General features: G+C 31.7%; 10 protein-coding genes and 1 long non-coding RNA gene across 14 annotated transcripts in view; 8 read left to right on the forward strand and 3 right to left on the reverse strand.

The window, feature by feature from the left end:
• The first annotated feature begins 942 nt into the window (after positions 1-942).
• LOC137808004 (copper ion binding protein) lies at positions 943-6,360 on the forward strand. Its single transcript, XM_068608893.2, has 2 exons — positions 943-1,083; positions 5,632-6,360. Exon 2 carries the CDS (start codon positions 5,644-5,646, stop codon positions 6,148-6,150), a length of 507 nt encoding a protein of 168 aa, XP_068464994.1. The 5' UTR covers positions 943-1,083; positions 5,632-5,643; the 3' UTR covers positions 6,151-6,360.
• A 3,834-nt stretch (positions 6,361-10,194) lies between these two features.
• Positions 10,195-13,264, forward strand: LOC137808005 (geraniol 8-hydroxylase). Its single transcript, XM_068608894.2, has 2 exons — positions 10,195-11,485; positions 12,490-13,264. The coding sequence occupies exons 1-2, from the start codon at positions 10,499-10,501 to the stop codon at positions 13,099-13,101; spliced, it is 1,599 nt and encodes a 532-aa protein (XP_068464995.1). The 5' UTR covers positions 10,195-10,498; the 3' UTR covers positions 13,102-13,264.
• Positions 13,265-14,021: 757 nt separating this feature from the next.
• LOC137808006 (geraniol 8-hydroxylase) lies at positions 14,022-16,820 on the forward strand. Its single transcript, XM_068608895.2, has 2 exons — positions 14,022-15,063; positions 16,077-16,820. Exons 1-2 carry the CDS (start codon positions 14,158-14,160, stop codon positions 16,701-16,703), a joined length of 1,533 nt encoding a protein of 510 aa, XP_068464996.2. The 5' UTR covers positions 14,022-14,157; the 3' UTR covers positions 16,704-16,820.
• Positions 16,821-24,284: 7,464 nt separating this feature from the next.
• Positions 24,285-25,986, forward strand: GAE5 (UDP-D-glucuronate 4-epimerase 5). The gene has a single exon (XM_068608897.2). The coding sequence runs from the start codon at positions 24,423-24,425 to the stop codon at positions 25,710-25,712; it is 1,290 nt and encodes a 429-aa protein (XP_068464998.1). The 5' UTR covers positions 24,285-24,422; the 3' UTR covers positions 25,713-25,986.
• Positions 25,987-26,443: 457 nt separating this feature from the next.
• LOC137808011 (uncharacterized) lies at positions 26,444-27,235 on the forward strand. The gene is made up of 2 exons (XR_011080634.2): positions 26,444-26,669; positions 26,828-27,235. It is a non-coding gene; the product is annotated as an uncharacterized LOC137808011 (long non-coding RNA).
• Positions 27,236-27,488: 253 nt separating this feature from the next.
• Positions 27,489-33,120, forward strand: LOC137808008 (alpha/beta-Hydrolases superfamily protein). Its single transcript, XM_068608896.1, has 8 exons — positions 27,489-27,930; positions 28,072-28,197; positions 29,699-29,797; positions 30,971-31,113; positions 31,599-31,707; positions 31,942-32,049; positions 32,374-32,514; positions 32,614-33,120. Exons 1-8 carry the CDS (start codon positions 27,859-27,861, stop codon positions 33,034-33,036), a joined length of 1,221 nt encoding a protein of 406 aa, XP_068464997.1. The 5' UTR covers positions 27,489-27,858; the 3' UTR covers positions 33,037-33,120.
• A 2,978-nt stretch (positions 33,121-36,098) lies between these two features.
• Positions 36,099-37,903, reverse strand: LOC137808010 (small ribosomal subunit protein uS15). Its single transcript, XM_068608898.1, has 5 exons — positions 37,749-37,903; positions 37,585-37,657; positions 37,326-37,464; positions 36,890-37,076; positions 36,099-36,424 (listed from the first exon to the last, which is right to left on the reverse strand). Exons 1-5 carry the CDS (start codon positions 37,769-37,771, stop codon positions 36,391-36,393), a joined length of 456 nt encoding a protein of 151 aa, XP_068464999.1. The 5' UTR covers positions 37,772-37,903; the 3' UTR covers positions 36,099-36,390.
• Positions 37,904-41,354: 3,451 nt separating this feature from the next.
• Positions 41,355-41,991, reverse strand: LOC137805946 (putative calcium-binding protein CML13). Its single transcript, XM_068605821.2, has one exon. The coding sequence runs from the start codon at positions 41,922-41,924 to the stop codon at positions 41,481-41,483; it is 444 nt and encodes a 147-aa protein (XP_068461922.1). The 5' UTR covers positions 41,925-41,991; the 3' UTR covers positions 41,355-41,480.
• A 2,626-nt stretch (positions 41,992-44,617) lies between these two features.
• LOC137808012 (proline-rich receptor-like protein kinase PERK9) lies at positions 44,618-48,137 on the forward strand. The gene is made up of 4 exons (XM_068608899.1): positions 44,618-45,481; positions 45,928-46,188; positions 46,272-47,144; positions 47,543-48,137. The coding sequence occupies exons 1-4, from the start codon at positions 45,055-45,057 to the stop codon at positions 48,025-48,027; spliced, it is 2,046 nt and encodes a 681-aa protein (XP_068465000.1). The 5' UTR covers positions 44,618-45,054; the 3' UTR covers positions 48,028-48,137.
• An 18,073-nt stretch (positions 48,138-66,210) lies between these two features.
• On the forward strand, positions 66,211-67,495 carry LOC137808014 (uncharacterized). The gene is made up of 2 exons (XM_068608902.2): positions 66,211-66,475; positions 66,573-67,495. Exons 1-2 carry the CDS (start codon positions 66,275-66,277, stop codon positions 67,164-67,166), a joined length of 795 nt encoding a protein of 264 aa, XP_068465003.1. The 5' UTR covers positions 66,211-66,274; the 3' UTR covers positions 67,167-67,495.
• A 1,290-nt stretch (positions 67,496-68,785) lies between these two features.
• LOC137808015 (Class I peptide chain release factor) overlaps positions 68,786-71,021 on the reverse strand; it is a 2,734-nt gene continuing 498 nt past the window's right edge. The window contains exons 2-8 of one of the 4 annotated variants that reach the window (XR_011080636.1): positions 70,996-71,021; positions 70,818-70,900; positions 70,578-70,642; positions 70,449-70,482; positions 69,377-69,485; positions 69,101-69,226; positions 68,786-68,990 (exon numbers count right to left, since the gene is read on the reverse strand). The exon at positions 70,996-71,021 is cut by the window's right edge and continues 34 nt beyond it. Coding sequence is in view for 3 of the 4 variants with exons in the window: in XM_068608903.1 (XP_068465004.1) it covers positions 69,136-69,226; positions 69,377-69,447; positions 70,449-70,482; positions 70,578-70,642; positions 70,818-70,900; positions 70,996-71,021 (370 nt within the window). In the remaining variant the exon portion in view is untranslated. Of the gene's footprint in view, positions 68,991-69,100; positions 69,227-69,376; positions 69,486-69,698; positions 70,290-70,448; positions 70,483-70,577; positions 70,643-70,817; positions 70,901-70,995 lie in introns of those variants that run through there. The other 3 variants (XM_068608903.1, XM_090299611.1, XM_090299612.1) reach the window with 3 other exon arrangements.

Here is a 71,021-nt window from a genome sequence, read left to right on the forward strand (position 1 = left end):
TTTTATATGAAATGTTCATGATTCATTAATGTCGAATAACACTAACTTTTTTAAAAGAAAAAACTCAACAAAGTACAGTAAACATGAATAGAACACCTGAGTGATTGAATCTTATTAGAATTTTTTTGTATTTAAAGTGTTTTTTATAAGGAGTTGGAATAGAAATGTAGGACCATATATAAAAAATAAGACTCATATACCTATTATCTTAAGGTTTAAAATTAAAAGTGATATATTAATTTTCTTATTATATGAAATACTCATGACATATTAATATCGACTGACACAACTTTTTCAAAAAAAAAAAATCCAACAATATTTATAAAAAATAATATTAAGTTAATAATATCACTAGTTAAAAAAATAATTTAACCAATTCTTTTCAGGGAGACAAAACCATGAACACTAAATTTATAATTTTTTTTGGTAAGTATAATTTTTATTTGTTAAAGTATTGTTACTTAAAATAATTAAATTCTAATAAATTAACAATATCGTAATGACTATCGTTACAATAATTACTTTTTAATTTATTTTTTAAATTTTTTTAACTTAAATTAATATAAATATTTAATTAAATATAAAATTTTAATTATAATAAAAAGTATAAGATATTTTTGAAAAAGGAAAAATCTCATTTATATTCATTAAAAATAAAATTATTGCTATTATAAATAGTTAATACACTTGTATAAAAAAAACTCTTATGTCTAGCTTTCAATACAACTAATAATTATTTACACTAACGAAATTCACCTACTTTCCTCTCTGCATTTTCAGTTGTGTTTTTTTTTTAAAAGTTACTGGACTTAAAGCGAGGCCCAAGGATCCAAAATGGCGAAAGTAGTAAGAAAACCCAATTATCCAACCCAGCTATGAAACGAACAAAGAAGAAATAGGATTGGGGAGGGCAGTGAGATCGCAGGGACAATTCAAAAGGTGAATGTGGAAACGTAAAACAAAAACAACTACCTGAGAAAGACACCACAGATCTGTTCGTGGGATAGGAGAAGCGACATCAACGCCCGAAACGGACAGAAACTTGCAAGAGAGAACCAGTGAACCACGGGATTTGTTACTCAGGTGCGTTCTGCATAAATCTTGACCTACGAACAAACGAATCCAGTGTCGTTTTTGCTTTTTTCTAGTGTCCAACCGAGCTCGCTGAATTAACTCTAAACTCGTGATTTTACACGAGTTTGAGCGAGTTTGCTCGAGTTCACGAGCCTACTAAAAAACCATTCTACGTGCGCGAGTTGATTAGGTTCGAGGGTTGAGTTTACGAGTTGAATAGCGATTTTGGTAACCTTTAATGCAGGGAGTGATATAGGAGAAAAAGATAGAGAGGAAGTCCATTTTTGAAAAGCATTGGTAAAGCCTATGCTCTAAATTGTGACTCATTATCGCCTTCCTATTTTTCTTTGTTATCTTCTTTGGACTCTGGATCAATTTCTAAGTCCACAAGTGAAGCTTTGTTGACCACAATTGGCAATCAGCGACGTTGAATGCTTTGGATGCTAGCAACACATGGGAGCTTGTTTCCTTGCCTCCCGACAAAACCACTATTAGGTTGGGTCTATACAATGAAGATCAAACCTGATGGTACAATTGATCGTTACAAAGCTCGTTTGGTAGCTCAGGGTTATATTCAAATTTTTTGCCCACATTATGGCAACACTTTTTCCCTTGTAGCTGAAATCACCTTTGTTTGCCCTTTTTCTTGTCATGACACTCATCCACCATTGATCTCTTCACCTGATTTTATTGTCTCTAAGGACTCACGTTTTATTTATAGGCTTAAGTGTTTACTCTATTTGGCTTGTGCATCTATCTTGCTATATATGTTGATGGCAATATCATCACTGGTGATGACTCTGAGTGCATTCTTTAACTCAAATCTCACCTTCATAGTCAATTTTAGACCAAGGACTTGGGTCCACTTAAGTGCTTGCTTGGCATCTAAGTTGCACAATCCTCATCTAGCACTACCATTTCCTAGTAGAAATATGCTCACTAAATCCATGAAGAGCTTTTTTATTCACCACATTTGTAACAAGCATGATTCATGGTTTATATGCTCCATCTTGAGGATGAGTGTAAAATATATGATTTGTTGATCTTAGTAATTTTGAAATATGTACAATAGATAATTAGGGTTATTCTCCATTAGTAGCCACTATTAGGTTTTCCTATATTATATTCTAATTCTTAAAACTAAATTAAAAGCAAGCAAGCTTCCTTTATACATGATGTTTTATCACATTATTTTAGTAAATGGCTTAAATAGAAGCTATAGAAAGCTTCATTTTTTCGTCAGCAAAATCTCGTTAATGTTATAAATTCGAAATTTGAGCACATGTTGTCCAACTTTAAAGGTAAAAAGGTATCATCTTAAGGTACAAAGGTAGCTATCGAGCAGAAAATTTCATATCAGCACACTCCTTACTGATGATAAACTTTTAGCCTTACAATTTACAAATTATCAATTATAAATAAGAACAATAAAAAGTCCATTACTTCATGAGAGAAATTGTAAGAAGCTTACAACATATACATAAGTACACACTTGCTGGTTCAGGGCAAGGAGATAATAAACGACCCAATTGTAAAGCAAGATGTAAAACAGAAACACAACTCATCAGACACCAAATTCAACAGAAATCAAGAGACACCCTAATGTGGGCAGTCTACTCAATGAAAGAGAAACGGAGACGTAAGGTAGTGATTGAATGAGGTTGAGCTGGCACTTAGTGTGCACACTCTGATAGCTCTAATAAGGACTCTAGGATTCTCAAAATGTAAACCTCAAGCAACCAGCAGTATTTAATGGAACATCAAAAGAATGCAAACACATTTGATGCCTAAGACTAATGAGGCTCTGCATTGTGTTGTTCTCTTACTACAGTGAACACAATGTTGCCATAGGATCGATGGCAAGTTACAGCTTTTTTTTTTTAATTGTATAAGGGGGTTAACTTGCACCATTTTAATGTTCTTGTGGTGTATGTTGTCTTGCCACATATATACTCTTTTTGGATAGTTGACTGAAGGAAAGGTTGGTAAAGCCATCAGGAATAGCTCCTTTGTAGTTTACTCTAACAAAGGCCCAGGGAACTCTAATAAAGTTCTGCCAATATTTCAGGGATTTCACCTTTAAGTGATTTCTTGATGGTTTAAGATTTCAAGCAAGTCCATGTGACTAAAATTTTCGGCAAGAATAGAACCTGAAATATTGATTCCTGAAAAATCAAGATTAAACAGCTTTCATACCAATGGCTTGTAACATTTCCAAAGAAATGAAGGCTGAAAGATTATTGTTTGGAATATCAATAGCTTGTATAATTTCCAACATGCCCAACCAAGTGGTATTAAGAAAGGTCAAGTTACATCCGTTTTAAGTGAGCAATGACATCAACAGGAATTGATCCTGTGAGCTGGCTGTGAGAGAGATCTTAAGACTAAAGCTGATTAAGCTGCCTCATGCTTCTTGGAATGGACCCATTAAGTTTCTTGCCTTGAAGGACTAAGTGTGAAAGCATATCAAGCTGTGAGATAGAATCAGGTATTTAACCAACCAACATGTTTTGATGCAGAAAATTTTTTGTTAGGTCTTTTGATTCAGAAGTTTATCTGGTATTGCACCTTCTAATACATTGCCATGTAGACGGAGCCCTGAAGGTGAGAAAGTTTGGACAGTTCTGGATGAATTTGACCTGAAACTTATTTTCAGAAAGGGCTAAAGTGATGAGTTTAGATAGGTTCTCTACACCTGATTTTATCAATACACTGAAGTTCACTACCAAACTTAGTGCTATGATTTTAGCAGTTATAGAGGTGGGTCTAGGATTTCCAATCCAAGGCATTTTGTTGGATTGGGCGACCTTTAAGAACCCTTAGGAAATTCCCTGCTTAAAGGGCTAGACAACATGGTAACATTTACCAGACTAGTACAATTGGCAATGCTAGGGGGGATGGAGAATGAATGACACCAAAACAAAAACTTGATCACAAATCCATTCACAAAATTGAAAACCAAAACATGTTGTGGTAATAGTACAAGACACGTCACATGAAGATAGAAAAGGTTTCTTGTCGCAGATCTGAAAACACTAAAGGCAAAATCTGCATGTTGTCCAGCCAAACATGAAATCACATTTTTGTTAAGGTACAACAAAATTGATAACAAAAGCTAGTGATGACAGTACATAACAATAAATTGACAAAAATGACATTGGGATTAATAATTAGGTTTCTGTACATATGTAATATTGCCACACCATGCCCAACAATTGAAAGTGCTTTAAAATTTAGTTGAGCCTCGTTCAAAATCCTATGCCATTAGGACTTTAATAAATTAATTTATCAATTCACTTAACAGTGTCCCCACATAGATTGTTGTCCAATGATAAATGCAAACTTTGGTTCCAAGAGTGGAAACCCAATCCAACTATTTCCTCGCCATAGCATTTTTAGTATCATCATTCCACTATGTCGTTCCTGTACAAGATCAAAATTATTAATAATCAGGACAATAATTAAGAGTGCTGGTAAGTTTGCAAATAAAGGTTAGATTAAAAGGGCGTCTAGGGATAAATAAAGCATAGTTAAAAGAAAGTTGAGGAAGAGGATGAGTTTGTTCGATGCACCAAACTTTCATTTGAGAGTAGTCTGCAAGATTAACAAAAGGCATGGAGTCCGAAAAGGTCGAGGTAAAAGGAGATTGTTACCAGTTATATGATTTGAGGCATCACAATCAAGTATCCAAGGTTTATGAGAGGAAGACTGAGAAACAAAGTCTATTGAGCCACTACCAAAACAAAATTATGCAAGTTGGTTGGTTGCTCGAAGCTTCAGAAGAAGTTCATGATACTCAGTAGCAAAAATCATGATATCTAAAGTAAGAGTGGTGGCTTCGGCCACATTAGCTAGCTTAGACTTCTTGTGAGCTTTGGTGTGACATTCTTCTTTAGCGTGACCCCAACGGCTGAAGTAATTGATGTGGGTGCGACCACCACAGTGAGAGGAGTGAGAGACTAGGGACGTTGAATTGTTTTCAAAAGTATGAAGAGTGGAGAGACACAACCACTACTCCCGAGTAGGTAGGAGCATTAGAATTCGTGAGAATTTGGTTACAAACAACTTTAAGGTCCAGTAAAAGTCCAACAAGAGCAAAATAACTTAGAAACCTTTCAAATTATAATACCTCCAAACCTACATCTCTTGAGAATTCCAAATTACAATTATTAAGCACAACATTCAAACACAAGTAACTACTAGAAAACAAATTACAAGGAAACAACTCCCTAAACGTAATTCTTTACTTTTCTACTAACCCTAGCTCATTAAGGCTATGTTCAGATTGATGGTTATTCCATTTCATTCCATCCCAATATTTTATTCCAACCTTCCATTTAACCCACCTTTACTTATTTAAACATAGCGTAAGGGTCCTTGGACTTACAAATAAGACACTTAAATGCTTATGATACCTAAAACAGGAGCCACCAAAATCAATAAAATATCCATAAATTATAAAAATGATCCCAATTTTAATTATTTTTTCTACATTACCTGCATCAATTTGTTTTTAACATCATTACTTTCATGATATCTTTCGGGTACCTTATGTAGGAGCTATCAATTATGGGTGAGTTTACGATTCAGATTAGCAATGACCTTGTTAATCAGCTTGTTGATGATGCTGTGCCGAAGAAAAAAACCAGAAAGAGTAGACGAAAGGTGGCAAGAGACCCTGAAAAGTCCCAATCTAATGAAACTAAAAAGCCCGAGAGTGCAGTTATTCCAGGGTGGCCAGTGCAGCCCCCTATGCATCTACCTGCCACTCTTCCTGCTCAACCTCTACAGTCAGAGTTAGAAGGTATTCAATCTATGCTTCAGGAAAGTGAGAAGATTTTGGAAAGATTGCAGAAGCAAGAGGATAATATGCTGCAGGAAGTAACCCAGAAGGCAAAGGATCTTCATGCTAAAGAGTATAAGCTTCCAAACCCAAAGCCTGAGCCATGCACGGCCGAGAGATTTGCGACCTTATCATGTTACAAGGAACATATCAAGGATCCTTTGAAGTGTGCTAGTCTTGTTACCAGTTTTGCTGATTGCCTGCGTAGGTTTGGCCGTTTAGGTGACAAGTGATTTTATACTGAGTAGTGGTTTAAAAGGAAATTCGTGTGACAAATGCAAATAAACTAGTGAGCTAAATACTGGTAAATACTGATGGTGCTACTGCCAATTTTGTTTAGTCTCATTCGCAACATTAAACCATGTTTGTCAGCCTACAATAAGTGCTGAACAATTTGTTATTTGCTTGCCCTTTCTATCAAGGGAATATTTTCAAGTTGATCAGTTACAAGTATGCTACTAACTCTAAAAAATAGAGACGCTGCTGGTTTTATCAACTTTGAGTATCGTTATTCATTTTTGTTTTTATGCTGGAACAGCTTTTACAACCCAAAACAACGTTAGGCGACGTACTGTAGCTAAGAACATGAAAAAATAGTATTAATTGGAAACTTGACCTTAACTGTCTAAAATACTTTGAAGGGAAAAAGATCCCTAAAGTACCCTAAACTGAAGACATTTTAAACTTAGCTTTATTTTTATTAATCTTTAAACTATCTTATTTTGAAAATAGACGCAATGAAGTTTAATTTTGTTTCGATTCTTCCTTAATTTTCTTTTATCACTCACTTAAAATTTACATTTTCTACAAATAATTTTTTTTCTTAGTTTATTACAATTCATTTGATCATGTATTAAAATGTAAAAAACATGAATTTATAAATTTTAAAATAATAAAAATTTATTTGAATTTTTTTAATTATAAGTTTTATTATGTCTTAGTGTTTGAAAAAATTATTTGACGTAAACTATATAATTACTGAGTTTTAAAATAATTAAATAAGTAAATGGTTAAGATTTTTCTTTATTAATAGTTCAACCTGAATTTAAAAGAGAGTAAAATTTAAAAATGAAATTAAAATTAAGGTTTATTCATAAAAGGAGATCAAACTTAAGGACTCTACAGTTTAAGATATTTATCTTAAACGAACATCAAGATTAAGAATGAATTAGGATGAATCTAAGGTTTAAGATCCTTATTTATAGAAACAAGATACAATTTAATACTGTTAAATACTCCTTCCCTAACTCTTCATTCGTTCTATTGCACAGGTTTCAAAATTCAAACCATTTTTAATATGGTATTTCGAGTCTGTATTTTTGTCTCCAACCAGTTTCTCAAAAGGTATTAACACCAACTGTATTCTAGAAAGTGGAATTGTCATGAATTGAAAATAAAATTAAATGAATACTTACTCATTAATAGGATGAAAATGGATAATAAGGTAGTCATATTTCTGTGTATCTTAACTTCAAAAAATATTTAAGTGCTCTTAATTATATAAAACAAATGATATATTTTACTTCTAATTTATATATATATATATATATATATATATATTCTTTAATTTTATTATAAATACATTATTAGAAAATGGATTAAATATTTCTTTATCCTTTCTTGTGATAGTGCAGTTGGTCTCGAAGGCAACATTTATTAGTTGTTCTGCTTTTGTAGACTACACAAGATTCTTAATTTTTTATTTATTGGCGTGTAATAGGGATAGAAAGGTTGAGATTTCTAGTATTGTAATTTTGTTATATAAATATCAATGCTTCAATGAATGTGATGATTATAGTCTCCATCTAATCCATATTTGTTGTAAATAAAGTGATTGAAAAACATTTTAATTAGAATCAAATTATTATTAAAGTGGATCCTTTTAAAATATATTTGTTTAAATTAAATTATAATTTTATGGAATTGATTTGAAATATAATTCATGAAATTAAAAATTATACTTTAAAATAAGATGTACTTCAAATGTATTAAGTAATTCATAGTATATAAGTGGGTGCAAACTTCACCCCATTGAGCCGGTTTTATGGGGTTGAGTTAGGCTTAAAGTCCACTTTGTAATATGGTATCAATGTCACTCGCTATTGGGCCACTATCGGACCACCCATAATATATAGTCTCACGCACGACTTGACAGTCTCGGCGTGAGGGAGGATGAAACAACTCCTAGTTCAATCTAAGTTATCACCTATGAGATTGAAGTTTCAACAAGTGATTTCATGGATAGATTAGATACCAATAGATAAATGGACTCAAGCATATGATGAAGACAAGAGGTATGCATGACAATCACTATTGTCAAATGCATGAACTCTATTTTGAAGGGAGCACATTCCTTACCCATTTCTATTTTTATTAAATCAACATTTAAAAGAACTAAATCGTAATTTGTTGAATGAAACATTAAGATAGAGTACATGTTGTGAGCAAGACATCAATACCCTAATGATATCACTACCTTACTCGAGAAATATGAATAAAGATCAACCATGTGTCATGTTCAAGCTATAATCAAGAAATTTTTGAGTTCAATGTTCAAAAGATAGTAACTCCTCAACTTAGTCGACGACTAATGTCAAACACAATTGAGTTAAATGACTGTTGGTGTAATCATGAGGAGTTTCAAGTTCTTTGACTACCTTATTTTCACATCATTATTGTTATTGACACTCTACAAAATATTTACAAAATAAAGTTCAGTTTCATCAGGTTTGAAATGAAGTTATTTGTTATCTTATACAAGATTGAATTTCATTCTTAATTCTCATATACACAATAAACAATCAAACACTTAACTTACTTGTCTTCATAACAATTATCTTCATAACAAAATGAATGAACTAATTTTAAATAAGGAAAAAAAAAACTTATTATCAGAATAAATATCACATAATAAAAATTGTTCATATAAATAATGTAAAAATTTTATTTCAATTTTTTTATTTATTTATACTTTTGATGTCCTTAATGTTTTTTATTCAAATTATTGATTTACTTACTATTTTATATTTTTCAAATTATATTTAATTAACATCATTATTTAATTATTGAATCACACTATTAAGAAAAGTATATAAATTAAAATATACAAAAATTTATTTAAAACTAAAATCATTAGTACATTTTTAATTTTTCATAATAACTATTTTTGAATAAATAAAAAAACCTATAAGTTAATTAAAAGATCAAAACAGAAAATTAATATTCAATTTAAAAAAATGCTAAAATCCAATTAAAAATTACAAAAATAAAATTTTAAAAATCATGTTTAAATACATTATTTCATTAAAAAAACATTTACATATAAGAATTTTGAAAAAGTAAACAAAAATTTAAAATACGATTTCTAATGTTGAATATTTGGTTTAGACCAAACTTGTGTTTGAGTATTTTTAGATAATATTCCAACCAAATAGCTCCACTTTCCTAAATAGAAGAAAGGGAGATCACACACATTTGGGAACCAGAATTTAGGTATCACTGAAGCCAAACCCCCATAAATTTCCAGACCTGTGTTTATACATTTCATGGCACCTAGGACAGTGATAAGTTGAGAGTTTAATATCTAAAAAAATATTATATATATATGTAAACAAATAATACATATATTAATAATATAATATCTTTTTTACATTATCTAATCACAAATCGTTAAATTTGTTAAATTTATAAAGTTAAAATTTAAATATTTATATTAATTTTATATTATTAATTTGTGGGTAGCATTTAAAGTGAATATAGATGTAACAAAAATTGCAAGGGTGATTTGTTTTGTTGGTAACCGTTAAAATATTGATTTTTTTTGTTTTAATATAGACAATTCTATACGTTACGAAAATGAACAAGTAATGCTTGATTTGAAATAATTTTGTAAGTATTAGAACGTTTGTTTATATGTGAAAGAAAGAAAGAAAGAGAACAATCTACAGAACACCAATCATTTTTGGAAAAAACAGTATAGAAAAAACCAAATTTATCAATCATTATAAATTATCTTAAAATTCATATTATGAATAACTTCTTTATTAACAAAAAATATTTTATATTAATAATACATGTCATTTAAACTCATTTATTACATAAAGATAAGTTTAAAAAAAATGTAATTAGAACTTAAAAACATAGCTTTAAAAGCATTTCTTTTTCCGCCAAGCCACTCTTCCTCTCTAGTTTTTCCTCTCTAAACTTCTATAAGACTATAACCATTAAAAAGATCTACTCCTTAACCCACAAATACCACTACATTTATTTTATTTTATCTTCTCTTTGAAATAAACACAAAAATATTTTTTTTGTCACCCTACTTTCTCTATTTGTTCATGACTTCCAAGTTTTCTTCTTCTCAGACTCGAAAACAATTTCAAAAATCTTTAATTTAAAATTGAAATTTCATATATAGTATGAAGTGATGATACCTAGTGAGTTAAGCAAAAAAAACCTAAGATTCCCCTTCTGTCGTCTAACCATCGTGCGCCCTTCCAAACATGTAATAATTTGTCGGTTTCTGCTAATTTTCTTTGCATTACTCGCTACCTCTATCTTCCAAATTCTCATTTCCTTTATATGAAATCCCAACACAAGAATACTCATAATTACACCACCATGTCTCTCTCCTCAGCTCTATCTCAAACCCTGTATTGGTGTGATCAACCCACAACTACCCTTATAATCTTCTTCCTTATTTTCCTAATAACGTGCTACCGATTCCTCAAACCCAACCCCCAAAACCTACCACCGGCTCCACCGGGCCTCCCCTTATTCGGAAACCTTTTATCTCTTCACCCTCAGCTTCACACTTACTTCGCCGCCTTGGCCCAGATACACGGCCCAATTTTCAAACTTCAACTCGGGACCAAGCTCGCCATCGTCATAACTTCACCCACCGTTGCTCGCGAGGTCCTCAAAGACAACGACACCGTTTTCGCCAACCGCGACGTCCCCGTCGCCGGTAGGATTGCCACCTATGGTGGATCCGACATAGTATGGACCCCGTACGGAGCCGAATGGCGGATGCTGAGGAAAGTGTGCGTGGTGAAGATGTTGAGCACCGCCACCCTGGATTCCGTGTACGATCTGCGGCGCAACGAGGTGTGCAAAACGGTGTCGTATTTGTACGACCGAGCGGGGAGTGCGGTGAACGTCGGGGAGCAGGCGTTTCTGACGGTGATGAATGTGATAACCAGTATGATGTGGGGCGGGGCGGTGGAAGAGGTGGAAAGGGAGAGTTTGGGAGCGGAGTTCAGGGAGTTGGTGGCGGAGATGACGCTGCTTCTGGGGAAGCCCAATGTTTCGGACTTTTTTCCCGGGTTGGCCCGGTTCGATTTGCAGGGCGTGGAGAAACAGATGCAGGCGTTGGTACCCCGGTTAGATGGAATATTTGAAAAGATGATTGGTGAAGGAGTGAAGGTGGAAGAAGAAGAAGAAGAAGAAGAAGATGGGAAAAAGAAAAAAAGGAAGAATTTTGTGCAGTATTTGTTGGATCTTAAGGATTCTGAAGGCCCTGATTCAAAGACCCCATTCACCATGACCCACGTTAAGGCCCTCCTCATGGTACCTTTTCTTACTTCACTTTCAAACTTCATTACCTTCTTTGCATCTCCTTTTTGGATTTCCTTTCCAAAATCTAAATCTAAATTATTTCTTCAATTTTACCTTTTCTTTTTAAAACAATTGTAGAATAAAAGAATAATATATTTGAGTGGTAAGTTTATGAGATGATAAGAATGTGGAAGATAAAAAAATCTTCACACCAGCTTTTATAAATATAACCATTTGACACCTGTGATTAATAATAACATATTAAATAAAGATATTAAGTTAAAATGTAAATAAAATTATTAAATAATTTTTTTTTATAAAGAATTATTAGGAGGTGATATAAGTTTGTAAGTTTGTCTGGATCAAAGGGAAGAAAGGAAGAGAAATAGAATTGGAAGTTAGATTATTTGGATTCAAGTTTGAGAAAATCATGAATAAAAAAATTATAGTAAATTTAACGTGTTTAGAGTTTTGGATGGTATAATAAATGTGATTTTAAATTAATAACTTAAGAAATTTTTTGAAAATGTAAATTAAAGTTAAAATAAATTTTAAGTTGAATAAAATTATTATAAAACTTTAATAAATAAAAATAAATTATTTTAAAATAAATTATTTATAAAATATCAAAAAAATTAATTATTTTATTTTATTTATTCAGAACCAATTATTTTTGTCAATATTTTACTATATTACGATATAATTATTATGATTTTAGGTATAATTAATTATGTTTTATTTATAATCAATTTTATTATTTATTTTTTATGCAGGTATTTATTGTTATATATAATGTTTTTTGTTTTTTTAGTACTTTATAGCCTTGTTTTCCTAATTTTCTTCAATCACAATTTTTTCTGTATTTGTTGGGCTAGCAAGATAAACAAGTTTTATAAGTATAATAGCATTTAAGTTTTCACATAAGTACATAAGCTAAGTAAATGGTAAATTAATTATTTTGTTGGAGAATATGGTGAGACTAATGTTAGGGAGATTTGTGCATGAGAACAAAACAGGATATGATTGTAGGTGGAACGGATACATCTTCCAACACAGTTGAGTTTGCAATGGCAGAAATAATGCAGAAGGCAGAAGTGATGAAGAGAGTTCAAGAAGAGTTGGAAAATGTGGTTGGAAAAGATAAGATGGTAGAAGAGTCTCACCTTCATAAGTTGATTTACTTGCAAGCTGTGATGAAAGAGACTCTTCGATTGCATCCTGCACTTCCACTTTTAGTCCCACATTGCCCTAGTCAAACCACCAACGTGGGAGGCTACACCATCCCAAAGGGTTCTCGAGTCTTCATCAATGTATGGGCCATTCATAGAGACCCTTCCGTCTGGGACAAACCACTCCAATTTGATCCCACAAGGTTCTTAGATGCAAAATGGGATTTCACTGGCAATGACTTCAATTATTTTCCCTTTGGATCTGGAAGAAGAATCTGTGCAGGAATAACAATGGCTGAGAAGACTGTTCTGCATCTTCTTGCCACACTTCTGCACTTATTTGACTGGACAATACCACAGGGACAAAAGTTAGAGATATCAGAACAATTTGGAATTGTTCTAAGAAAGAAAATGCCTATGATTGCTATTCCCACACCACGCTTCTCCAACCCAAACTAAACTTTTATAATAACTTAATATCATAATTATGCACTAAGCAAGGGAACATACTTCTAATAATATTTAAGTACCCACCATATGCCTTTTCTTTTGAATGCTTCAACAAAATGTAAGAAAAAAAAAACTTCAAAACAAGAATTTAATAAAGATTTGTTAGCTGAAACTCTGTTGTCTACAAAATATTAGCCTAAACAAGACCTTAATAAAATTGCATTTAGTTATAGATTGCTGTAGTTCTATTATTAAATCCTTAATACAACCGCGATTATTTTTTAGTGGGAATTACTTTTTCATTTGTCTAACTCGTTAGAAGATGAAGAAATTACCGGCAAAAAGGTAATAAATTAAGCATTAAAAAAATGAAACTCGTTAAATGCAAGAAGACTCCCATAAATTTAGGTATCACTGAAGCTAGACCCCCATAAATTTCCCGACCTTTGTTTATACATTAAATATTTCATGTGGGTTTTGTGGTGTTTATAATTATAACAAATTATAAAGAATAGTAGTGTTTCGCTCTAGTGTTTCCTCTCTAAACTTCTATAAGACTATAACCACTAAAAATATCTATTTTCATATTTTCCTTTCAAATCTACTCCTTAACGTACATAATACCATACATTTATTTTATTTTATTTTATCTTCTCTTAAATAAAAACAAAAATATATTTTCTCACCCTACTTTTTTAATGTAATTTTTATTAATAAAATTATCTAAAAATTATTTTTTAATTTTAAAAAAATAGAAACCATATAATTTCATGGCTTTTAAATGAAATATTTGGCGATAAAAGAGGATTTATGTGATCATGTTCAACCCGTCAACTCGGCAAACAAAACTACACCTGTCGTTTGCAGATTTTATTCCCATGGTAGTCTAATTATTCATTGCATTGAATACATCCACTTGACACTGATTTTTCTGATAAAATATTATATAATAATAATATATAGAGCGGTAGATGCTCTTTTATTAATTCATATATATGATTTAAATATTTGCAAATGATTTAAAAGAGAAACGCATCTTTCAGATTTCAACGCAATAATAGCACCATGTTTACCCTCTCAACCTTGCTTCTGCTTTTCTGTGTCCTTCTCGCAGTCATTTGCTACGCATGCCTCTACTTCATCAAACCCAACTCTCAGAGCCTTCCACCTGGGCCACGGGCCCTTCCTGTCTTCGGGAACCTTCTATCTCTTCACCCGGACCTTCACACTTACTTCGCCGCCTTGGCCCAAACCCACGGCCCAATTTACAAGCTCCGACTCGGGAGCAAGCTCGCCATCGTCACAACTTCATCGGCCCTGGCTCGTGAGGTCCTCAAAGACCACGACACTGTTTTTGCCAACCGCGACGTCCCCGTCGCCGGCAGGGTTGCCACCTACGGCGGTGTTGACATAGCATGGAACCCCTACGGAGCCGAATGGCGGATGCTGAGGAAAGTGTGCACTGCCAAGATGCTGAGCAACATCACCCTGGACTCCGTGTACGATCTGCGGCGCAACGAGATGCGTAAAACGGTGTCGTATTTGTACGGCCGAGCGGAGAGTGCGGTGAACGTGGGGGAGCAGGTGTTTCTGACGGTGATGAATGTGATAACCAGTATGATGTGGGGCACGGCGGTGGAAGGGGCGGAGAGGGAAACTTTGGGGGCGGAGTTTAGGGAGTTGGTGGCGGAGATGACGCAGCTTTTGGGGAAGCCCAATCTCTCGGACTTTTTTCCCTGGTTGGCGCGGTTCGATTTGCAAGGTGTGGAGAAAGAGATGCAGGTGTTGGCGTCACGGTTCGATGGGATATTTGAAAGGATGATTGGTGAACGAGTGAAGGTCGATGAAGAAGAAAATGGGAAAAGGAAAGAAAGGAAGGATTTTCTGCAGTTTTTGTTAGATCTTAAGGATTCCGAAAGCGGTGATTCCAAGACGCCATTGACCCTCACCCACATCAAGGCCCTTTTCATGGTACCTTTCCTAAACAAACAAACTTTGCTTTTCCAATTCTACCAGTTGCTCAATTTTCTAGTCTCATTTTTTTCATGACTTTTTCCTTAAAGCGTAAATTATATAATTGGTATAGTTTTTCCGTACTTTTTTTTATCAAAATAGATAAAAAAAAATTAAAAATCACATAAATGAATAAGTTATTTATGCGTGTACGATTTTAAATCTAAAATAAAGAAGTTATGCTTAGTTCACCAATTTTGTTGAGATCAATTTTTTTTTTTTAAATTAGAACTCGTCGACTTTCAATTATTTTTTCAATTTCACTCTAAAGTTGTGTTTTAAAACAATTTTTTAGACTTTTATTTTATAAAATGCTAAAAAAAATAATTGGTGTTCTGAAGTCGTGTTCTTAAAAACTTCTGTGCTTGTAAGTATGATTTTTTTTTTAAAAAAAATCCAATTGATGTATATTATATATGTATATATTAATTAGAATACGACTTTAATACACCAATTAAAAAAAAATTTATTTTAGAAAAAAAATCTTAAAAGCGTACTTCAATAACCATTTTAGTGTGAAATTGAGAGAAAAAAAAATTGAAAGCCATTATGTAGGCCTAATCCAATTGAATTAACCTAACTTATTCGATGAATTAATATATATATTAGGTTTCAAATTTATCAATACTCCACGCAATTTTAAAATTTATACCTTTCCTATATTGTTTCATTTGATGCTCTTATTAGTTGTACATTAACCCTTTCTTTATTTGCGCAGTAAGGAAGTAAGGAAGTGGAGAAAAATACAAATGAGAGAAAACAAAATAAAAATGCTAAATTTTACCATTATTTGAGAGGAGAAAATGAAAGTCATAAATTAATTAGATAATGTTATTCAATGGTAAGTATATCCTTAGTCAATCTAACAAAATCTTTACACTGCAACTACATCTTTATTGAGGTTAGAAAAAAGAATAATATTGAATATTTCATGATTAATATCGTACAAAATCTTTGATGAACACAAACAGGATATGGTTACAGGGGGAACCGACACATCTTCAAACACCATAGAGTTTGCAATAGCAGAAGTAATGCATAATCCAGAGATAATGAAGAGAGTCCAAGAGGAGTTGGAAGTTGTAGTTGGGAAAGATAACACAGTAGAAGAGTCTCACCTTAGTAAGTTGATCTACTTGCAAGCTGTGATGAAAGAAACCCTTCGATTGCACCCTGTGCTTCCACTTCTAATCCCACATTGTCCAAGTCAAACCACCAATGTGGGAGGTTACACAATTCCAAAGGGGTCTCGAGTGTTCATTAATGTGTGGGCTATTCATAGAGATCCTTCCATTTGGGAAAACCCACTCGAATTTGACCCTACAAGGTTTTTAGATGCAAAATGGGATTTCACTGGCAATGACTTCAGTTATTTCCCTTTTGGCTCTGGAAGAAGAATTTGTGCAGGAATCGCAATGGCTGAGAGAACAGTTCTATATTTTCTGGCAACACTTTTACACTTATTTGATTGGACAATACCCAAAGGAGAAAAGTTAGATACCTCAGAAAAATTTGGTATTGTTCTAAAAAAGAAAACACCTCTTGTTGTCATCCCCACCCCGCGGTTATCCAACCCAAAGCTTTACAATTCAATATAATATTTATGTATTCAACACTCAATAATCCCTCATCACCAATGCCGCATATTCTACTTCTTGTTACTTAATTCATATATTGTAATCAAGTTTAGTAATTCAACAATAAACATGCATTTGCCTATTATCTGTTTCGATCTCAATATTTTTTACTATAAGATTTTGCTAGTGTTACTTGAGTAGGTTGGAAGTACACTATCTAACATTCTCAAAACTCAACTACTATAACTACTAACTTACACTATCTAACATTCTCAAAACTCAACTACTATAACTACTAACTTCTCCGGTTCATTACTGATTAACTCTATTTGCTTTCATATCAAAATACAAGCATAGTTACAAAATTATACATAAACACAAAATGTAAACTAATGTTTAAATTAAATATACAGTATAATCAATATATATGGATAATGTCCACAATTGTCCATCAATACTCACATTGAATAAATAACAATAAATTGATTATTTTTATAGAACTAAAATTAACGTTATAACATCTATCAGCATCTATTATATATGGCAATCTACCTTGATCTCATGTGATAATTTTCATTTATAAGATAATTTTGATATTTCTAATAGAATATTGATAATTCTCACCCTCTATAAACTCTTCACATATGAAACATTTGTTTATTTTAACTCAGTGCATTATTTGAATCTCAATATCTTATTAAATCTAGGTATAATTATATCTTATTGATCCTTATATTTATGGTCAATATTCAATTTAGCACAGTAATTTTAAAAAAATTAATTTTGTCTCTTTGTTTTCTAAAAAGTACCCAAATTGATCATTTCTATTAACTTTTTCTCAACGGCAACAAGTGTTGTTGATGTGGCTAGAGACACATTGGATTGAGCGTTAAGTGAAGTGACAAGTTGGGGAGTTTTGCAAATATTAGCATATATTAATAAAGTTCAATATTGAGGGTTTAGAATTTTTTCAATTAATTTAAGAGATGCTTCAATTTAGACATCTGCTAGATGTCGAGGTTCACAAAAATAGAAACAAGAAAACACTTATAAAGGAACCACTTATCTATGTCTTTTTTATAATTCTACAATCTACATCAATAAAGAGTCACAAAGACAAAGGACCACTTATAAAGGGTCACATAACATAAACCACTTATAAAGGGTCACATAACATAGACATATGTATAATACCATAATGGTGAGAACATTTTATTTATCATTCTTATTTAAAAGTTGTATATATGTAATTGAGAAAAGAATTTATCAATCATAAAATATGACACATGAATCCATATAGCTTCATAAATACTTGGAAAATTTATTATTAAACCCATTTGGATAAAATTACGTCTGTACCTTTAGAAGATTAAAATAAGAAAAAAAAAGAGTAAATTGAGTTGTTTTATAAACTAAAACTAACTTGGGATTTTAAAAAATAAAATATTGTTTAATTGAATAAAAATATTAAAAAACAAAACACTATAATGAAAATTGTATTTTTATTTTTTATAGAGCCAAATTAAATATAAATTACATATTTTATATTGTCCATTTTTTAAATTTTCTTTTAAGAAATCAATACACTGTTTAAAGTCATATTTTTCATGAAGGCATAGTAACTCAAAGCAAACAAGGATTTAGGAGGAAAAAAAGTAGTTTATTACCTTTTAAGAAAAAGAAAAGGAAAACTAAATTAAACAAACAAACTCTTAATTTCCCATCCAGTTTCATATATACAACATTCATTCTGTTATTTATTTAATTTGAACACACCTAATTATTAAATTAGTTTTATTTGTTTTAAATTTTTTAAGTGTGAGTTAAAGATATTATTTAGTTGATAAATGAAGACTAATAACCTAAATGTGAATAAAAATGAGAGTGAGTTTTACATCAGCATTTTTAAGAAGTTTGATCTCTTTTTATAATTACACTTGTTCCGGGCTAGCCCAATTAAGTCCTCCCAGTTTGACTAGCCCAATAGGGTCCAATTACTGCCTTGGTCCCACATACACTGATCATGAAACTCTGGCTGTTTCTTCCTGCACCTCCGTACCTTCTTCTTTCACCTCCATAAGTTTTTCAAATTTCCAAAAATGTCTCTTTATAATATTCTGGATTACGTAATTCGAAAGTCATTTTTCAAATTTGTAATTAGCTATCGGATTACATAATCTAGAAGCCATTTTTCATATGCATGATTATTCTCTGGATTACATAATTCGGAAGTCTTATTTAACTTCTGAATTATGTAATCCATAAGTTTTTTTTAAATGAAGAAAGACAAAAATGTATTTTCATATTGTATATGGAGGTGGCAAAAGAAGATATGGAATGCAAGGAAGAAACAGTCTGAAACTCTGAACACGTCAACATCCAACCTTTTTGGAAATAAGCCTCTCCTTGACAAACAAATTATGAGGTTCTATTTGACTTCTTCATAAATATTTTTTTCTATAAACTAAATTAATTATTTATAAATTATTTTATAATTCTATTATGTTAATTTTTCTAAAAACTGATTTTGAATTTGAGTATAAATTAATTATATTTCATGAATTATTTTTTATCTTACGCAAAATTTTATTAAAAATTAACATTGATACTCTTTACTCATTTTTTTTAAATCTACAATAATACGGACAAACATGCAGATTTGAGTTTGTAAGTCACATGGTTGGACTCCACGTAAAATAATATATTTAATGCAAAATAATATATTTAATGTAAAATAATATACTTAGACTAGAGTAATTTTAATATTTTAATTGATATATGTGTATCGTACCACCATTATCTTGCACACGTGAATGAATGATATGAAATAATTACACTCTCTTTAATCATCAAAAACATTAACCCTTAGTGATATGTTTTACATTAAAGTTGATGGTCACCACTTTAGTGATTGAAATTTTATAGAAAAAATAATCATTGTGACACTTTTTTTCTTCTGAAAATGTAATTCTTACTAAAGAGTGTTGTGACTTCAGTATTTATACAATCGTTTCAGCAATATACTTTACACTCAAGTGGATAGTCTTCGCTTGAGCAATATTTAAACAACAATTTGATGCTCAAGCGAGATACATAGAAGCACCTATTTGTGCAAAACAAAATCAATTTTCAAAACAACTTCTGCACTAACAATTTTAACAATTTCAAAAACAATTTTAACAAAGTTCAAAAATGTAATCCAAACACATCAACCATAACTCAACAACTAAAATTACATGCTTATTGATTAGAAGTGAAAATAAAATAAAAAAACAAATACCATTTTTTTATAAAAAAATAGAGTAAAAATGTGTCATATATAATTTTTCTTAAACATATATTTAAAAAAATGGATGAAATCCATCTTTATTTTTTGGTAGAAAACATAAAAGAAAACAAATGAATTTTTTATCCTACCCTCTCATACCAAATTAAGAAAACAAAAACTATCTTCAGGATAAAAAAAAATATGGTTTTAGACTTCTCTCTTCAAACACAATGAATTTTATTTTATTTTCTTACATTTTTTTCTTTCAATTTCATTCATCTTTTGTAACTTCTTTTAACAAATGAGTTAGCGAGTTGAATGAATAGAACCTAATAATATTTTTATTTTCAAACATTGTAATGATTTTTAACTCCTCTTAAATTATCATCACTTTTCTTAATTAAACATGTTACATTTTTAAGTATTCTATTAATACATGTTTCTCCAGTTATATCTTGAAGCTCTTACCTTGAAGTGAGTTTAAAGACTTTGTCGAGGCCAAAGTCCACATTACAAAGCTGATGTAGGCATCTTCATCATACATATTCTTCTGCATTAATTATGACTAAAGAAAATTGGATGATTTGTTTCTGATTTAACAGTTTAAAAACCACAAATAGTAGTGTTATCTATCTAACTGGAATTACAAAACAAGATACCTATGGAAACCTTGCTTCCTTGCTAAGTCTGTACCTTTTCTTTAACTAATTAAACACCAATGATATTATTCATCACATTTTTTTTATCTCTTCATTTTACTGCTATACTTTTACAAAAGGTCTAAAGAAACATTAATAATATATTTAAAAGATTATTGAAAAGAAAAAATATGTAGTTAACTATAAAAAAGTAAACATTATATAGCTTATAAAACAGTTGTTTCAGTTGAACATGGGAGAGTTGAAGATGCTTACCTAATTTGATTACTTATTTCAGTTATTTGGTGTAAGATACAGGTTGAGTAATAGAACCTTCCTCACTTCTAAAGAAAAGGGTAAGAATAGGTCAAGAGATGGTAAAAAGGAAAAATATTTTTTTTATAATACTTAAATTGAAAGTATGATTAGTCCTTTCTTTAATACCATTCATAATGTTTCTGCCATAAATTAATTTTGGAATACAATATATATCTAATTAAAAGAGGGAGAAGTTACCATAGAAAAATATAAATTTAAGATATATTTACTGCATCAAGTAAATTAAGTGCTTTTATTTATTTATTTTTGCAAGGAAATTAACGAGTTTTCTTAATCCTAATGAATTAGGTAATTAGATCTTATAAATAGAAATTAGGAGAGCATAATGGAACAAAATGGGAATGGATGAAAAAACATATTTTTTGTTTTCACAGGTTAAGTAGGTTAATTATTCCTACCTTTTTATATAAAGTTATATATAGCCTGTTTTCTTTACTGAATAAATTGGGATAATATCCTTTCAAGATTCAAGAGAAAGTAGGAATAGGTTAAATTTGTATGTTTTACATTTTTAAAAATTATAATTTGTAAATTTCAAGATACGTTACTTCCATTATAAAAAAAAAAGTATTAAATAAAAACTATTTTTAAAGAAAAAAATAATTAATTATTCTATTGATTAAATTATATAATTATTCTAAAACGTCCTGAGTCGCGTAATTATTATTTTTTACTTTGTCATATCCAAAATAAAAAAAATAATTAAAAATTATGTTAAGAGAGTTTAGGACCAAAATTACAATTAAAGTATAAAAGAAAATTTTAAATAATATTTTTGCCAAATCAAATTAATATAGCATTATCATGTGACATCTGCCAACGTGTTAAAATATTATTTTATAATGTATGACATATTTATTGCTACTACTGGGATATTAACAACTTCTTTTATGCAAGTTTATATTTATTAATTTATATTCATTAATATTAAATATATGGAAAGGAAGCAGTGATAATAATCTATGAAAGTGGTTGGAGATTTGTTGCCTTCAGAAGTTCAGCACCAGTTACTTTTGCAATGAAAAATTTATCAAGATCGCAAGATTTTCTTACCAAAATGAGTTTATTGCTCACTCTGCAACAATCCCCCATATACATTATGTTTTATGTAATGATATAATAACTTGTGACAGTATATACCAACAAACGTTTTAGTCATTTGAAAAAAAGAATGTTTTGATCATAATCATCTTTGCAATGTATTACAATTAGCGATTTAAAGTTTTTCCTTATAAAATTACATTGCAAATACGAAAATAGTTTCCAAAACCAAACTCAAATCCTTAAAAGATTTATCATGCCAATGTACCTCAAGCCAACCACACTATATATAAGTAGTTTTGGAGGTCTAAAGCACAACATTCTCCACTCGTTACTGTTTGGAAGGTGTTGGAGAATAACATAACCACCAGATCAATTTGAAAAAACGTGAGATCGTGTTAGATAGTCCTTTGTGTAGTCTCTGCAGGGTGGATGAAGAGTCCTGTCGACATTAGTTTTTCAAGTGTAGATTTGTTTGGCTAGTTTGGAGTCATTGCATTGAATGGATTGGAGTACAGTTTGTCCTCACAACGTTCCTTTGCTGAATTTTTCTCAATTCAGACTCGAAAATGCTTCAGGGATGTATGGGGGAGCGGTGATTTGGATTGCAGTGGTAAGCGAGTTGTGAAAGCATATGAACAATGTAATTTTTAATAAGGGTGTGACTGACGTTTAAGAAGTTTTTGCCTTGATTCAATTAAAGGTTTGGTCATTGTCAAGTCTCATGCTACGTTTTTCTTTTTGTCTGACTGGTGTCTTGGTCTGTATGAGGATGATTTGTCGATGTTTTTTTTCAGAGATTTGTTCTTTCAGGTGAGATCTCAGTATCCAGTTAGACGAGTTGGCTTAAGATTTTTTTTTTAATATATGGGTTGAATCATCCCGAAAGTAGTTTACATTTATCGTTTTTATTGTCCATAAAAAAGGTAAAAAATATTTGGATGAGACCAAAAGACATTTGGGTAAGAATTAGCTACTGATTTATTTATTTATGAACCATATTTATTGTACAGTGCATTTTAACCCTGTATTTTTGCTTTTGAGTTTATATTGTTGATAAAAGTGAAATGAAGTTTGACCCTGCTTTTGAGTGTGTATTATTTATAAAAGGGAGATAATGTTTATTTATTTTTAATTATTTAAGTAGAAATGTAACGAAAATATGGGGGGGAGGAAGGGATAGTTTGGGAGCAATCTCTTCTTGTGAGGATAAAAAAAACAAAGAAAGCAAGTTGTTATGTAAGTTTTAAATATTTAACTTTGGGTTTTTTATTTCACAGCTTTTGTTCTTATGAATTGTGAAGCTTGAAATTCCTTCTGAATCCTTAACCAGCCGACAGATGATGATGATAATGTTACTAGAGTTTTAAAATTGCATTATAAATTTAAAAAAAAAGTCCTATTTGATTCACAAATCTATATGTTTAATCATTTTGAGTTTATTTTTCATAATTATTATACTAAAAACATTTTTATGTTATGTATCATAAAAAAATATTTTCATTAATTAGTATCATTACATATCATAAAACATATTATCAAATGCACAAAAAATGATATGACTTTTTCATACGTTATTCTTTCTAGATTATTCTTATTACATGTATGATAGGATAACTTATTGTAGTTGGACTTAACCTTCAATGCATCTATCTAATTAGATTGGTCTGAATTTTTAGTGAAAAAGTCTTAAAAGATTGAATGTAAATAATGTCAACAATGTATGACAATATATAGGATTTACCTAAATGATGAACAACATCTTCACGATTAAAGTCAACCAATACTTGAAGACTATATTCACAAACTAGATGAGTATTTCCGATCCATTATGATATTAAAATACTTTCACAAATTTGGAGAATTTGAACATTAGTGTAAATAAAAGTTTGGAGAGAATATTGCGAATATAAAAGAAAAAGATCTGATATGAATTCATATTATTTTTTGTATTTTTTTTCAGTTATTGTAATTTAATTTTGTTTTCTCATCTTATTTTATTTTTTTGTACCTTTTATATTTAATATTAGGTAGGTGCTCAAAATTTGCACTAACTTATGGTATATTATTTGAATTTTTACATAATTAAGATTTGTTAAACTTTTTACAATCATTTTTATTTAAAATTTATTAAAATATTTTTTCTACCATTATTTAAATTATTTAAATATGAGTAAACAATAACAAGTAAGTAAATAAAAGAAAGAAAAATAATATTTGTTTTCTAAATAAAAGCTTAGTTTTAAAAAGAGGTGCCACGTGCGTATTTTGGAAGCATCCTAATGGAAACGTGGTATAAATAAAAGACACATCTAAGTTAGGGGTGGAAAGAAGCAAAAACGAAAAAGTAATCACAGAAACCCTTTTGTATCCCTCAGCATCATCTTCTTCATCTTCATCAGATAAAAAAAAAACTTTGGCAGTGCGCATTGAAAAGTGTGGGGGTTGAATGAAATGTCGCAAGTGAATGAGCACAACGCGCCCTCAACGCCGGGGAAATTGAAGCCAGAAAAATCCCCTTACATCCACCACCGCCTCCGCATCCACTCCTCACTCTCTAAGCTTACTCTCTGGTCCTCCTTCTTTCTCGCATTCATCCTCTTCCTCTTCATCCTCTCTCCGCCGTCTCCCTCCGCCTCCCCCCGCCGCGCCCTAGGCGACTCCTGGGGCGGCTCCCACTGGGAGAAGCGCGTGGCCAAATCCGCGCGCCGCTCCTCCTCCTCCAGCCTCGCCGTCCTCGTCACCGGCGCCTCGGGCTTTGTTGGAACGCACGTCTCCCTCGCCCTCAAGCGCCGCGGTGATGGAGTCCTCGGCCTCGACAACTTCAACCGCTACTACGACCCCAACCTCAAGCGCGCACGCCAACGCCTCCTCGACCGCGCCGGCGTATTCATCGTCGACGGCGACCTCAACGACGCCGTGCTTCTCAGCAAGCTCTTCGACGTCGTACCCTTCACGCACGTCATGCACCTCGCTGCGCAGGCCGGGGTCCGCTACGCGATGCAGAACCCTGGATCCTACGTTCACAGTAACATCGCAGGCTTCGTGAACCTTCTAGAGGCCTGCAAAAACGCGAACCCTCAGCCAGCGGTGGTTTGGGCCTCGTCCAGCTCCGTCTACGGGCTCAATTCGAAGGTTCCGTTCTCGGAGAAGGACCGTACAGATCAACCGGCGAGTCTCTACGCCGCGTCGAAGAAGGCTGGTGAGGAAATCGCTCACAGCTATAACCACATATATGGGCTTGCCATCACTGGTCTTCGGTTCTTCACGGTTTACGGGCCGTGGGGCAGGCCCGACATGGCGTATTTCTTCTTCACGAAGGATATTCTCAAGGGAAAGCAGATTACGATATTTGAGTCCCCCGATGGTGGAACCGTGGCAAGGGATTTCACCTACATTGACGATATTGTGAAGGGGTGTTTGGGGGCTTTGGATACGTCCAAGAAGAGTACTGGGAGTGGCGGGAAGAAGAAAGGGCCTGCGCAATTGAGGGTTTTTAATTTGGGGAATACTTCCCCTGTGCCTGTGAGTGAGCTTGTTGCGATTTTGGAGAAGCTTCTTAAGGTGAAAGCGAAGAAGAAGATGCTTCCCATGCCAACAAATGGAGATGTTAAGTTCACTCATGCCAATATTAGTTTGGCCCACAGGGACCTTGGCTACAGGCCTACCACTGATTTGGAGACTGGGCTCAGGAAGTTTGTGAAGTGGTACCTTGAATTTTACTCCAAGAAGAGCTCCTGGTGAATGGTGATGTGATTCTTTTGCTTTGCTGCACAAGTCATTGTTCCCTGCCCCTATTCTTTTGGTGCCCAGCTGATGATTGTATTTGGGGGTTTACAGTTGTATTAGGGGTTTAGGGTGGTCTACCATCATGTTCTGTTCTGTCATTTCTCTTGTAATTTGTTTTTTTTTTTTCATTTTCATTTGTATGCCTGCCGCCTGCCTTTTAGGTTAGCCATTGTACATTTTTTAGTTGAGACTCTAGGAATCGAATTGATATTTTACTTATTTGTGCTTATGGACTTGCTTTGCTCTGATTTTGGTTTAAACTAGCTTGTTATTTGGTTGATGAATGGCCTGTTGTGGGTATGACATATGTTTGGTGCAGATTCCGGATGTTAGATGAGAGTGGTATTGGTTGTAAATGTGCATGTATATACATGTTTCAGTGACTCTGAATGAGCAGGATTGTTGAACTGTCATTCAGAATGCTATTTGATTTAACGTTTCTGCCATCTGTGGCTGCTGTTTTGGGTTGATGACTGATTCATTAACAGCTGACCGTCGTTATGAACTGGTAATGAAACCAAGATAAAATGATAAATATGTATTTGGTCATTTATGAAATTATTGTCAGATGGTTTGTGATTATATGCGACGAAGTTTGATGGTTTCAATTTGAATCAAATGCTTCGTGACACGATTCTTTCATATTTTTCTTAGTTTAGTGTTTTCTGAAGGATCAAGAGTAGCTTAAACCATGAACGCATTTAAAATCAGATAAAGATGCTTTGTGACCTTAATCTTATCAGCTTCGACTAGGCATGAAGTGTACCTCCTGGACTTCTAAATAAACTTTTGTGAAGTCCATGTGCGAGTAAATTGACATTGCAATTGCTAGTTGTTACAACCTACTATGAATCAGTAGAGTAGGCAGTGGAGCTGCAGCGATCGCTTTGACTTGCGGAATGCTCTCATCAGGTAGTAATAACATGAGGGGTTACGATACGTAGTTGCCCAAAATTCTTGCATTCAGAGAGACTTTTATTAACTCTTTCTTTTGTACTATTTTTTAAACTGATTTTGGAGTTCAAGGTAAGTAAAACTTCATTTGTCAGCTAAAGATTGATTTACGACAGGCTATCTTGCTGCAACTGTTGCGTGGTTGGCAGACAGTGATTGAAGAAGCTTCATACCGGTGAAGTTGGATTGTGAAGTCTTCATTCCTCATTTTAGGCGACTCACTGATGATTCTTCTAAAGATTAAATGAAAGCTTCTTTCCCTACAAGGGTCGTCGGGTCGCCTGTTGATCTCATCATCATGTGCCTTCTTCAGAGAGTCCAACTGCCCACATGATATTCTGCGAGTTAGGTGATTTCTAACTTGCAAATCCGAGCCATTTTTATATGAAGAGCGAAAGGGAAAGAGATGAAGTAATAATTGCAGACCTTACCAATCGCCGACTGATACTGTTGTTCTTTATAGCTTCACCATGACTTGTTGAAAATCAATTCATTTAAGCAATGCATCAAAAACTGTTGATCAAGCTTTGTTCATTTTGTTAGCTGCCTCACTCATCACACTCAAAGGAGGGCCATCTCTGAATTTAAGTTGGATATAACGAGCAAAAAAAAAAAGAAATGGGTTAAAATATAGAATATTCGGTCATTAATCTACAGGTGCTCTACTATTTTAAATATTAAAATTTAAGCATATTCGAAAGAATAATTATTATTAAGATAAGATGCACAACATCGCTAATCTCCTATTCAATGACCATTTGAAGCTTTGTGTACACTGAACGAGACCACCTGTTTTTTGTTAAGAAATAATAATAGTTGTATGGAATGAAGATTAGACCAAGTCATAATAGAAAACGATATTTGGTTTTGGTTGGAAATTAAAATGAAGGAAAAAAAAAAAGAGAAAGAAGGGAAACAGTGAAAGTGAGTGTAATATTTAATTATGTTTTGTAAATAGATTAAATTGTGAAGGTCATATAATTTCACGTAACAGAAGGGGTCCATAGGTTAGAAGGCATGTGCGTGCCTGCAATCCCAATAATGCATAAACATAGAGATAGGTGGAATTGGATGATGGGCATGGCATAAGCAGTGGCAGTGAGGACAACAACCACCCACCCTTGCATTGCGAATTAGCGTGCTAACCATGAAAAGCGTCTTTTCGGCGCCCGGTGATTACGTCCACTTCAAGTCCCAAGTCCCTCTTCACAAAATCCCAGTACGTTTCTATTTTTCCCTTTTCTTTCTCCCAATTCCACTTCTAGGTTTTACCTCTAGATTCCGATATACCATGCTTTATTAATCAACAGATTGGAATTTCTACTCTTCTTTTCATCTCTTACTTTTAAATTCTTAACAGATTGGCACTAAACAGTGGCGATATTACGATTTCGGTCCCAAAGCTGTGCCTCCGCTTATATGTCTTCCCGGAACGGCTGGAACCGCTGATGTATATTATAAACAGATCATGTCATTGTCCATGAAGGTATTACTGCATATTCTGATTGCCTAAACATTATCACATCTAATGTGTTTCCACTGATCGCCTTCCAGTGGGGGCACTACCTTATATTGGGGTTTGGAATTACCTAATTCTCACTCATTCCTTATACATCAATAATGAATAATTCATAGTGGAACTTATTTAAAATCATCTGCACGCTTATAAGACTCTCTTCACTTTATGTTTTAATCTTAGTATTACGTGGTTGATTCAAGTGGTGTTTGTTTGGACGCTTTAACTTCCATTCAATGCCAATTCACCATTTCTCTCTAGTCACGTTCAATTGCATTGGAATGTGCGATAACAGTTTTACAAACACGCACTTAATTGTTAAGGTTTGACTTGTGGACGTTGTGTGTTGGAAATCCGACGACAGAAACACTGGTGAGACCTTAATTGACATCAGAGCATTTCGCCACTTTCAACCCAAAATGTTAAAAGGTAATTAATTATATTAGTCAAAATGGATCACCAGCCAAAAAGCAAGAGAACATGGCTCTATCTCAACTCAAAAACTTAGGATAATAGATTTGTGGATCTTTCTCATTTATACATTATTCAATTTGTCTATTTTTACATAATGTTAGACTCCCACTCATACTTGAATTTCAATATTTTGCTTGTTGAAAAGGAAACATCCAAGCTTCTCCTATAAGTTGATATTCTCTCTCGCTTGCCACAAAGTAGCTAACTTCAAAATTGCTTTTCTGCAGTTCTTCTGCTAAACGAGAGAGCAATAACCTAGAAATTCATGTAACTGCAGGATGCCGTATAGTTGGTGAAAAACTTGTTTTGGCTATTTAAATGGTTTACTAGGTATCTTTATTAATCATAACTTATAATGAAGCTTAACTCTAAATATACGGATTGAATTTTAGAAAATCATGCACAAAAGATTCTTGTTGTTTTATGCACGGTTGATAGAGCCCAAGAATACATGCCAAAAGGAGATATAGACTAAATGCTAGATCAATTCATTCATGGCACAAAAATATGGAGATTTCACTGCAGAAGAGCAAAGAGGGGGCACACGTGGAAGTTAGAGAGAGGAAGAGGTCAGAATGGGATTTATAGAGTATGCTGATGGTGAAAGGGAAGGTAGTGCTTAGCTACGATTCTTTTTTGGCCACAGGCTTGGGTCTCAGGGAGCTGAGAGATATATTTTACTTCCTTTCCTTTTTATTTTTTCCAGCATTAATAGCCTTTTTCTTTAGGGAATTGAATAACTCGTATTCCGACTTTTAATCAGAATACCATTTTCAGAGTTTATTTCTTCCCTATTCCTATTAGCTTTCCATCTTCGTAACAGATATATACTTCTCTTATAACAAGGAAAGGGGGTATATTGAGCATTAGCAATGTAATTTGAGCTCTGACAATAAAATCTCATTGTGTGTTGCCTACTAACAGGATTTGACTAAATTTTGTTTATAGATTGGGTGTATGCTTGTATTTACTTTTTATTAATCCTTATTTTCTACAGGGTTACCGGGTCATATCTGTTGACATACCTCGTGTATGGAATAATACTGAGTGGATTCAAGCATTTGAAAAGTTCTTGGATGCTATTGATGTTCACCATGTATGATCTCAAACTCATCTTGCTTTATACTATTATCATTTTACTGAGATGCTAAATCTATAAATTGTTTGTTTTTGAAGCCACATATACTTTTTTTCTTATCAAACAATTTGATAACTTTATTCCATGTTGGAGACATTAATCATTCCAATTAATGGAATGCCATACGTAGCTGTTCTGCTATCAAACAGACTTATTTTAAAATCTCTCGAGGTTCTTCAGTTTTGCAATCCTCTAGGGTTCATATATATAATACAATAATCATTTTTAACTTTGGTTGTGCACCATTATAATTTTGTTGGGAGCTGTCATATGTTACTATGGAATTTGGATAGTGTGGAGGATGTCTATACACATGTACCCAAAGGAGAGAATGGTTCCTAAACATTTCCAACAATTTGTGGCATGATAAAGGATTTAATGTGGCCAAACATTACAAGTCCAAGCTGAATCGTAACCCCAACCAACTAACAATCCTGGAGCGTCAGCCCAAATATGGAACTGTATATTTTAAGGCTTAGCATTCAGTTTGAGCCTCTTTGAACTTTCTCACTGAAAATTGTTAATTGCAATGAACTGATTGCTTATAATTAATTAAATTGATATATGTTATTCCTTCCCAGATTTTTGAAGCCAAGTTCTTTTGGGTTATATTTGAAGCCTCAGCATGTAAGCCTAAATATAAAATCCCAGCTAGCCTGCTTTTAATGTTTTCATGGTTCCGTTGCTGCTTATAATCATGCATGGTTTTTTCTATAGTTAAATTTTTAGGTTTATTTTGATAAAATTCCAAATGCTCTTTCCACAACCATTTCAGTGAGATGTCGTTCGCCACTGGAAATATATATTTTCTGTTTGGTCAAAACTCAAGTTCTTGTTTGATTATATTTTCATCACTTGTATCTTGTTGAATTAATCTGTTCTGGAAGATAAATCTATCAAAAGTATCAGCGATACACAACCAAATGATATATGATTTTAATATGTTCATGAAATTGAGTATAAAATATGCCGTACACCACCCATGATTTTAGTAACACAACAAATCTCTTCACTAAGTTCAACTGGTCTAAATGTCAGTCAATGTAATGTCATCTTTTGAATCTATAATTTTGTGACAGCTTTGATAAACTTGAGAAAATGTTCAGTAAATTAGTTTAATCTTTCTTGCAGATACATCTTTATGGTACATCACTTGGAGGCTTTCTAGCCCAACTATTTGCACAGCATCGTCCTAGAAGAGTTCGGTCGTTAGTTCTATCAAACACATTTTTGGAGACCCGGAGTTTCTCTGCTGCAATTCCATGGGCTCCCATGTACTTTTCTCTGATTCTATAGTAAAGAGTAGAAATTAGCAAAACTATCTGCCGTCGTGTCCTTTTTATTTATGAAAGATAAACTGCATTGTGTGTCACGTAGTGGAGTTCGTAGCAAATAAAAGCATCAATGATTACTTTACCTAAACCTATACGCCTTGGACAACTATATGCACTGCCAAGAAATTATGATAGGTAGTCACAAGGAAACTAGAATGATATCTTCAAAATTACATATTTATTTCTGTAATATTCCGTTAAACTAAGCATCATCCATGATTACTTAGTGATCACTTGCTGTTGCTGATACATACGGTATAGCCCACCTCAGAATAATGAACCCCTCCCCTTAAACATTTTGGCCAACAAAAAATGTATCATCTGTCCCGCTTGGGAATTTCTTGTTATACTTCCTCGCTGATAATTCTTCATTAGATGTATTTTGTTTTCCACCTATTGATCCAGCTTTTCTATTGCATTTACAGTGTTAGTTGGACTCCTTCCTTTTTGCTGAAGCGGTATGTGTTGACAGGAATTCGAGACGGTCACCATGAACCATTTATTGCAGATTCAGTGGACTTTGTTGTTTCTCAGGTAATATTTTTTTTTTCCATAATCCAATGCTTATTAGCAATCTCCTATTTTGCCTCAGTACGAAAGAATTTTTGTTTTTAGACAATAAATAAAGAGTTTCCTCCATTCTTCAGACTGCGAGATTAATCAACTATCATCAGGCACTATATTTCCTTTAAATGCTAATCTATATCCCATTTCTTAGAAGGGTTTGCGTTTATTGTGTTAAATAGATTGTTTGTTTACTTGATTCAGGTGGAGACCCTCTCCAGAGAAGATTTGGCCTCCAGATTGTCGCTGACAACTGATGATGCTTCAGTGGGACCTCTTCTTCTTTCAGATTCATTTATCACTATAATGGATGTATGTCATCTCAAGTTATATAGCTCTTTTCTTTCTTAAAAATTTAATTGTCGAATCTCTAGATCAATAGTAATCTTTTTTATTTCATGTGCCGTGTACAAGCTCTGTTTTTAGTAATACTATTCCGCTCTAGATATGTTAAATTCTGCTGCTACCGGTAATTTCTACAATGCACCATCAGTACATTTTGCCTGTACCATTGTGTGATGATAATGTGTCACTGTTTTATCGTCATCATTATAATTATGGAAGAGTGGTATGGTACAAAGTTTTTAACAACACTCCACTTTCGTCCTTGTACATGATCTTTCTCCTTTCTTAAAGACTAATGACTACTGTGCAATTCCTCAACAACTTAAAGATCAACTGGGTGAAAGATATCCCGAGGCAAGGCGCGCATATTTGAAAACAGGTGGAGATTTTCCATTTCTTTCGAGACCCGATGAAGTGAACTTGCATCTTCAGGTATATGTAGTATTTGACTTTCTTAATTTACATGGGATTTATTCTGACAGTCTTGGGCTCATTGGTTTATGTTTTAACATGTCTATATCATCATGGCAGTTACACCTCAGGCGTGTTGGTGTGGAAGCTCGGCCAGATTTGGTTCACAACATACCTAAAGGTGATCTTGGAGGAAGTCCTAGCAAAGAGAGTAACGAAGATGACTTTGACAAGTCCCACGAAGATGATAGAGGGGGCTCAGAGAATTCACCTGCTAAATACGAGATCAATCCTACCCCAGAAAGCTCAGGATCCAGTAATTTAGACAAGCAGCCACTTGATAGTTCAGAATGTTGCCACTTGGATCATGAACCCGCCTTATATGCCCTTCCTGGTGGATTCACAAGGAGAAAGAACATTGTGCCTCCAGGAACTTCTGTACATTTCGTGTGGGAATATATTGCTACTTTTCATCTTCTTCATTACATCAGTTCACTGTACATTATCTGGAACTATTCTTCAGAATTTAGGCAAGTTGTGTAAGTCGGAATTCTTTTAGATATACAGTGTCATGAGAACCGAGGGTGTGAAACGAATTTATGAAGATGAACCGTATTGTGGATTGCATGTCTGATTTCCTTTAACTGGATGAACTTGAGATCGCGATGCTGATAAATCATCAAATTTTATATTTACGTTTCAAGTATTTACGTGACCCAGAAATGTTTTGTGAAAATTCTTCCCCTGTATATTTTTTTGAAAGATTCTTCCTTTATCTGTGAAGTCGGATAGTGATCATTTAAAAATTCTACCTTTTTATCTACATAATGCAGTTTTTTAAATCGTGTAACAGGCTAGGAAGATTGATGATAAACCGTTACAATGATTGATATGAATGATTTTGAATTTCTTAGACAAAGTTTGGCATTCGAATTTTATCAATAAAAAATACGATGAAAAGGAAAAATCTAATTTAAAATAATCACTCAAGTTTCTCGATAGGAATTGGTTATTCACCAAGTTAGCACATAGTTTGCATATAAACCATAAACCATTGCAGAATAGTAATTTGAAATCCCTTTCAGATTATACAATCTGAATTATACAATCCAAAATAAAGAAAAATAAAAAAATATTTTTATATTTTTGTTCTATAAAAAAGGAGCATTATTCGGTCAAAGCCTATAAGTTATAATTTCTTTCTATGATATGTCCTTAGGCTTTTGTTTAATACACTGCTATAATTACTAACTACAATGCTATATTAAAAGAAAAGGTTTAAATTATCCTCTTTCGTGCACTATGCCACTGTCACCACCCTTAAACCTATGTTCTCCATCGCATTGCACTCTTTTGCTCTCTTTGTTTCTATCCATTTACTGTAGTCTCTCTTTGTTTCTATCCATTTACTGTAGTCGAAGAAAGATTTGCGAGAAAATTTATGTTTCTTTCAACAAATTGGCATAGATTTGCAAGCGAAGAAATGCTATGATTCATTGAAATGTATTCTTTGCATATAAGCCAAGAAACTTCACAGAATAGAGGAGAAAGACACATAACATCTATTTTTCCTACTTTGCTCATAGTTATTTTTTAATTTTTAAAACATAACCAAATTTAAAAAATAAAAAGATAAATAAATTTACAAAATTTTCAATTCTAAAAAATAAATTTATGAATATAAAAATATAAATATTTTATTATATGTATTTATAATAAAAATAAATATTTTTTTATATCAAATATTTTAATTAATTTAAATTTACACAAAAATATCTTATATTTTATTATTTAAATATTCTTAAAGATAAGGATAAATTTATAAACTTATATTTTATATAATAATAATATAAATATATTTATATAATAATAGTAAAAGAAAATAAATTAGTAATATATTTAAAATTTAAAATAGGAATAATATATAAAAAATAATAAAATTATAAATAATACTAGTAACAAATAATCTTTTTAAATAATAATAATAATAAGAAGAAGAATAAATTAAAAACAATAATAATAATAATAAAAATAAATTACATATTTAATAATAATTAAAATAAATTTATTAAATAATAATATTAACAGTAATAAAAATTAATTTTTATTTTTATTTAATTTGATTTTATGAAAATATTTTTTATATATATTTATAAAATTTTAATTAACTAAAATTTATACAAAAATATCTCATCTTTTATTATTTAAATATTTTTTTAAAAAAAGGTAAATTTGTAAACTTATATTTTACACAATTTAAAAAAAAATAAAAATCTCTTTACAAACTTCAATAAACTTTCTTTACAAATCCACTCTATTATATCCTAATCCAAACAACTTACTTTCTTTACACTTTCCTCTCAAAACACTCCAAATCCACTTCTTCCAATCCTCTCCCCAATCCAAACACACCCTTTGTGAAGAAGAGAGAGATAGTTGTTTTGAAAGCTTGTTCTGATCAGCTATCATTTAGGTTGCACACTTTTTTTAGAAAATTCTGTTATAAAAGTGTGGTTTCAGTGTGTATTTTAACTGCCCTGGACTACTTTTTCTGAAAAAAATAGTTTTAGAAAATTAGTTTAAGAAGCTATCATATATATTCTGTAAAATTTATTTGAATATTTTGTTCAAGAAAATTTATTTTAAAATGTATTTCATGTGTTCCAAAAATTGTTTTTTTGAAAATTGAAATTTTAAATTTTAAAGTACAGCAATGTAAGTGTCATCTAGTTCACATATGACACTAATTATTTGAAGGGGATAATGATGATGGTTTGCAGAATCTATTTATTTTGTAGATTGTGCATATGACACTATTTCTAAAACGATTTTTTCAGAAAAAGTAGTCCACCAGGACAGTTAAAATACACACTGAAACCATACTTTTATAACAGAATTTCCTAAAAAACTGTGGAACCTAAATGATAGTTGATCAGAACAAGCTTTCAAAACCACTATCTCTGAATGCAATGGGATGGAGAACATAGGTCTAGGATTGCAGTTAGTAATTATGGGAGTGCGTTAAACAAGATCCTAAGGGCATATCATAGAAAGAAATTATAACTTACAGGCTTCAACCAAATAATGCTCCTTTTTTTATAGAACAAAAACAATGAGAAACTAGTGGAATGTATTATAGTCAAAAGTATACACCATAATAAGTTTAGAAATAAGTATGTTCATAATTATTAATTAAAAAGTAATGATTAAGATTTATGATAAATTTAAATAAAATTTAAATATAATTTAACAATTAAAATTAATCATAAGTTTAACAATTAATTTATTAATTAAGTTATTATTATTTTCTGTTTGTTTAAAACGCTCTTGCTTTTTAAATAATCCAAATTCACATAATACATCAATTGAAAAGTATTATATGATATAAGTAGCAGAATGGGTTATTCACAAATAAACTAGAATTCAATTTGGATCCATAATATTTGGGGGTTTAGTTTTCAAAAACTTCAGTATTAAAAAGCAGCCTAAGACTAATATTAATAACTTTCACTAGCATTTGTGGAGATCTGATTTTAGCCAACAGTGTCGGAAACCAATTGTATGCACAAATATATCGTACTAGAGAGCAGTAAACTTGGCGATCCTTCAAAAGGCAAAACTTCTCAGCATATATTACTCGAAATTAAAACCAAAATCCGCAGTCAGCCATCTCTTTAAACAGACAACCTCCAACAGCTAAAATAAAATAAAAACACCACATTGATAAATTAACTTAAACTACTTGGAAGTATCTTTCTCAGTCTAACCACAAGTTCTTAGCAAAACTAAGACCACGTTACCTATCCAGTCTTCAAATAAACATCAAAATGATCTGGCAAATTGCTACCTCAACAGCTACCGCAAAGCAGTAAAACCCATTCAAGGTGCATACATTCTCTAAGCAACCAGAGTGCTAGCGGTTGTTGATTCACTGCAAATATTACAAGCCATTAGCAGGATAGGGACAGTGCAAACAGGTAAAAGCAAAAGACAATATTGGATTTCAGATTACAAATACATAAGCAATGAACATCAATAGAAATTCAATTAGAAAATATTCATTTCTACGAAACATCCAAATGATATCAAGTACTTCTAGGAAAATGTTTAGCAGCATGACACCTTTATCAGTTTTGACCATTAGATAACAAATCTAAAAAACAAATGATAAGCTGAATGGTTATTTACGCCGCTCATCTCAATTAAATACTTAAAACGTGCTAGCAAAAAAGAATCAAATTGTTTGGTACACAGAAATTTAACAACTTAAAACTGAAAGATACAAGGAATGCTCCTTTGACTTCCATTCCATTACTCACAACATAAAAGCATTAATAAAATTATAGCAAAATAGTCATCAGTGCAACAAACAGGTGAGGGGTTTGAAGGCACTTACTACTTCCAAACAGGTGGGAGCTTCTTAGTCTTCTTGTAGTAGCGAGCAAGACGGTGGATTCTGCTCTCCACGAGAATCAACCTAAACTTGGAGTCCTTGTCCTTTCTGTTTCTCTCCAGATGCTTCCTAATTGAAACTGCCTTCTTAATCAAATGGTACAGATCCTCTGGAATTTCAGGGGCAAGTGCTGACAACAAATACCAAAACATTTTTCATCATTATTATTAGTAGGGTAACTATAAACACATACACATTTTTCTTCCTATCTCACTCTTCTTTTACCATTCACATCACTCAACATCTATCACTTTGCTTCATTTTCTTTCTATTTCCTTCTATCTCTCTTCCTTACAACTATCCAGTAGCATTCTCAATATAACAATCCCATAAAAAACAAAATAAACTGTAAGCATTATAAAAGAGAGTAAGAACAAACCATGAGCTTTGAGGATCCGAAGGATTTTGCTGCCAGTGACGCTCTTCACCTGAGCAATACCATGAGAATCTCGAAGAATGACACCAATCTGCGATGGGGTTAAACCCTTCTTCGCGAACTTACAGATATTTTCTTCCACCTAGGAAACTTAAAAGATTAGAAAAACAGATTACATAATAAAAAAAAAAGGTAAACAAACAAGATACAATGAAATAAAAATATAATCTTTGAACAAAAGCACATAGAAATAGAGAGCTACATCTTGCGAAGAGATCTTAAGCCAACTGGGAGGTGTCCTTTTGTAGGGCAAAGCAGAAGAGGATATACCCTTACTGAAACAAAAGCAAAAAAAAACCTTTGATTTTGAATAATGAGAAGGAATAGAACGAAATTGATGAAAGAAATTGACAGATTGGTACGAACCCGCGGCTGTGCATACGACCCATGGCTGGTGCTGTGACTTAGATGAAGCTGTGCTTCTTCTGATTAGGGTTGCGACGCTCTTCTGCACACTCCACCACTCTGAAACCCTATAATCCGCGCCGTGTCTATTATTTATAAAAGAAACAACCACCTCCGAATAATTACTAAAATTTATATTAGAATTATAAAAAAATTAATGTAAAAATAATTATAATTAAATATATTTTATTAACTTTTATAATACTATAACTACACATATCCATTTTAAGTAGGTTTTTACTATTCCATTATATAAAATACTTTTTTTTATATTTTTTGTCATTTTTAAGTATATTATATTATCTTTTATTTAATTAAAATAATTCTATTATTTAATTAAATATATAACCTATAATCTTTCAACCCAAAAGTAATTTTCTAATTCTTCAACCCGAGAATTACTGTATAACTCCTTAACTTTTATTCTTATAATACATTTTTTTTAAAATTATAATGTTTTAATACAATAAAAATTGGGTGTGTTAAAAAATAACTTAATTATAATTGTTGTATGTAATATATATATATATATATATATATATATAATTGATTGTGTTTATAAAGGTAAAATTGATAGCCTAATGTGTATTCTAAAAACAGTTTAAAAAAATCATTATAATTATTATAAATTATAGATAATAAAATGAATAAAACTGGTTTTGTTTGTAAAAGTAAAATCACTAACAGAATATCTACACTAAAAAAAGATTGAAACAAATACCCGATTATAAGGTTATAGATCATAGATATTGCTAAATTTTTTAAAAATAAATATGTTTATTTAACAAAATTATGTAAAATAACAAATGAAGATATGAGTAAATATTAAATAAAATATTTGAATATTAAACAATTATATGTTTTTAATAATTATAGATTTGTATATTTTTAATTTATTTTAAACTTTTTAATAAAAAATTTTGTATCAATTAAATTTCAAGGAATATTTATGTAAAATACTTCATTATAATTTCTTAATAAATAAAAATATTAGTAAAAATAAAATAAAAATTTAAAAACAAACAAGTGTTTCATTAAATCAATATTTTAAAAAAGTGTAACAATAAAATAATAATAATAATAATAATATAATAATAATAATAATAATAATAATAATAATAATAATAATAGTAATAATAAATCAGAGTCATAAACAAGGTCTGAAAATTAGGATTTTTCATTATTATTGTAAAGGGTAAAATGGTAAAATACAAATTTCATGGGATAAATTGTTGCCAAAAATTGAAATAAGTTAAAAACTATTAAAAATAATATTTTAAATAAAAAAAATATTTAATTAATATAGGAGGTGTATGTTTGAATAAATATAGAAATATTCTTCAATGAGTCCATTAATTTTTTAAAAGTAAAAATTATGACAACAAAATTCTGAAAAAACTCACATGTAATATCTTTATGTTCTGTGCTCCTATATCCCTCATTTTTTTATAAGTATCAAATTTCAGTAAAAATATATAAAATTGAAGTTGGCAAATAATAATTAATTATTTTAAATTTTTATTATAATTTCTCTTGAGTTAGAATAAAATATTGTAAATACTTATGCAAGACTTAGCACCAAAAATATTTAAAACTAAAAATGAGAGAATATTCAAACAAATAAATGAAAAATTAATAAGATTCAGTAAGTGAAAAAAAAAAGTAAAATATGAAGACAAAAACATCCGTACAAGTTTAGAAAAAATTGCTTGAATAAGACTTTATTAGTTGAGAAAAAAATGGTTAAAATGAGAAGTGTGGTTTCGACATCATTTTTTTTCACTCAAGTTAACGTATATTGCTTGAGAAAAAATAATTAATTTTCAAACATATAATAGTTGAAGGAGTTGCAAAGAACTAAGAGAGTGAGCAAAAGGAACTAAAAATAAAGAAAAGAAAGCTTGGAATGTGCAAAGGATTGTCCTCCTATTATATTTTTGTAAGATTTTCTACTTGTAATCTTTCAATTAGACCTTCACATTGGATTGAATGTAATTTATATTATTTGAAATATTCCAATTATATATATATATATATGTTTATTTTCATTTGATTTAATTTTGTGTGATGATTATATTTTAGATTGTAGAATGGATAAGATCAATTAACATATTAAAATACTAGGAACAAAAATTCAATATATCAATTGTATCTAACATCCATTCATAATGTTAGGATGTTTGTTCTGTTTCAAGATCAATATTAAAAAAATACTTTTAGATAAGTTATATTTAAGGAATCAATTTTAGTAATTTTAGAATATGCGCACATATATATATATATATATATATATATAATAGGAAAAAACGTAAGGTTGTATAATTGTATTCATCATTGTATAATTATATTTGTCTCTATTGCTGATTTCAATTTACAAAATTGAGATCAAATTAGTTTTGTATGGTACATATAATTGATGAGTGTTAAACTTGTAATAAAGATAAATATTTTTCAAGTATTAGTGGTTTAACAATCATATCCCTATTTATTAACTTTCATTAGTGCACTTAAATTAATTAACAATCTTACGCATACAATCTTCCGAATAGAGAACTAAAAAATTGCATAACAAACCCACTTCACAATTCAAATGCTTGTTAAACACCCACACATGAATATACTAACACCATTAAGTTGATTTTACACTAACACCACAACCATCTCTAACTCGTGTTGATCCGAAGAAGCACAATAAATGATATGTAACAAAACAACATAAATAACTCTAAAATACATTGCGTTGTCACTTCTACAATATCTAAAACTTAATCTCAGAACTTAGCCCCAACTTCATATTGTCCATGGCATAATCCTTCTAATCCATTTCTAACTGTGGGTTAATTTTAGTCCATGGCATAATCCTTCCAATCCATTTCTAACTGTGGGTTAATTTTAGTAACATGGGTAATTTTATTATCTGAAAATGAATACTCTACCAGTATTTTTCACGACAAAACATTAAGTGACCATAACTTCTAAACAATCATAGACTTATTACTATCAAATCAAAATCATAAACCTAATGACCAATGCTATTTTCACGAGGACAAAAGTTATATTTCAATCTTATTCAACCTTACATTACAAAACCATATACATACTTACCTTAACAATAACTCAGATTCTTATGGTAGAGATCTAGTTGAAACTATCCATTATATATGTATCTTAAATAATTATTTGTTGTAATAAATTTTATTATAAAAACTTAAATACACTTTCTCTTAGGATCTCATCCAAGTTTCTTACAAGACATAAATAGTTTTAGATCATCCGAGACCAAACTTAAGGCTTATTTAGAAGCAGTTTTCAAAATGGCAAGAACATGATCAAGAATCGTAAGTTAGAGAGACAGAGAATCTAAATTTCGCAAACAACCATCTTCACTCCTCATACACATTATAGAATGATTTATGTTTCAAGTGTGATGATACACATATATACAGAGACAAGAACGAATAATTCCTATGATGTTGAACAATCGTACACATTTCTTGAATTATAGCAGAGAAACAATTATAACTAGTATAAACAACCTTATTAATTACTAACCATAGTAATAGTAAATTACTAAATGAAAACATTTAAAGATAACTGAATTAAGGAATTGGTTCAGTGAAGAAAATGGACGTTACATGAGAAATAAATGACAATGAATCTGAATTGAAAAGAAATAGAATGGGCAATTTGATCTCACTTAGCGATCATTTTGGTGATGAAATCTTCGTAGCGGATCTTACCATCAGTGATGACACTAGCGTCATTGATCCATTCGTCAAACTCAGAAGGTTCGAGTTTTTCACCAATGCAGGTGAGAATATGACGAAGCTCAGTGACAGAGACGAAGCCAGTGGAATCCTTGTCGATGACCTTGAAGGCATCACGAAGCTGACGATCGAAAGGCTCAACCTTCAAATGTTTTGCCATTAGATCCAAAAACTGTGAGAAATCAAAGGGACTGGTGAGTTTTTCTTCAGCCACAATGGCCTTTAATTGGGCTTCGGTTGGGTTCCCACCCAAAGATCGCATCAAGATACCAAGCTCCGATGGAGCGATCCGACCATTACGGTTTGTATCGAACAACGTGAAAGCTTCCTTCATCGCGCTAACTTGTTCATCGCTTAAGTCTTTACCCATTTTTTCTCAACTTTACTCCTTTTCTCGTCTAATCCTAAAATCAATCCAACTCTCCTTTTCTAGTTTCCCCCAATGTCTCACTTTAAAATAAATTAAATTAATAATATTAACTCATGGATTAGCCACATCTTGTTATCACACCACAAATTGCAGTTCAGAGCACAAATTATTACATTTAATTTTATATTTACCAAAATAAACTAAGGGATTATAAAACAAGAATGAACGCTTATTTTACTTTAATAAATAATCTTGCTATTTACGCTATACAAAGAGTTTAAACGTTATTATTGGCCCGTATTGTAATGTATATTATTATTTTTACTATTGTTACTAACAATTTAATGTTGAAGGGAATCAAACTCAGTCTATGAATTAAGATACAACATCTAATCATTACACTAAAACAAACTTAGTTATTATATTATGGTTATTATTATTATTATTATAATAACTATTATTATTATAATTATTAATATCAATATTGATAATATTATTATTATTATGATTATTATTATTACTATTAATATTAAAAATAGTAATAGAAATATTATTAGTAATATTTTTAATAATAACAAAAAATATATTAACACAAATGATAATATTAATATTATTAATAATAATACATTAATATTAATATTCATATTAATAATAATACATTAATATTAATATTCATATTAATAATATTAAGATTAATATTATTAAAAAAATAAAAATAATATTATTATTAATTAATATTAGTATTATTATTACTAAAATAATAATAACATTAGTATTATTTTATTAATAAAGTAATATTATTATTATAATAAATAATATTATTACTAATAATAATAATAATAAAAATAACAATAATTTATAAAAATCTATATACGAAATAATCTTAATGTAATCACTATTTGCAATACTTACAAAAATAATTTAATGATTAGATACATTATTATTATTATTTTATTAATTTTAATATTATTTATATGAAAAAATAATAATAATATAAAAAATATATATACAGAATATTCATATTTAATGACTAAATACAAATCAGTATATAATGATTATGCATATTATTATTATTAATATTTTTTTAATGTTACTATCATTATATTAATATTAATAGTAATAATAAAAGCAATGATAATATATTTTACATACGAAATAATTTGTATGGAATGACTTTAGACACACACTATATGTGTATGATCATTTGTCATCTTGATGAGATTTGTTGTGAATCTCATTATTTGGTGAAATATACAAAATTAACAATCTGTTAAGAATTTTTTTCATATTCTGATGTTGTTGTATCTGTTAAGGATATCGTTGTACCTCTTGTTGTTGTAGTTCAGAAAGTTAATAAAAATTATTTGTTGTTGCTAACCCTATTGATGATATAAGGACTAGGTTCGGATCTTAGGATGATATTTTTGTTGATATGCCTTTGTTGGAGAGTGTTCATGAGTCAAAAGATTTGATACAAGAAAAGGATTCTCTGCCTATTATTGACAAAAGAGTTCCATCTAAAACTGTCTCTAATGATCTGACCTTGGAAAATTGTTTTGATTCCCTTTCCGGTTTAGAAAATGTAGTGGCAGTGACCAATTGTACTACTCAAGTGAGTTGGCTTTGGACAAAAATGTTGCATTACATGGCATCTAATAGATGTTACTCTGGTGGATGATGTTGTCGCTAAAAAGTCTACTATTGTGCCTAATGCAGGTATTGTTCTGAAGTCTAATGTGGTTCTCTCTTCAAGTGTGACGCTAATTTGTTCCTAAAATAATGTGAATTTGTTACGAAATATTTAAATGATAAGACTGATATTAATATAATATTAATTAAAATAATTTAAAATTTACCATAATAAAAATTTGTTAAATTTATAAGATAATTTATAAATATACAATTTCATATACAAATTATCGTATGTGTGAGAAAATATGTTAAAAAGTTTATATATATATATATATATAAATAGGTGTAAATTATTTTAATTTTTCTTTTACAAATATTCTGTCTGAATTTTGCTAGACCTGTGTATGTTTCCTTATCCCAATGGTATCGAGAATGGTGGCAGAGATTGAGTGGCAACATGATTTTTAAGTTTGATGTAGTCTTGACTTGAGGACAACTAACGTCTCTTTCACCACAAACAAACAAAAACAAAATGGAAAGTCCGCCATTAGTTTTTCCCATAGCAGTACCAAAACTTTCTCTTATAAACAAAATTATACTTTATTCATACTAATGGCCAAATGCCAAATGGTGTTTGGTAAAGTGGAGAGCATTGAAAAGGATCATCACTCACTCACCACTACCCTCCCTTTTTCCACTTCAAAATATTTAATCATGGCAAAATATGCCTTTCTAAAGCCATAATTTAAGCTTAGCTACTACAATCATCCACACGTTTCTCCTTTTTCACACTAATTCTTCTAACCATCATATTCATTTATACATTTTATCTATCTTCGTTCAAAATAATACAATGATTTAGTTTATATTTAAATTCACATATCATGGTGAGTGATATCATGCCACTATTATCATGCTTCGTCTTGTCACGTAAATTGATATAAAAAAAAGATAATATTTCTCTCCTCCTTACAATGTAAGTTCCTAAATTAAACTAGATAATTTATTTACAAAGAAAGAAAAAAAATCATATTTAGCTAGCAACACTTTCATTTTTTATAGTCAAATGGGAAAGTTGAAAAACAAATAGTCAAAGTGAGGTGGTCCACACTACCAAAATCATTCATTATTGCTTTAATATTCTACTGCAGAAAAACGCTCTGTGTACAGTGGCAACCATCCTCTGCTGACCGTCATCTCTTCTTGGAAATGCAGTGTGTACCAACCTGTCTGTCAGCAACTCATAAAGTTAATTAATTTCATATTTTCTCTCTTTCAAACCGTTCCCTTTCTCCACTTCATTCTCTATGCACAAGCACAAACTAAGTTATCACATTCAGTGTCTTAGATGAAATCTACAAAACAAAGACTAACAAAGTCATGCTGGGTGACTATTGACCAACAACCCCAAACCACACTTAGAATCTTTGAGACAAAAACTCACATGAGTGCCTCTCTTTCTGTTTAGTTCTGGAGAATTTTCCCTCCAGAACTGGAAATGAATTTCCTTCATCTCCTCCTTCTGTGTCTGTTGGTTGCACTTTCCAGTTCACACCTGGTTCGTGGAAATGCAGAGCTAAGAGCTCTGATGGACCTCAAAAAATCTCTGGACCCAGAGGACACGCTCCTTGGCTCATGGACCAGTGATGGTGATCCATGCAGTGGTTCGTTCTTGGGGGTTGCGTGCAACCAGCATAACAAAGTGGCCAATATATCATTGCCAGGAAGAGGTCTTTCTGGCCGTGTCTCTCCAGCAGTGGCTGAACTCAGATGCTTGTCAGGTCTATACCTACAATTCAACCGTCTCTCTGGGGACATACCCAGAGAGATTGCAAATCTAAAAGAATTGCTCGACCTCTATCTCAATGTTAATTATCTATCTGGAACTATTCCTCCTGATATCGGGAACATGACTAGCCTCCAAGGTTAGTATATAGTTTTGTGTTAGTTTATCCTTTAGTTTGGTGCATCAAGTTATCTACAGAAAACGAAGCTTCATTGCATATTCTTAAATTCTATTAATTGCTTCGAGTTGAATACCTTTAAAGGGGAAAGGAATTGTATTGGTTTAAATTATGTGAATTATGAGCCGAACACTCTGTCAGTTAAGTTGCGTGACAACTATTATGATATGGATTTGACTTAGTCCAGCTTCCAAGTTGCGTGATCAGAACTGTAAATGTACTTCTGCATTCCATGCTTATTTTTTAGTATGCATTATTCAGTCCACTTGTGTTAAAAGTGAATGAACCTAATTAGTCCCCTTGTAATTGATTTTTAACGATCCTACCAGTACCTGGTATCAAGTTTGAGAGGTTTTAGTTAGAGTGCTTTATGTTAATCCAAATTCCCTTGCTCTTCATTCTTTTAGTGCTGCAGTTAGGCTATAACCAGTTAGAGGGGAAGATACCTAAGGAACTGGGTTCATTGAAGCAGCTTAATGCTATGTCTTTGCAACATAACAAATTAACTGGTCAGATTCCTCTAACCTTGGGTAGCTTGGAGAAGCTAAAGATGCTATATTTGAGCTCTAACAACTTCAATGGCATAATCCCTGCAACACTAGCTGATATTGCAAACTTGGAAGTTCTAGATATTCAAAACAATTCTCTTTCAGGGACTGTTCCTTCTGGTATGCCTTTATTCTTATTTTACTATTCAACTGGTTTTATACATTTGGATGTATACTGATTCTACTTTAAAATGAAAATGAAGCATTGAAGAGATTAGGGGAAGGATTCAAAGGTGAAAACAACCCAGATCTCTGCGCAGTAGGGTTTTCTACTTTGAAAGCTTGCAACAGTGATAAAATATTAGGCATTGGTCAGATTAGTTCCCCAAATATATCCTTAAATAATAATCCCTCAGTAACTTTGACGAATCCTGCAAATACCCACTCGCAGAGTAACCAGATCCATTGCTCAAAATCAAGAGGGTTTCTTCATCTTGTCATTGCAGCAAGTGTTACAACTACCATAATTACATTCTTAAGCTCTGGAATTTTCATATTTGTCAGATACCGCCGCCAAAGGGAGAGGGTTAGGAACACATCAGATTGTTCTGAAAGCCAACTTAGTCCTTACCTGCCTAAAGATTTCTATAGAAGTTCATCTCCACTTGTTAATCTTGAGAATTATTATAATGGTATGGACTCACCGGCTGATGGTCAAAATGCAAATGGATTATCCCTTGAATATTTGCACCGTTTTAGATTTAATATTGATGAGATAGAATCAGCAACGCAGCACCTTTCTGAGGCCAATCTATTGGGTAAGAGCAAACTCTCAGCAGTCTATAAAGGTGTTCATAGAGACGGTTCTCTTGTGGCTATTAGAAGCATTAGCGTGACTTGCTGCAAAACCGAGGAAGATGAATTTTTGAAGGGGTTGATCCTATTAACCACTCTGAGACATGAAAATATTGTTAAGATGAAAGGTTTCTGTTACTCAAGAAGCAGAGGGGAATGGTATTTTGTCTACGACTTTGCCACCAGGGGTAATCTGTCTCAATATCTTGACAAGGAAGATGGAAGTGACAGTGTACTTGAATGGTCCAAGAGGGTTTCTATCATCAGGGGTATTGCAAAAGGTTCGCTCTTTTCCCTTCTCTCATTTCTGCATCAGATGCTACTCTAGATAGTGTCTACTTTATTTTACAATTAAAGTAATGAAGTTTTAGCAGGGAAACTCGTGCAAACTATCTGAACTCTAGACAAAATTATTAAGTAGTGCAGAATCATCATTGTAATTGCGACTAATTTGCTCATCATGATCTTGATTAATCTGTACATGATATGTTATTTTTCTCAAAATCTTGGAAAGTCAAACTCAGCCTAATAAATTTGATCTATAAATTTAACCTATCCTTATAAATTTAACTTATAAAATGTTCTTATTTCTTATATGTGTTCTTCATCATGTTCCAACATTGTAGATAATGACTCAATATTTTCTTGTGTTTGATATTGAGTTTTCCTTTATGAGCAGGAATTGGTTATTTGCACAGCAACGAAGCAAGCAAGCCCACAATAGTACACCAAAACGTTTCAGTTGAAAAGGTTATTCTAGACAATGAATTTAACCCCTTGATCATGGATGCTGGGCTCCCCAAGCTTCTTGCAGATGATGTAGTTTTCTCAGCTCTTAAAGCAAGTGCTGCCATGGGATACCTGGCACCAGAATATATTACTACTGGATGCTTTACTGAGAAGAGTGATATATACGCATTTGGGGTTATTGTCCTTCAACTTCTCTCTGGAAAGGCATTGATAGGGGGTTCAATCCGGGCGGCAGTTGAAGCTTTTAAATTTGAAGATTTTGTTGACACAAATCTGAAGGGAGATTATTCTAAATCTGAAGCTGCAATTCTTTCAAAGCTTGCAATTGGGTGCACCCATGAACTGCCAGAGCAAAGGCCAACCATGGTGGAGGTCATTGAAGAGCTGACCATGCTTTTTGTCCATTCATCATAATCTAAGCACTTGTTCTTTCTTTTTCTTTTGCATACTCATAACATAACTTCTGCCAAATAATTGTTTACTCTGGACATTGATTTTGTTGAAGGATACTCTTTTACTGTAAATCCACAAATCCATGGAAATCCAGTGGTAACTTTAGATGATAGATGGTAAAAAAATAAATACATACATTTTTCAATATATAAAGATCACAATAACATTTTTTAATATATGAAGATCCCAAATAATATTGTTTTAATATATGTGAGTTATTTTCATTAGAAATACCTTTATTCAGTTGATTTTTTTTAAATAAAGACATCCAATCTTTTAATATTTTAAAATCAGTGATTTTAATCGAAGTATTAGTAGATCATTCCAATTTAAACGCTAATTTTTACATAATTTACCTACGATGACTTGGGAAAATTACTACATGCTAAATTTAATTTTATATTGTGAGTAGATCAAATGATTTGATTTATTTATAAAATAAAAAATAAAAGGGATGAAAATGCAAACCCAAACTTCAATTTTGTTGATTTGTTTCAATTCTTTCATTTTTCTTAATCTAAACCCATCACCACTCTTTGTTCAAAAAAACATTAAGGTAGTGTTTGTTTAGGGGTGGACGGTAGTGGACGATGGATGTCTCAGTCACCCCTTATTTGTATCAGCTGATTAATGAGAGTGCAAGAGGACGGGGGAGTAGATGGCTCGAGGGTGAAGTTTCCTTCTCATAAGTGTAGAGAAAGGAGAGGGAGAAGAAAGAAAGTCACATAGGAATTATTTATTTTTTATCTATTTTTTTCTTATTAATCAGAATTAATAAAATACATGATTTGAAATTTTAGGTTTTATAATAATATAATATAATAATAAAATAAATAATAATATTATAAATTTGTTATTAATATTAATAATATAAATGTTTAAATATTAAATAAAAATAATATGTAAAATTAATTTATAAAATAATAATGTTAATTAAAATAAATTATTAATAATTAAATAAATGTATTAAATAATAATAATATTAATAATTATTATTTTAATTTTATATTATTTTATTATTTTATTTATAATTAAAATTTTACATTATTTTAATTAACTAAAATGTACACACACACAAAATTTTATACACAAGGATAAATTTGTAATCTTACAATTTATACCATTAAAAATAATTAAAATATCCTTACAACCATCACATCATTCACCAATTTCTATAAACTTTTCTTAAACATCCATTCTAACATACCCCAATCCAAGACAACCTCAACTTTCTTCACACTTCCACTCTCCCACACCCTCAATTTTCCACTCCCTCACATCCTCTAATCCAAACAAAGCATTATGTGTGAAGATGTCTAAATTATAATTGTCTAATAAAAAACATGAAAGGCCATTTATTGAATTGTGTGTCTAATCACGTAGGATAGTAGGTCGGCCTATCCAACATTTCATCCATAAAATATCGGTTAGGTTGGTCATATTACATAGAAAATGTGAATTAATTTTTTAGTCAGTTTTGCATAAAATAATATTTTTTTTAAAATTAATGAAAATCATATTTAAAATTAAAATTTGAATAATTTTTTTATTTCATTGTTATTTATTTTCTTATTAATATGAATTAGGTAAATGGTCTCACAATATTATTCTTCAACACATGCATAATAAGATGTTCTAATTTTCAATAAAATTTAAATTTTAATCGTACTAATAAATTGATTAATAAAATATTTTATTAAATATATATATATATATATATATTAAGGTAATACATTTATATACGTGATTACTATTCTAATTTAAAAAATAATATAAATATATAATAATAATAATAATACATTTAAATTTTATTATAAAAAATGATGGTCTGACTAGTGTATTTAGCATTTGATGAGTATTGAAACCTAAACAACTATACATTTCATAAAGACAAAAAAATATTTTAAATATTAAAAAACCATTATCAAATGAATTTCGTGAAGGTGTTATGAATTAGGGATTGATGGTAGTTTCTTCCTGCACCTCCATGCCTTTCTTCTTACACCCCATACCTAAAAAAATACTCAAATTATCCTTTGACATTTTCCATTGAATGTTTTTTCATTAATTTTGAAATGTGGAATTTAGAGACTTCTCGAATTATAGAATCTGGAAATTTAAATTTATGTTTCGGATTGTACAATATTGCAGATTGCACAATCCACAATACAATTTTGTATTCCATATTATAGAATTTGGAATATAATTTTAGAATTTTTAGAATATAAGGCTGCAAGAAGAAATTATGGGAGTGCAAAAAGAAATTTTTAAAATTTTAAAATATATGGATTATGTTGGTCAACCCGTCAAGTCCCACAATTGGCCCATACGGATGGGTTATGCAGCACGGTTCTAAGCATACCAATGGATTAAAATAAACAGTCCACTATGTGTTTTTTTTTAGCTGTCTTGAACCGATTTACCATCCTAAAATTAAGTGACCGTTTAGGAGTTTTTATAATTAGATTAATATTTAGTATTTTAGTATTTGAGAGTGTTTGGTGAAATGTAAACAAGTTTTCTCATGAAAACTTTTAATATTTTAAACAATTTTCTGTTACAATTAAATTTGAATTCAATGCAGAGACTCTGATTTATTAAGTATGGATATTGTTTGATACATTAATGCGATTAACCGCCATGGCAAAGAGATAGCAATCACCCAAGGCACCAACCAATAGAGGATGAAAAACCCTAAACAGAGGGGGAGAGAGAACAGAGAACAGAGAGAGGGAAGAAGTCTGAATTGTGAAACTTAATGGCACAGAAAAACTGATTATTATTGGATCCATAAGAGTATATATATGTACATGTCAAACAGCAAAACACAGATTACAAAGAGAAAAACAAAAGCCCAAAAAGGAAGGCCCAAAACAAAAGTGTGCAAAGGTGTGCAGTTATTAATAAAGGGTACAATTATTTTATCAGCCCCCCTCAAGCTGGGAATATATGTTTCTCATTCCCAGCTTGGACTGGATCTCTTTGTATATTGTTGGAGCAAGGGGTTTTGTAAGGATATCCGCAATCTGCATAGAGGAAGAGATTGGAAGCAACTTGAGAAGCCCAGCGGTGATCTTGTCTCGGACGATGTGACAGTCAATGTCGATGTGCTTGGTACGCTCATGAAACACTTGATTTGAGGCAATGTCTATAGCAGATTGGTTGTCACAATAGATGGTTGCTGGTTGGATATAGGAAATACCAAGGTCTTGCAGGATATAGGTTAGCCATTGAATCTCGCAGGTGGTTGTGGCTAAGGCTCTATATTCGGCTTCAGAAGAACTTTTGGAAATGGTTTGTTGTTTCTTGGATTTCCATGAGACGAGAGAGTCACCCAAAAAGATGGAGTAACCGGTTACTGATTTTTGGGTTTCAGGACAGGTAGCCCAATCCGAGTCACTGAAACCGCGAAGTTGGAGAGTGTTGTTGCTGTGAAAGAAGATACCGTTTCCAGGGTTGCCTTTCAAGTACTGAAGAAGACGAAAAGAAGCTTGTTGATGGAGATTGGTAGGAGAGGAAATAAATTGGCTGAGGTTGTGGACAGCAAAGGCAATGTCAGGCCGTGTGTTGGTTAGGTATATGAGCTTGCCAATGAGTCTTCTATATTCAGAGGTTTCAATGTCATTGAGTCGTGTGCCAACGGAGGAGGAAAGCCGAGATGAGTGAACCATGGGTGTAGGCATAGGAACAGAATTGATCATGCCGGTTTCATGAAGAAGGTCCAATACGTATTTTCGTTGACAGATGTGGAGCCCTTGGCTGTTTCTGGCCACCTCCAGGCCCAGAAAATAGGTGAGGTCTCCTAGGTTTTTGATCTTGAATTGAGTGTCCAGCAGAGAGGTGATATGGGCAATTTCCTCATGATCGTTTCCAGTAAGCACCAGATCATCAACATACACAAGAATAATGGTAATGTTAGGTCCATTATGATGTAAAAATAGAGAGTGATCAACAGAGGATAAAGTGTATTTATGTGAAAGTAAAAATTGAGACAGTTTTGCATACCATTGGCGGCCGGCCTGGCGAAGGCCATAGAGTGATCTTTGTAATTTGCAAACATGTTGAGGAGATGGGAGTTTGAGGCCTGGCGGTGGTTGCATGTAGACTTCCTCGAGGAGGTCCCCATGGAGAAAAGTGTTATTCACATCAAGTTGTTTAAGAATCCAGTTTTGAGAAGTGGCAACAGCAAGTAAAAGTCTTAAAGTGGTTAGTTTTGCTACAGGAGCAAAAGTATCTAAAAAATCAAGACCTTCTAATTGTGTGTAGCCTTTTGCTACCAACCGTGCTTTATGGCGATCAATGGTTCCATCAGCTTTGTGTTTTACCTTAAAAACCCATTTGCAGCCAATGGTTTTCTTACCTGGAGGAAGAATAGTGATCTGCCATGTGTTGTTAGCATTAAGAGCATTAAGCTCTTCGAGCATTGCTTGTTTCCAACAATGATACTTAGAAGCCTCAGTGTAAGTGCTTGGTTCAGTGTTAGAAGATATAGATAAAATAGTCTTTTTGAAAGAAGGTGAGAGAGCAGTGTAGGAAAGAAATTTATGAATGGGATACCGATTACTTACAGTGTTTGCAGCAGGTAAGCAAGTCTGGAAGTCCTCTAAGTAGGTAGGGGGTCGTCTTTGTCTGCTGGAGCGTCTAGTTGGAATAATGTTGTCGTCATTGTGAGTGATTGGAGGCTCGTGCTCATGATTGTGACAGTTATAATCAAACAAAATATCATCACAGAATGTATTATAGTTAGCAGGAATGGGTAAAGATAAAGTGTTGGGGCTCCGTTTGTCATCATGATTCAATATGTATGGAAAATGATGTTGATGAAAGATCACATGTCTTGAAACTTCAATGCGATGATACTTTAAATTTAAGATGATGTAACCTTTAGTATTGTGTGGAAAGCCGAGAAATATACCATGAACAGATCTAGGATCTAATTTCTTTCTATTAGCATGAATGGTAGTAGAATAACAGGAGCAGCCAAAAACCCGTAAGGAAGAGATATCATAAGGTTTTCCAAAAAGTTTTTCATATGGAGCAATATCTTGTAAAAGGGGAGTGGGTGTGCAATTTATGAGGAAAACAGCATGTTGGACAGCGAAGTCCCAAAAAATATTAGGTAAATTTGCTTGAAACAGTAAAGCGCGAGTGATGTTTAAAATGTGTTGGTGTTTACGTTCAGCTATACCATTTTGTTGGGGGGTTTCAATGCAAGTAGTTTGATGAACTGTTGATAAGTGTCTAATTTCAGTAATATTTCATATTAAAATATAGACACTTATGAGGATTTATTGCTAATTTACATAAAAAATAATCCCTAATTTATGAATTTATACCTTTTTACATTTTTTATGATCTTTATTTGAATAAGAGTATTTTATTCCCAAATTTGGTGTTAATTGCAGATTTTTAAGGAAGATTGGAGATTTGGATTAAAGATGAATGATTTGAGCTAAAAAGATAAAGATAGAAGGTCCCAGAATGGAAAAAGATACAAATGAAGATTGGGCCTTTTTTATGTTTTATCATTTAGCCCGTTAGTCTAACCCTAGAAAACTAGGATAAATAGAGGGCTAGAGGCTCAACCTTAGGGTGCCAGATTGAGAGGAAAACACCATAGAGTGAATTGTAACCCAATTGGGAGAATGGAAGGTGATAGAAGTATGCGTGGCTAATTCTACCATTTGGGATTGGGAGTAATCTACTCAAACTCTTATGTATTGAGGTGATATCTTATATATTAATATTCAGTTTTTGATTGATTATTGGTATTGTTGTTTTACTTTTAATTTTCCGTGACAAATTGAGAATCTTAAATATGACCGAGAGGTATTTTTAGGGTTCGGACCTAAACCACAATACTTAACATATTTGAGTGCTAGGAATAAACTTGAAATGTTAATTGCTATTAACGTCTGAGCTTCGTTTTAAGTTGTTCTTATAATTATGCGAGGGATCGATAGTTAGGGAACATTCTTAAGGATTTTATATGCGAGGAATCGATATAAATGATTTTTATACGGGCATCAATTTCAGTTAAAGAACTTAATATTGACATGCTAATCAAAATACATGAGAGGGAGAGAGACGAAACCTAATCCCTATTTTTCCAATTGAAACAATTAATTCTTTGTCTGTTTTCTTATTGATCATCGCCAACACAACCACTTTCAATATACTTTTTATTGTTCTGTTGTTATATTTAGCGAATATTGTACTCGATAATTCACTGTTCTTTGTGGGATCGATATCCGTCCTTAGGGACAATTATTACTTCTGACAAACGCGGTGCACTTGCCGTAAAAAGTCATCAACTGTGCCTTTGGAAGCAAAAAAAATTTTCATGGCAAATTCAACACCATTATCAGAACGAATGCATTTTATGGTTGTTTTAAATTGATTTTCAGCATAAGCAAAAAAATTTATGAGATGGGTGCGAACTTCAGATTTTGCATGCAACAATATAGTCCATGTATAACGAGAAAAATCATCTACAATGGTCAAAAAATAACGAAAACCTTGCATAGATGTAGCAGAACAGGGTCCCCAAATATCTACATGAATGATATCAAATATAGCAGTAGTGTGAGAGGTGCTTAGAGTAAAGGGAAGTTTTCTTTGTTTTGCACGATTACAAATATCACACATATGAGTTTTATCAGCAAAAACAAAAGGGTATTGACTTTTCAAGACATGCAACCTTTCATCAGAGGGATGCCCCATTCTATAATGCCACAAATTATTTTCCGTAACAGTGCAGGAGACAGAAGGAATAAAGTGGTGTGTGGCAGTGTGAAAAATAGAAGAGTTAAAGATGTACAAGCCAGCTTTGGCATTAGCTAAACCAATATGCTCTTTGGAGAGGTTGTCCTGTATAAGACAGTGTGTGGGGGAAAAGATCAAGTTACATTTTAAGTGTAGAGACAATTTAGAAGCAGATATAAGGTTGCATGCAAATTGAGGGATATACAACACATCAAGAAGATAAAATTTATTTGTAAAAACGACTGTCCCTGAATAGTTTGCAAAAACATGTTGGCCATTTGGTAAGTTGATCAAAACAGGTTTGATAGTTTTATAAGAGGTGAAAGCAGACAAGACAGTACAAACGTGATCAGTGGCGCCAGAGTCAACGATCCAAGAATTATGACTATGATTTAAAGAGGAGAAGAAGTGCTTACCTGTTGAAGACTCATGTGTATTGGAGTCTGCAGAGAAGGAGCCCACTTGATTCACTTGAATAGGATTAGGCGGAGTGTCATTGCTGTTTTGCCTCAGAACATCATTGATAATTTGAATTTGATGTGCAGTGAGATGGTAATCACGTTTTTCCTGTTCTTTAAGACAAGGCTCAGAGGAAACACCATCAGTAGTAACAAGACTGTTAATCTGACTAGTCCTATTGCTGCTATAGTATTTGTACCCAGGAGGGTAGCCATGTTTCTTGTAACAGGTATCCACAGTGTGACCATTTCTGTTACAGTGCGTGCATACCTTTCTAGTGTTAGGTTTGGAGTTCCTATTGTCTTGATGAGGGAACCCAACTCTTTTAAAACAAACATTTTCAGTGTGCCCATGCTTACCACAAAAAGTGCACAGAGTAGAGGAGGATGTCCTAGTGGAATCAACACTGTTAATACTAGATATGCTAACAGAAATATGGTTTGCTAATTGTCTTTCTTGCTGAGCAACGAGAGAAAAGATCTTTGATATAGGTGGAATGGGTTCCATGAGAAGAACGTGTGATCTAACATTACTATATTGGTCATTTAACCCTCTCAAAAATTGCATGGCATAATCTTCACACTTTCTTTGACTTATGATAGAATTAACTAAACAGGAACATTTTACAGAACATGTGCACATGGGGATAGGCCTAAAGTTGTCCAACTCGTCCCAAATTATCCTTAATTTTGTAAAATACTCAGTCACAGATAAATCCCCCTGATTTAAAGAAGCTACTTCTACTTGAAGATCGGAAATTCTAGATAGGTCACCCTGAGAGTATCTAGTTTTCAAGTCATTCCAGATGTCTAGGGCACTATCCATCCAAATAATGCTTTGCCGAATAGGTAAAGAGACGGAGTGTACTAACCATGAGACTACCATATTATTGCATCTGTTCCAAACTGAGAAATTTTGATGGTCTTTTTCTGGGCAAGGATGCGTTCCAAGAACGAACTCCACTTTGTTTTTAGCGTTCAGTGCCGTCAAGATCGAGCGGCTCCAGGAGTGGTAATTGGAAGCGTCCAGCACCGGTGAGACGAGCGGAGCAGCGGGGTTCTCGCTAGGATGAAGGTAGAGGTAGCTGTTCGCCGGATCGGGTTGAGACGAAGAAGCGACGCGTTCTTCTGCCATTGCTGCAAACAGAGAAACAAGGAAAATAAATTCAAGAAGAATAAAAAGAAAAGAAAGTTTTCAGAGTGCGCAACAGAGCTCTTCAATTGAAGAGCTCTGATACCATAATGCGATTAACCGCCATGGCAAAGAGATAGCAATCACCCAAGGCACCAACCAATAGAGGATGAAAAACCCTAAACAGAGGGGGAGAGAGAACAGAGAACAGAGAGAGGGAAGAAGTCTGAATTGTGAAACTTAATGGCACAGAAAAACTGATTATTATTGGATCCATAAGAGTATATATATGTACATGTCAAACAGCAAAACACAGATTACAAAGAGAAAAACAAAAGCCCAAAAAGGAAGGCCCAAAACAAAAGTGTGCAAAGGTGTGCAGTTATTAATAAAGGGTACAATTATTTTATCATACATATTCTCAATGTGTTTTATCGTTCAATGAAACAATTTTTTTTCTCTCTTTGTCTTGTTTTCTTTATTGTTAATAATCCAAAATAATTAATAAGAAATAAATTAATTGTAAAAGAGGTTTTGAAAGAGGGCTTAGAGTAAATGTGATGGTGGAAGTGATTTATGCTAAGGTATATGAGCCTAAATATATAATTTGAGGCGTTGATTCATAAACAAAACATTCACGTGATCACTATATAACATTTTTGTTCTCCCTTTAAGATTTTGTTCAAAATGAAGATGTTTTCTAAGACTATGTTATTCTTGAGCACAGATCACATTCAGATTTCACCCTTGTCTATTTTTTTTATCTTTAATTGCTTCTTTGACCACTATTGAAATCAACAAAGATTTTTAATAGTTTTGTGAAGAATGGAATTTGATTATTATTGAGCAATTTATGTTTGAAGGAAGGAAAGAGTGAGGTTTAAGAAATGAGAAGGGAAAGGTGGTTTGAAAGTGTGAAAAAGTCATAAACCTCTTCAAAATCTTTAGTCAATAATATTTTAAAACAACAACAAAGTCTACTCATAAAATACTCTAACATAAATTCAATGTCAAAGTTAATGAAATGAAAACCTTAATACAAAATTCAATACATTGGACATGATCTTAAGATTGTTTGTGTAAGTTGTTTATCCATTAAAATCAAAGAAAATATTCAATTTAGGACTTTAAAATTGAATTAAGGTGATTAAGTCGGTGACAATGAACTAGATTAATTAAAATAAGCTTATAAACAAAAAACAAAGTAAATTAGGAACGTGGATTCAAAAGACTTGAATCTAGATTTGTGAGACACAAGTTATAATGACCAAACTAGGGTTTCTCCATTAAAAGTTTGAGAGACTTGAGTATTGTTTTTTTCTTTTAAATTGGGTCTCACAAGTCAAAAGCATTTTACTTAGCCAATTATATCTTTTATATTTCTAAAATATTTATTTTAATCATTACCAATATTAGCGAATTATAATAGAGATTAGGTGATCTATAAGCTCTTAGGATTCTATATTGAAATAATATGCTATCATATGTATCACTTAGATTTAAATGTGATATTTCTAAATCAAACCAAAAGCCTTTTCTATTCTTTAACATCTCTAAGTAATTTTATGATCATATTATGTTTATATGTGAATCTCTTTATGAGAAAATACATCTTCTTAAAGAAAACCTTTGTTCAAGTTATAATCAAGGTAGAGTTATATAAGTCTAAATCACCAAAAGAAATACACCATAAAAAGTCTTGGTATTTTGGGCCATGTTATGCCTTTCATAGTAAACAAAGAGATAATTCTAGTGTTTATGCGTGCCTCTAATTGCTTTATAAAAATGTTGTAAAGTCAACAATTGTGTTAATAGGAAAATATATCTTGAGGTTTCTATTTGAGAGATCTTTTATAATTGATGGTATTAAGGGATTTATTTAAATTAAAAGAAGTATGCAATTACATATATATATATATATATATATATATATATATATATATGAAATTAGTTTGCGGTAACATGTTGGGATTTAAATTATTTTATGTCCTTTTGTAACTATTCAACATTAAAAGTTTGGTACGATACATTGTAATAAAAAAAAATCATTTATTCTGTTCTTTTTAGTTATTACAGTAACTTGGTTAATAATTAGACCATCATGACTTCTATATTATTTTATCAACTAATTATGAATTAATTGGTAAAGATTTAAGTGATCTAATTTGTGTTGGATAGTTTTAGAGTTAGTGTCGTGAAGTTATTAAGATTTATATAAGGATTGAATCATCTTGGTATATATTTAATTTATTATTTATTGTTGATAAAAAAAAACTTTAATCATAATTTATAAAAAAGATAAAATAAAATTAAGTATTTGTCTGATCCTCTTTAATTTGTTGATTATTGTCACTGATTTCATTAATAATCAAATTGAATGGTTTAATAACCAAAGTCCTAATCAATTTATACTAATGTTTCTTTTTTATTACAGAAGATACATATAATTAAAATCAAGTATATATCTTATTGTTTTTATTCTGCGGTATCATTGGGTTTAACAGACTACGTAAATTGCTGTAAATTTTTTAATATGGGTTCAATATTTACATATAAAAAAACAATTATACACTAATATTTGTATTAGAGTTAAATTTTACCAAAAATGTATTAACATTAGTTTAATCTTGGTTAGTATAATTTTTTGTTTAACATAAATATCGATATACAAAATTGTTGATATATATCTCTATTGTAAGTATTATGTAATATTGATAAATGCGACTTAAGAAAAGAAAATGACCTGTGTTATAAGAGAGATTAGATTTGCATGGAAGAATATTCAAATATAGGAAGGAAGACATTAGTAATAAAGATTATGTTTGGATATTATTAATAACAATTTAATTGTAATTGGATTTAGCACCCTTGTGCCTTTTTTATCAATATATTTTGTCTTTTCTAAAAAAAAACTTTATCTATAGTTTCAAATAGTTTTCTTAGTAAGAAAAGATAATATGTATTATCTATACATTGCTTCTGATAGAAGTATGTATTTTTCTTCCTTTTGAATTTAATTTTCATGAGAAAATCTCTTTCCTCTTTTATGTGGTTTAAGTCATCTATTCATCTTCCTTAAATTTATTTTTGTTTTCATTTTTTAAATTTGTTTTGAACTACGAAATTATAATTAATGTGAAGAAATGGAGTGCATAAATAATAATAAATATAATGTTATTTATATAACAATAATTATTTTTAATTAGAGAATTAATGAATACAACAACGAAGTGGCTACCTATAATATCTCACTTAAAAGCATTTCTGTTGCTTTATACTTTAATTTCACATTGAGTTCTTTTAATGTGAAATGAATAACACCACGTAAGAAATAAACATTGAGTCACAATCTAGAAAAAATAGAAGATTCTATTCCTTTAATCACGCGGTACCGTCCATAATTTTTTTTATTTTATTTTGACATTGTCATATATCTGGATTCAGTTGAAGGAATGAACTTAAAATAAAATAAAATGAAAACATACATCTAAAATATCACCACTTAATCACGTCTTATCATAAATACTTTTAAGATATGTTCAAAAAGTGTTTTTTCAAATCAGCGTTTGTCTCGTATCAATATTTTTTATTCATTGATGTCTAAATTCGGGGAGAAAAAAGTTATTTTGAAACTAGTTTTTAATATTAATTATATTAAGAAAATTTTAATTTAAAAACGTGGAAAATTAATTTAAACTTAACTCATTTCTTACTTATATAAGTTTATAAAATGAGAATTATATACTTTAAATTAATTTTATCTTTAATATGTAAGATTTTCAACAGATTTCCATGTTAAGAGATAAATATCATTTTGGTAATATGACGATTAGACTGTCCATTAATATATGATAAATGATATAACAACTTGTATATCATATTAAAAAATAAATTTAAATATAATTTATTATTGTAAAACTGAGTTATTGAAAATTATCCTTAATATATAAATTGGTTTTTTTTATTCAATATAATAAACATTTTTATACTTAATCACTTACCTTAAGTTATTACATTATCCAACTTTCTTCGAATGTTCAAGCTGATAAATAAGACTCGTCTGCTTTCGTGGAATTGAACAATTCAATCTAAGACCGTCCAATGATTTAGCTTTTCCATTCCATGCCTTAGGATTGGTTCTGTGCTTATTTCCTTCTACAGCACTTCCTTCATTCTTATGTTTGTTTTTCTCATTAATAGTGTGTTTTAGGAAAACTTAGAGATTTCATTTTCACTTTTTTTTTAATGTAAAATACGTTGTTTATAAAATAAGTTCAATGTTTGCAGTTGAAATTTAGAAGAAGAAAAAATAAAACAATGATATATATTTTTTTTAATTCATGTTATTTTTTGATATTTTTTCCTTTTATATATAAAAGCGGGACAAAACAAAACTAATTATCCAAAAATCTTTTTCAGCAAACTTATATAAATAAAAATGATTATAATTAATTACAACAGTAATAATTAATTATATAGTGGTTTCAAACATGCTAAAAATTGTCAAGGGTTCTGAAATTGTTTAGTTAGTTTAATTTTAGAAAGTGTGTATCGTTTGTCGTTGCTCATTTAAAAGGGGACAAACAAAAACAAGATCCAAATTAACAAAATTATTAAAAGTTTCAATTATCTTAATCTGGTGGACATGTGAATGAAAGAAATTGGGACCCAAGTGAAAGGAACTTTTTTGTCTTTATTTTTTCCTGTTTCTTCAACTAAACAAACGATACTTTGTTTTAAAAATTGACTAGACCTAACTTATTCTCAAAATTTCGTTAAAAAAGAAAAAAAAAGGAATATTTTGACTATATTCTTAATTAACTCAATATATTTTATTTCTTCAATTTTGAAACAGAAGGAGGGAGGAAAAGTTATGCTTTAACAGTATTATTATTGTATAATTCAAGTTTTGTATGAAAAAGAATAAAAGATATCTTAACACAGGTCAGTAACCATAACTAACATGAAATATGAATTCCTTTTGGCAACTCTTTTTGATAAAAAAATATCTTCATATCATTTTTTTAAAAAACATAACTATTTTTCATAAGTTAAAATTAAATATATATTAGTCTGTAAAAAAAATTATGTATATATTTTTTTAATTTTTTACTTTCAAAAAAATAGTTTTACTTTATAGAAAAAATGTCTTTGTTTCTTATCTTTCTCTTTTGTTATGATTTTTTTTACGGAATAATGTGTCCAAAGACCTTTTTTAAGGGTATAACTATTTTTACTTCGTTTTCATAAATTTAGAAAGCAATTTTGGGTTATGTGCTTAAACTTCTCTAAAATATATTTTCAAGGAAAAAGAAAATAAAAATAAAATAATTTTTTTATAAGTTAAAATAAATTTATTTATAAATTAATTTTTTTTAAAGTTAATATATTTTTTTATAAATTAATTTGTGTATACGATAATTTCACTTTATAATAAAATTATTTTTGTTTTGATTTATTTTTTTCTCATAAAAGGTTTATGGAAATTTCTTTTAAAAAGGAACCATCAAGCCAAAATTAATTAATGATCCTTGCATGTTAGCGAAAAATAAATAAATATGAGAGAAAACATAGTAATAATATAGTTTTTATTTGATTAAATAAATAAAAACTTAACTTAAAACAAAAAAAATTCAAAGTGTTGTATTTTATCTTTGATACTTTATTTAATAAATTTGATAAAAATATAGTAGAAATAGGGAAGATAACAAAATAGAAAAATGGTAAAACTTATCTTTGTTAACAATTTACTTGGATATTTTTTCATACCTTTTATTTATAATGTTAGTCTTTTACTAAAATATCATTAAATAAAAATCAATTTTAGAGACAAAAAATAATTGTTTGTTATATTGATTAAATTAGATATTAGTTTTGAGACTAAAAAAATTATTGGTATATAAATTAGTTTTTATTATTGATAAATAATTTATAAATTAGCATCTAATTATCTACCAAAGTTTTTAGCTGTTAATTATTTAAATTCTAAAATTGGTAGCTAAAATTTTGATAGCTAATTAGATATTAATTTAGAAATTATTTATCAATAATATAAACTAATTTAAATACCAATAATATTTTTAGCCTTTACAATAGTATCTAAATTAGTCAATATAAAAAATAATTATTTTTTGTCTCTAAAATTGATTTATATTTAATGATTTTCTATTTAATAATTTTTTTATAATGGTAAGACTGAATTTTCCACGATAACCTTTTAAACACGATCTATTTTGTTAGCATTCCAAGATAACTTTTTAAGCACAATCTATTTTGTTAGCATCAAAAAATTAAATCTACATATTTTTCTATATTTAAAAGATGAGGCGATTAAACTTATAATACGTTGTACAATTTAAAATCTATATAATATTATTGTACCATTTAAGGTCTAGATAATATTATTGCACAATTTAAGATGCATAACATTATGTGTATAAGACTTTGTGAACAAACAGGGTAAGTATAAGAAATTGAATTCAAGAAGATCCATTTCATATATGTGGGATGTGACTCTCATTTCATATTTTGCATAATCTTTGTGCATATTTCCTTTCCTCTCTGTGTTACCCTTTCAAATGATTACAATAACAAAATAAACATACATCTAGCCATGAATAACACTAGGTGTTCATATTTATATTTATGAATTATTTTCTTCAATAGATAAAAGTTTTAGTCATAAAGCCAAAAGTAACAAGTAAATACTCTCCTTAAACTTATTTTAACTATTGTCATCAAATAAGACATGCTCAAATGGATATTTATATTGAGGATAAATAATTTACACATGGTAGATCAAGTAAGGATACACTTTCTTATGCTTACAATGATACACATTTTCACATGCCTTTCATACCTCCACTTTGTGAATATCTACCTAATTCTCTTTTCTCACTAAAACATTTGATTAAGTGGTCCTAAAAATTGTTGGTGAAGACGTATTCATCCTAAGATTTTTTGGAGTGAAGAAGAACTTTTTCCTTAGCAATAAATTTATTTACATATCCCCTAATTTTTTAAAGACCTATAACTGACCTAACTGATACTATAAAAAAAAATTATTGTTGCACAATCCGATATCACAATAATGCTTGACATATAGAGAAAAATGACAATGTAGTTGATAATTTAGATAAGTAACTTCAAACCGTAGTTGAGAAAACATATAAAAAAGTAAAATAACAATCAAATAAGGAAAGAAAGAAAAAAGTGCGGTTCATGCGTAAAAGTTTGATTGATTAAATTAGAGGGAAATAACTTGAAAATTGAGAAGAATGAAAGATATGTGAGTGTGAATCAGCGAAGGAATATACTTTTATATACTAAATGGAGGTGGTGAATTGTTGGTGCTTATTATAAGTTTGGAGGGTCATAATCGGAAAGTGGGCCACCATACTTAAAAAATCGTGTTATGCTAACCCATTATTTAGATGGCCACAACAACAACATTGATTTGACTATCGTACGTGGTTAAGGTTTATTATAATTGAAACATGATATCGTATGGTTATAAATTTAAGATGTTAAAAAATTGTATATATGTGTGTACCCAAGTGGTCCAAATACAGTGGACATGGCAAATGAGCGATAAGATAAGAACCTAACTAGGTGACGTTAATTAACAGATGGAATGTGATTTGTTATGTTGTAGTTGGCATTGTGGAGTTACTGTGAGCGTAGCATCGAAGCTAAGTGTCATTTTTTTAAGAGAATGTTGGAAATTTTAAAAATTGAATCTGGCTTGTGAAGTATTCGAACATATCAGCACCTGGTCAGCATAGATAGATACCTTCAAGCCCCCTTCGACAAAATATATTCTTCTGTAACGTTTCTAACTCATTCTCCAATTCTCATTTTTCTAATCTATTCTTTCTCTCTTTTCTATCATATTCTTTATTCTTTTGTATTAAAACAAATCTACGATTTGCCAACTTACACTCTTGTTCCTGTCAGGGAAATGAGACATAAAGAACTATTGAAGTCTTCGTCTTCTTTCTTCGTTCGGGCAAGTTGCTAGGTGTTTGACTGTGATCTTTCTCGCCTTTGTGTCTCTCATTCGGCTCTCGGTCTTGGGTGAACACCGAATGAGAGGTACCTGTAGAAGGCACTCCGACCTCAAGTCAGTAAAACGGGTGATTGACACTCAGGTAGGTGCACAACAATAAATGACGTACCTTTCTCCTTGAAAATCGAGCTATTTATACTATTTTAATAGACTTACCTCATTGGACCTTATTAGTGGAATGGATCACGCATAGGATTGCATTACCTAATCTTTAATGATAGTTTAACTTCACTAACCTTAGATTAAGCGTTAATGACTATACGTGTTGGTCGGCTCGACCGCCCGTGGTGTCTCGACCGACTCGATCAGATAAATTGGAATATACCAACATGTGTCTCGATCATCTCGGACTGAGAGACTGAGACACGTCATCATCTCAGTTGACCAGATACAACTCCTTTTCTATATTAGTTATAATTAACCAACTCATTCTCATTTTTTTTACGCCGTGTATATTACGGAAAAACATTCTACACAAAAAAAATATTTATTAGCCCGCTGTGTCATGTTTTCTTTTTAATTATATTGTTCCATTAATTAATCAAAATGTCTGTGATGATAATAATTAAAGATTTACTCACAAAATACTCGTTGCGCATGAGATATTCTATTTTTTCAACGAAGAAAGCAAAATAGTAGCGTGAAGTATGTATTGTGAAGTCTTTGATGCTTGGGTTTGAAATATGTTAGTAAATAAAACTACGCACTTAATAAATCAGAATCATGAAACCTTTGATTAAGTAATTGTAAAATAGGTATTTTGTGCCGCCATATTATTATTTGGTTATTGGATTTTTTTTAAAGATTGTCTTCTTTTTCTTTTATTTTTTTTTTATCTTTTTGACTTTTAGGTATCTTTTGAATATCTCTCCTATTTATATTTTTTTTAGTTAGATTTAGTATAGTGTCATCAACATGAGTATGGCTTAAAAAATGACTGAATTACGTCTTAATCATGCTGGTTTAAAAAAAAAAGGACTGAATCACGTCTAAGACATGTTAGATGTTATGATGTTATTTTTAGTGGCGTTGGCCTATAAGGCTACGATAATTTGGTAACTCAAAGAGCCACTGGCCTAGGCAAGTAGGTAGCGGCCACCAGCCTAAGATTGAAACCAAGGGCCGAAAGAGCACTAAACATAACATGAGTATCTCCACTCAATCACTTCAGTTTATTTAGACCACTATAATGTATGCAAAATAATTTTCATTTACTCATAAACTGTCATACAGAATAAGTTTGTTCAATTTTACAATAATTATATTTACATTATAAAACAATTTTATGTATAATATAAACTTCTTTCTTCATCCACATTCTTCATTCTCTCCTGCGTGTTTTTCAAATATAATATTGAATAAGAAGTAAATATATATTAATAATTTTCCTAAAAAGTAACAGGAGGACACGCCATTACTATAAATGCATTTACATAATTAGCTAATAATAATAATAATGGGATAAAGATGAGTGGGATCATATTTTACCTTGATAAAAATTGAAATAGTTTGATATGCATGTAGTGAAATTAACATATGGTTGTGTGAATGCATAAAACATGAGTATCGGTTGACAAGATTGCAGTACACGAATATTTTTCTATATTTATCTACATTGATGGTTTAGGAATGTGGAACTAAAAATTCCCTTTGCACAGAACACGTAAGACATGACAGGGAAAGCATTGTAAATGGTGAGACAGAGAGAGAAGAAAAACACAGTGGTGAAACAGAACAGGAGTTATCCGAATCTAACAATACACACGTCAGATTGGCGCGTAATAAATGTCAACGGACCCCTTCCTTTCTTTCTCCATCTCTTTCTCACGCCACCAATATTCATATATATTAATCCCTCGTGACCCATTTTCTGCCATATTCAGTCATTCACAATCCCAGACAGAGACCCAAACCAATCGGAGCAAAATGAAACTAGTATGGTCTCCAGAGAAAGCATCTAAAGCATACATCGAGACAGTGAAATCAGTGAGCACACATGCACTTTGTGTTCGGTGTTTAGACTTTCTGCTGCAACCTAATTTCGTGTTCTATCCGTCCCTAACCGTTTATTTATTGTCTGCAGTGTCGAATTTTCCGGGAATCGGGGGTGGCGGAGCTGGTGTCGGCGATGGCGGCGGGGTGGAACGCGCAGCTGATCGTGGAGACGTGGTCGGAGGGGGGAAAGATAGCGACGAGCGTGGGGTTGGCCGTGGCGAGGGGGCACACGTGCGGGAGGCACGTGTGCGTGGTGCCGGACGAGAGGTCGAGATCGGAATACGCAGAGCGGATGGGGGAGGCGGGGATGTGGCCGGAGATCGTGGTGGGGGAGGCGGAGGAGGTGATGGAGGGGTTGGCGGGGATAGATTTTATGGTGGTGGATTCGAGGCGCTCCAACTTCTCGAGAGTGCTGAGGGTGGCTAAGCTAAGCAACAAAGGCGCAGTGCTGATATGCAAGAACGCGTGCCACTCCAGCCATAGTGGTATTGGTTCTGCGGGTTTTCGATGGCGGAGTGTGGTGGAGGAAGCGTCGCGTCGTGTTGTTCGTTCCGTGTTTCTTCCTGTGGGGAAGGGACTCGACATAGCACACGTGTCCGCCATTGGGAGTTCGGCTGCTACTAAGAAATGGATTAAACATGTTGACCAAGAGTCAGGGGAGATGCACGTTATTAGACGCTGAATTCGCCTCCCTCTCCTCACCCTAGTTTTGCCTCCAATTACCATTACGATACAAATTACCACAAAATACTTTTGCATACTCTTCTCTTTTCTCTCACTCTATCAAACTAGTATTCGATTTTGCTTTTTCTTTTCTAGATATACTTGTACATACAGCACCAAACTGTGTGTTTCATACACCCCATTTCTTTTATTTTATATTTCATTATGTAACACTCTGTTCTCATATTTGTAAATGCCCCCCTTTTCTAACCCAACTATTCTTTTTTTACAAATTCTCTTGTAAATATATCTGATACTTCATAAAAGACAAACATATTTTTAGTCTTATTCTTTTACTCTAATGTTGTAGGCTCCATGAGTTTTCTTTTCGATCAATTTATTTCTCAGTTTTTAAAAAACATGTAGATTTAATTTCTCATCTCTAATATGAAAGTATGAAAATATGATCTTTATCAACCTGTTCTATCAAAAAACATTCTTACTTAAGTTAAAATATTCAATGTGAGATCTTTAAATGGTGATATCAAGAATCTATTTTTAATTTTTCATGTCAAGTTCTCTATTGGCATAGTGGGTCTTTCCAAAATGTTATAGCAAAAAGTCTTTCACAATTATTAAACATGTGATTCATCATATGTGCGATGTGTAAAGAGATATGACCATACACAAGTCGAGTTGACAAAATGTCTATGAGTACATGGTCATAAGCGTAAGTAAAAAAACCACTATCAATCATATCAACAAAGTATGAAACGACTTACAATTAAATTAGAGAATTAGTATAGATATTTTGAGGGTGAACTCTTGTTATACAAAGTTGTTTTGGTTAGTAATTGATGAAGAATTAAAATTCAAAATCAGTTTTTCTTTGTGTATGTAACGATAAGACCTACTAGACTCTCCAAGCAAAAAGCCTTTTCGGCATAAGTGCACACCGGTTTCATTTTATAAGAAAATTTAACTTTTTTTGCAAAAGAAATTTCAAAATTATTCTTCTAGAAAGTGGCTTTTACCAGTTCAGAACTTCTGGAAGGGGGAGGATAACACCCAATCTATCTCCCTAATTATTTTCCCTCTCTGTTATTTACTTATTTTGTTCTTCATAATTTTTACTTTTACAATGTTGTTTTTTTTGTGCTACTGAAAGAGAGAATCCAATTTGCTATCAGATCAAGGCAATTGGGCCTAGCCCCTAAACGCATTTTAGCCACGACATCCCGAATCTTGTAGTTTATAGGACCACTATGAGTTATAGTTCAAAGAAACAAAAAATTTAAATGATATTTATCGTGTATTTGTTTCAGACCAATTGAGGGCAATGCATCCAATTTTTTGTAAATTGCCTATGTAATACAAATGGCACTGTTCTTCCACCCACTTCCATAAAATAAAAAAATCTGTCACGGAAATGTATCAAAACGAACCTACTAAGGAACCAACCTTCCAGCTACCTAAATGACAAAACTCGCTGCCGTAACGGAGGCATCATGTATGAACATGTTTTCAAGAGAAGCACGTTCCCAAGTTTGTTGACTTTCAATGTCTATAGATCCATCAGTCAGGACGCGTGCCAAAGGAGCACAAAAAGGACAAAAAGCTCACAGAAAACACTATAGATTCAATGAATATATGGTATTTCTATTTCAAATGATCGTATCCCTTCAAATCCTAGCTACATCACAATGTTGGCTAACTACCAGTAAGCAGTCACAGACCACTTTTAAGGCCTTTCCAATTGCTCCCCGAATTCATGGTTATATTTCAACCATAACCCAATGTGTGTATCCAATATGATAGTGTAAGAGGATTGTGCTTCTGCACCCTGCAGCCCAGAGATTAAGAAATGACATCAATTGAGAATATAGACTTAATGAAATTGACAATAGAATGTTTGATAAATGAGTATAAAGCAAACAATAGAGGTGAACTTACTAAATTGATACAACAGTCTCAAGATTCTGGTCATGCTAGTCCCAGCTATTTTTACTTCTCCTAAATGCTTTCTTATCTGAAAGCACCTTCTTGCTTTTAAGGCGTTTCTGTTCGCCTATAGCAGCCCTTCAAAATTGCAAATTTGATTATCAGCTGTCAGTTGCATGTCCTTCACCACCAAGTGATTATAGTGTAGTGGAAGCCACAAGAAAAATGGTACCCAAAATAAGAAATTAACGGAGGAATTAGAAAACATAGAAAGAGAAGGGCTATTACATCTTGGCAATTTTCTTTTTTTGCTCTTCTGAGGGAGGTGGCGGGACATAAGATGCTGCATCAATGATTTCCTATTTTTTGCCATTAAATATTCAGAAAAGCACAATTGCTAAGCTTTCAGGAACAAGAAAAGATGTGAATAGAATCAATCTCTGTTGTTTAAAAGGAGGGGGGACGGAGAGATTAGATAACTTAAGTCTAACATCCAAATAAGCACATCATATCAAAGATTACCCTAACCAGGAGGGATCCAGCATAATAATACTTATAAAGGGAGACGCTGGCCTTCATGTTCTCTCAAAATATTTTGTATACACTGCAATAGAACAGAGAAATTTTCCTTCCCATTCCATGTTCCCCCACTAGTCCTTATACTGGATTCAAACAACTATACCATGGACTAATGGAATACATGGTTTGCAGTACAATTTGGTACGTGGGACAAGACTTTTCTAGATATGTGGAACAGAGGGGTAAACCCATTTGATTTTCTATTTCAGTGGAAATGCAAGACATTAAATTCTACCATCCAAACACATACTACAATTAACAACATATGAAGCAAGATTTTTTTTGTGCTTGCACACAAGGTACATTATTTCAACAATGACTTCAAGTAATGTTGTGCATTTTGTTTGCACAATGCATCAGTCAGATCTTGTTTTGAAAAATTCATCCAATTATTTTTTATCTCCTTGGCGGCTAACTCCGTCGGATACAGATTGCAGAGCAACTCCCAAACACAGAAGCAGAGAAGCGTCACATATGCAAAAGCAGAGTACAGTCACTGTCCTATGTTCCACAAGGTCTTAATACTGGGATGCTATTCGCTACGATGGGTATTTTGGGTCAAAAGTGACCAGTTGGAATGAACGTTCCAAAATGTGGAAATGAAAATCAACAAAACTCAATACTGAAGGAAAAGACAGCCAATGAGTAGTAGAGAAGAAGAAGAAAAATAAGAAATTACAGTACAAATATACACTTTGACAATAACACCTGATGCTTGCTAACACATTCTTTGGAAAGTTTCAATAATAAAAAAATATATATCTAAACTTTCCTATGTTACCTGAAGCTTTGCCAAAGCATCCTCAATGTTACCCCTGAGAGAAAAAACAAAAATGGTAAAATAAGGCAACCAATCTTGCAATATACAACGGAAATAGGCAGCACATAGTAGAAAAGGGAAGAAACAAACTTCTGCGTTCTAGTTTTGGTTGAAGAAATCACCAGTTCCCCTTCCTTGTTAATACGGTTTTTCTCCTGCCCCGAACCAACAAAACTAAAGATTATTCAAAAAGACTAGGTAGATGATCATTCAAACCAAGAGTAGAACAACAATATTTAAGGCCAAAAAAGGTGACCAGACAAGATATTAATACACAACATTTAAGGCTTAGGCAAACAGTTTACGATAAAGTTTTGCCGCAGAAAATACCGTTTGCAAAATCTTGTCCCTAATCCTGTCACTTAACCAATGTGCATTTTTAACGTTGAAGCGCATGTCCACCTTGGTGTTCACTGTCCAATCAATAATCAGTGTAATGAGGCCCAGCATGGCACAAAGAGATATAATACAACAAAATAGGAACAAACAAACATACAAGGAACACAACCTTTATTGACATTCTGACCCCCAGGT

The sequence above is a fragment of the Phaseolus vulgaris genome, chromosome 3, assembly GCF_051622355.1.
Source record: "Phaseolus vulgaris cultivar YP4 chromosome 3, ASM5162235v1, whole genome shotgun sequence".
NCBI lineage: Eukaryota > Viridiplantae > Streptophyta > Magnoliopsida > Fabales > Fabaceae > Phaseolus > Phaseolus vulgaris.

Coding starts and splice junctions, on each gene's coding strand:
- LOC137808004 (XM_068608893.2), top strand. CDS start 5,644: ATGGGTGAGTTTACGATTCAGATTAGCAATGACCTTGTTAATCAGCTT.
- LOC137808005 (XM_068608894.2), top strand. CDS start 10,499: ATGAAATCCCAACACAAGAATACTCATAATTACACCACCATGTCTCTC. Junction 11,486..12,489: donor ACGTTAAGGCCCTCCTCATG/GTACCTTTTCTT, acceptor AGAACAAAACAG/GATATGATTGTAGGTGGAAC.
- LOC137808006 (XM_068608895.2), top strand. CDS start 14,158: ATGTTTACCCTCTCAACCTTGCTTCTGCTTTTCTGTGTCCTTCTCGCA. Junction 15,064..16,076: donor ACATCAAGGCCCTTTTCATG/GTACCTTTCCTA, acceptor GAACACAAACAG/GATATGGTTACAGGGGGAAC.
- GAE5 (XM_068608897.2), top strand. CDS start 24,423: ATGTCGCAAGTGAATGAGCACAACGCGCCCTCAACGCCGGGGAAATTG.
- LOC137808008 (XM_068608896.1), top strand. CDS start 27,859: ATGAAAAGCGTCTTTTCGGCGCCCGGTGATTACGTCCACTTCAAGTCC. Junction 31,114..31,598: donor GCAATTCCATGGGCTCCCAT/GTACTTTTCTCT, acceptor TTGCATTTACAG/TGTTAGTTGGACTCCTTCCT. Junction 32,050..32,373: donor CATTTATCACTATAATGGAT/GTATGTCATCTC, acceptor CCTTTCTTAAAG/ACTAATGACTACTGTGCAAT.
- LOC137808010 (XM_068608898.1), bottom strand. CDS start 37,771: ATGGGTCGTATGCACAGCCGCGG. Junction 37,658..37,748: donor GGTCGTATGCACAGCCGCGG/GTTCGTACCAAT, acceptor CTTTTGTTTCAG/TAAGGGTATATCCTCTTCTG. Junction 37,077..37,325: donor TCGGATCCTCAAAGCTCATG/GTTTGTTCTTAC, acceptor ATTTGTTGTCAG/CACTTGCCCCTGAAATTCCA.
- LOC137805946 (XM_068605821.2), bottom strand. CDS start 41,924: ATGGGTAAAGACTTAAGCGATGAACAAGTTAGCGCGATGAAGGAAGCT.
- LOC137808012 (XM_068608899.1), top strand. CDS start 45,055: ATGAATTTCCTTCATCTCCTCCTTCTGTGTCTGTTGGTTGCACTTTCC. Junction 46,189..46,271: donor TTCAGGGACTGTTCCTTCTG/GTATGCCTTTAT, acceptor ATGAAAATGAAG/CATTGAAGAGATTAGGGGAA. Junction 47,145..47,542: donor CATCAGGGGTATTGCAAAAG/GTTCGCTCTTTT, acceptor CTTTATGAGCAG/GAATTGGTTATTTGCACAGC.
- LOC137808014 (XM_068608902.2), top strand. CDS start 66,275: ATGTCAACGGACCCCTTCCTTTCTTTCTCCATCTCTTTCTCACGCCAC. Junction 66,476..66,572: donor ACATCGAGACAGTGAAATCA/GTGAGCACACAT, acceptor TATTGTCTGCAG/TGTCGAATTTTCCGGGAATC.